Source organism: Spinacia oleracea, chromosome 2 (genome assembly GCF_020520425.1).
Source record: "Spinacia oleracea cultivar Varoflay chromosome 2, BTI_SOV_V1, whole genome shotgun sequence".
NCBI lineage: Eukaryota > Viridiplantae > Streptophyta > Magnoliopsida > Caryophyllales > Amaranthaceae > Spinacia > Spinacia oleracea.
Window position 1 is genome coordinate 11,399,208 of NC_079488.1, and position 69,064 is coordinate 11,468,271.

General features: G+C 37.6%; 2 protein-coding genes and 1 long non-coding RNA gene across 3 annotated transcripts; all 3 read right to left on the reverse strand.

Annotated features, from left to right (window-relative positions):
* Nucleotides 1-31,495: 31,495 nt before the first annotated feature.
* LOC110797663 (auxin-binding protein ABP19a-like) lies at nt 31,496-38,307 on the reverse strand. Its single transcript, XM_056836490.1, has 2 exons — nt 37,695-38,307; nt 31,496-31,740 (listed from the first exon to the last, which is right to left on the reverse strand). Exons 1-2 carry the CDS (start codon nt 38,207-38,209, stop codon nt 31,629-31,631), a joined length of 627 nt encoding a protein of 208 aa, XP_056692468.1. The 5' UTR covers nt 38,210-38,307; the 3' UTR covers nt 31,496-31,628.
* A 6,445-nt stretch (nt 38,308-44,752) lies between these two features.
* On the reverse strand, nt 44,753-45,829 carry LOC130467751 (uncharacterized). The gene is made up of 2 exons (XR_008927487.1): nt 45,597-45,829; nt 44,753-44,903 (listed from the first exon to the last, which is right to left on the reverse strand). It is a non-coding gene; the product is annotated as an uncharacterized lncRNA (long non-coding RNA).
* Nucleotides 45,830-51,024: 5,195 nt separating this feature from the next.
* On the reverse strand, nt 51,025-51,913 carry LOC130467224 (uncharacterized). The gene is made up of 2 exons (XM_056835664.1): nt 51,169-51,913; nt 51,025-51,076 (listed from the first exon to the last, which is right to left on the reverse strand). Exons 1-2 carry the CDS (start codon nt 51,864-51,866, stop codon nt 51,025-51,027), a joined length of 750 nt encoding a protein of 249 aa, XP_056691642.1. The 5' UTR covers nt 51,867-51,913.
* Between the last annotated feature and the right edge of the window lie 17,151 nt (nt 51,914-69,064).

A 69,064-nucleotide genomic window follows, 5' to 3' on the forward strand; every position in this document is an offset into this window, starting at 1 on the left:
GCCCGAGGAACATACCTTGAGGCGTAAGACTTTGATCGCTCTTGTATATATTTTTTTTCTTTTGAATGCGTTCGTGAATGATGACATGTATGTGCGAACGAGTGTTCATAGAATGGCCGTTGTGTGCGGTCCATTAATCAGTTTACTTGAATCATTTTTTTTTTTTTGAGCAATGACTAATTTTGAATAGTTTGCTTGGAAGCTTGATAGGGTTCAGGCCCATTCATGAAGTGGGCTCAAACATCGTACCCTTTCGATTGTTCAAACATTTGCTTCGAGATTTTTTTATTTTGCTATGGTTGTTTCGTAGCTTGGAGCCTCCAATTATGCATGTTGGGATGCTTTCTTTTGGCGTACGATTTTTAGGTTCTTTCGAAAAAGATGCCTTGGGGTTGCGCTCGTGTAGGTGCGAGCTATCCCTTTCGTGGTAGGTAATATTTTTCTACCTTTAATCCTTAATGTAGAAGTCGTGTGGCTTGCATTTTGAATTTGGGCGATAAGTTTTTGCCTCTTTTACACATGCTCTTTGGTCGTGCTCGCATTAGTGCGATATGCCTTACTCTTTTTTTTTGAGTTGTACTGTGGGACGGTTGAACTTATGGTGCAACGTAGGCTTGTGTGGCCTAACGGCGTGTCTTAGAACATTCCTCCAGGCGTTGGGATATCATTATTATTTTTGTGGAGTACTTTATCACGCCTCGTTCAGGTGTTCGAACAAGTGTAGCACCTTCTGCGTGGGTTTGCACGGCTTATTACTTCGTTCGATGCGAGGAGTAATAGGTGTTTCTTTCTTATTTTTATATCTGGACAAAACTTGGCTAGCAGAAAGATTCAGCGCCCAGGTTGGGGCGTTAAAGATATTGGCGCCCAGCTCTGGGCGTTAAAAATGATTTCTGGGTATATTTTGACAGTTCTTATCCTTCATTTTTCTTTCGCTTTTGCTTTGGAACGAGGTAGACTGTGTAACGGGCGCTTGTAGGGCGAGCGTTATGTGCAGTAGTGTGATCGGAGTTTTGGTGACTCGCGATTTTCAGTTACCCTTGATAGTGGGGTGACTTTATATATTCTAAGTAGTGCTTAGAACTTGGGAGGGGTCGTAGCCATTCTAAGGTGCGTTTTACACGATTAAAGCTTAGGATTGTGCCCCTCTGATGTATGTATAGCATTAGCGTCGAGAATTTGCGATAAAATCGTCATTTCGCGCATTTTTAGAGTGTTTTTCTCAAGCCCCCAATTGTAGCTACGGGATTGGCTTGGTGCTATAATGCTGGGCATACGTTTTTATGCATTCATGGTGACATGGATCATGAATAGTTTGAACCAGACTCGTTTAGTGCGAGGTACGTTCGAGTAGTAATTTGCTACTTCTCTTGTAAATGTCGTATTGTGCGACATTGCTATGGTCAAGGTAGTCACATGTTGAAGTGTGCCTTGACCAAAAGTTAGGTGCCTTTCTTTTACCCATAATCATATTTAGAAATCTCTTTGACTCACTTGCAACATCGAAATAAACACATACTTAGCTTAAACCAACGACACTTTATTATGTTCGAAAAAGTCTTTGAAAATTATTCGAAACTTATTAAAAATCCGAATCCTACTGTGTACAGTCCGAGGTGTCCTAAGTAAGTTGACTTATAGAAGGGTTCGTACAGGATTACATGAATGAATCAAAATACTGTTACGATTTTTGGAATGCTGTCTAAGGATTTGCTGGAAGCCAGGGTGCAGGCGTCAAGATATACTTGTGCCCGTTTGGCATATGCTTTTAGGCTTTTAAGGCCATCTTTTCCAGAATTACGGGAATATAAACCGTTTTCAAATTGACTTAGATTTACTTGGTGTATGTCCGTGCAAAAGGTCAAGGTATACTTAGTTCTTTCCCTAGCTCTTTCATTTCAATTTTTAGCCCCCAGTTGCTATCATGTCTTCCCATTAATGATGCTTTTAGGTTTCGATTTTAGATGCCCGTGTCATATGTCTGAGTAGGGTGAGCCTTGGTTAAGTGCCAAGTCCTATTGACAATGTCTGATTTTTTTTCAAAGGGGATTAGCAAGCATTTGAATTACCATGAACGGGTGCCCTGAGTTCGAAGGAACGATGGGGTGATGCCGTAGAACAATCCTCTTTATTGCAAGCTTACTGCCTTTACTACTTGTCGGCGACTATGACTGTGTCTAGGGGTGAAAGAAGGTCTTTAAGCGAACGACTATGTCTAGTGGTGAAGGAAGGTCTTTAAGTGAGTTAGTTCGCTTTAGGGAGGGTCAAGTCGAGTACTTTAGAGATCATGGACGCTTGCGCTAGCCCCTATTCAATTGAGGTAAAACGGTCTTTTGAGTCTTGGCTAAGTGCCTAGGAGTGTGAGTGCTCCTTCTGGCAAGGGTACGTGCCCTTATTATTTTTCGATGTGTGCTCATTAATTTTGGCATCTTGATGACTTGGATTCTTCCTTTGACTTAAATCTTTCTTTCGACTTGGGTTGCAAGTAATTAAATTTCAATAAGGGACTGTATTTCTTATTCTTGTTATTCTATAGGCTTTAATATTTTTGCAAATTGGTTGGACCGAATCATGGATTGCCTACGTATCCGCCTTAAATAGATTTAATTTGGAATCAGGTCTTGCGTAGTTCTTAGCCTAGAAAATGGTTTCTTAGAATGCTGATTTTAAACAAGTATGTTCTGAGGTGGAACATATTATTTGAAACGGTAGAATAAGTGAAGTTTATTATTATTTAAATCTGCTGCCAAAAATTTGTTTTATATTTGTTTTGAGTACTTGTATTTTTTGGTGGTACGTATATCTGAATACGTGTTGTACCCCTCCAAGTGTTCGTTATTTTTCCGTGCATGTGCGGATAAAATGACGAGCACTTCTGGACAAATTTTAGCAAGCAGAGAGATTCGGCGCCCAGGCAGGGGCGCTAAAGATATCGGCGCCCAGCTCTGGGCGCTGAAAATGACTTCTGGGCGGATCTTTTTTGGTGCGCTAAATGCTTCTTTTTCTTTTTAGACTAACTTTAGAGGCGCTTTGCAAAGTTTCTTTTTTTACTATTTACATTTTTTGTACTTTTCATTTGTCTTCTTTTTTTTATATTCGTGACTCAAGACGGTTTGAAAGATGGGTTGAATGAGATAGGATAATTTGTATAGGTATTGGTCAAGCATGAGGATTATATCAACCAAGGCCAATGAATAGCATGGGGACGGCTCAGGATGTATCCAAACAAGTTATATGGTCCTTATGCTAATGGTGGTGTAAGAGCAGGTTTAGACTTTGGAAATGATGGGCATGACGCACGTGTCAATGACCGTGCGTGGTTTGCGGTTGATAACAAGTTCAAAAACAAGAGTTGAGGTAATGGTTTCTTGGGTTATGGCAATGAGAACATGGATGGGTTAGATGAGCTGAACAGGGACCCCAGAGCGAAGGCGTCTAAGAGCATAAGGATTGGAAAGGGTAGACATCGTAGAATTTTATGATTTGGATTGGTTGACTCAATTCTTTTCCTTCGTTTACTTGGGTAGATTTCGCACTTTGAGAGGTACGGGCTAAGTATTTCATGGCTCTTTTCGCTCTCCCTTTTCTTTTTCTCTTTTTTTCTTTTTTTCTTGGGATTTCTCCCCAACATAAATCCTTCAATCAATTTTTTTTGGTTTGGGCTAAAAGGTAGATGGTTGTAGTCTTTGAGTCACGAGGTGAGACTGAGTGAGTCACGAGGCGAGACTGAGTGAGCCTCGTTTGGTAGGTCTATAGTGGACCTTTAATTTTAGTTGGCCTAGGGTGGACCTTTAAATTTCCTTACTTTGCAAGCGTATTTAGTCGTTTCTTAAAATGTGCAAATAGCGTAGATTCGAAATCTTGTTTTTACCTTATTGAAATTTAACGAAAGAATTGCATCGAAAATAACATTTGCTTCTTTTCAGATTCCAGTTTCTGGGATTTAATTGGAAGTTGTGATTTAGACTCGAACTTTCATTAATCTTTCTGATTATAACCCGTGTATGAATACAAGGAGGTGGCCTAGACTCAAAATAATGACGTGGTGTAAGCCTATAATACTTGACCAAGCGACTCTCAGACTTAGGATAATTGGACCATAACTTTCGTTGGTTGACACTTTAGATTTTAACCCTTGGGTGTTCATTTGTCACGCGCCATTTTGCTTAATGTTGGCAAGGTAGTTAATTGGGGAGATCGAATTTTTATTTTTACAAGACTAGAATCATTAGTGCGGCTTCTCTCTTAGTGTGTATTGCTTTTACCCCAATGGTAGCCTTATGGTATGCCGATTTGGGTATTTTCATGGTTGGTCATGTTGCATTCATGGAAAATATTTTAGTCTGTACTTAGTAGTATTTCAAGGAGCGAGTGACTCGAGAGGACTGTGATAGTCGTGACCCAATGTGATTATAAGCCTTGAGGCCATTAATTTTTTCTTTGCCAATGGTGTTGATACCTTAGGTTCACTTTGGGGGTTGTGCGACTATGTGGGAATGATTTTCAGAATGTGAGTGTTTCCATTTTGCAAATACTATAATATATTCTTTTATTGGTGAGAGAGAGTATTGAGGCCGTAGACTCTTAGCAAGGGATGACAATTACATATGGGTGCTTATTGATTTAAATGTCAGGAAGGGAGACTCAATATGATTTAACCTTTTAACTTGCAGAATGACACCAAGCATTAGGACCGATTCTATGGATAAGACAACTAAGACTTAGGATTTGGATTGTATTTTGGCATAGCCTAGTCTAGACTCGGATTTATTTGAACATTTATTTTTTCTTGAAGACTTTATTCGAACATTATTTTTTGAATATTTTGCCCATGTGACATTCAAGGTTGTTTAATTAGCATGCTCGGTTTTGGTGCCGAGCATTGTCGTCGTAGGAGGCCTAACAACGACACGAAGAGTTATTTATTTATTTTTATTTTTCAGTCGCTTTTAGAGTCGAGTGCCTTTTCATACGCCCCTGCAGCAATTTTTACGAAAAGTTTTTTTTTGCTACGTATATTTTTTCATGCGCGGGCACCGAGGCTGCTGTGCCTGACCAAAAGGCCAGGCAGCAACTTCAGAGCCCAGCAGTGGGCGTGAGAAATGTTGGCGTGCAGCCAGGGGCGTTGAAAATGCGTCCCTGGCTGGTTCTCGTTTTCTGTTTGCGTATACTTTTGTTTTTGCGACTTTAGTTTTGCCTGCTCGCCTAATAACGTCCTTTACGCGTTGTGCAGCGTTTGTGGGATTCGTTACAGGCCATCCCGAGCGTCGCTTATTTTTCTGGCGATCGTTCGGGTTTGCGGAACACGTATTTTGGTATAACTCTTTGGCCAATTGGTTCATGAATGTTTGGGCAATTTTTTTTTTTAGGTCGTTGGTTTTCTAGCATAATTTGCCTAGCATTATTCGTACGCACAATCATAACATAGTCACACAGTTCGCTACACATAACTACATTACAAACATGGATTTGAATATTAAATATGTCACGTAGTTTATGATAGGCTTCTATGGGTAGTTATTTGCGCCTGGCTTGGTACCGCTTCTATCGTAGATCCAACACATGCCCCGGTCGAGGTAGTGTCTTCAACAGACGAATTTCGCCCAAGAGGCCAACCCGCAAGTGCAAGCCAAGGGGGCATGCAAGCGAGAGGGACCTAATGAGCGAGCGATTGGGTTCGGGATAGGTGTACTACCTGCACAAGTACCGAGTGGGCAACATGCGCGGCGTATGCACCCCCCTATTGGCGGAAAAAGGTATCCTTAGTCCCAACTCCCGAGGGAGCCGAGATTCGTTATGCGGTTCTGCCCGTTCACATTAATATGCTGATTTTCAGGTCGTCCCAACTTGATGGGGAAATAAACGCGGGGTAGGATCGTTTCACCCTTCGGCAATTTCGATTACCTACAAGCACGAGTATTTCCTTCACTATCCCCAGTGGAGTCGCCACTGTGAGGGGGTCGAAAAAGCACGAGGCTAATGCGTGACCTCGTCCCTCGTGGGTGTGACGATTCTTTTTATTCAATCAAGTGTAATTGGATTTCCTGTGAGTTTACACCCAATTGACTAGTAATATAGGAGTCGCCATTCAGTTTTTAACGACAATGAGAAAAACTGACAAAACCCGGTTATCGTGACATAAAGGGAGTGCAATTATGTTTGACCACGACGGCCGTAGGTTCCCTTGTGATCCCTAGTGTGGGGATCTCTCAACATACACCCGCAAGGTAGAGATTGAGGGTTCGGGGGACTGTAACTACCGAGAGGAGTACTTCGCTCGTCGATAACTCCAGAGGCAGGATATCCTTACTAGCTCAGCATAAATAATTGAAGGGACATGCGTTAACTATTAAACTAATCTGAATTGATTTTAGCAATATGCAACATATAATACTAATTCGATCGTGATTATCTGATTTAAATAGCATTAAGGGACCTAGCATGATAATCCAGTTTCCCAAAAATATTATATTTGTTAGGCGTGGTAGAACAATCAGATTTAGTTAGTTTAACAGTTCATAAAAGGGCGAGGAAAGCAGTTAAATCATCGAAAAGGGACACATTACGACGCACCCTTGAGGGGTGCGTCACGGTTCTCAGAAAACTAACCACTTTGACTTTGCTATTTCTCCTTTTTATTTAACGAATCTCAATTATGGGACAGGATACGTTCTGTTCGATTTATGGATCGATTGCGACAGAACGCGTGAACAATTTCGCAGCGAGAGGCTTAGGCTAAGGGTTGGAGTCAATACTCAGAATATAATTATGTGTTGTGTGTGTTCCTTTCACGTCGAATTTAGGGGTCTATTTATAGGGAAGAGTTCGTGGAAAGATAGAATTGCAGAGTTCTAATCCACAAAGAATTAGGAAAAAACACGTACCCAGGTATTTTCAGCGCCCAGGCCTGGGCGCCAAAGATTTCGACGCCTAGAGCCAGGCGTTGAAAATAGGGTCTGGGCTGTTTTCTTCCTGAAATCCGTAGAGTATGAGACTTAATCGAGTCTTTTAGCGCGTATCAATTTTATGACGGAATGCGTCTGGGCCCGTTACGAACTCTAGGCTCGTTAGGATTTTAATTAATACGTAACTCTTATCTCCGAATCTTATTAGGAATAGGATTCTTGCAGTTTTCTATCTCATTTAGGATTTGTGTCGAAGTGCAACACCTAATTCTGACAGGTTTCTATCTTTTATGACTTGCCACTTTTAGAAGCTACCTTTTACGGCAGTTACTATTTTTAGCAGGTTTCTATAAATAGCAGGTTTCGGGTGAAATGAAATGGGGAATTGAGATTCGTTTATTTTATAGGAGATGCGTTGTCAAGTGGAGATTTATGCTTTCATCATCGAACCTTTCCCTTTCGGGAATGGGGACAAAAGTAGGTGTCTACACACGGCCATGCATTTTAGAGTATCTAACTCTCCGAGAGGCCTTGTTACACAATAACACCATATCCTATCAAATATAGGAGGACAATCCATTCTTGCAATCTATGAACACTCACTTTGATTCATAGTACGCCCAATAACTGCTTTTATAGCCTCCTTTTACGGTGCGACGTTTAGCTAGCATCAAAGCCAACTAATTCTCAAACGAACAGACATAATCGCTCATGTTCTCAGGAATGGTTCTAATCACCATTAATGAGAACTACTTATGACATGACAATCATCTCTTAAAGTGTTCTCATGGTCAATCCGATACAAGATCCAATAAGTATCTATGCAAAAGAATATGACATCCAGTCAACTTAGTTCAAGAAACAGAACCAAAAATCTTCTTGCAATCTAATCTTCATTAGTCATTGGTCGTCCACCTTTCAATGACCTGGATTAGGGATCCTTTGTGACTTCAATATTCAAGTTCACTTATGGGTGTTTCTTTGTCGAAGAATCCATCTTGACATCCCATTTGAATAATTTGAATCACATGGACTTATCATTTAATACTAAACCATAAATGAATATGAAATAATAAATTTAATAAATATGAAATGGCTAAACCAATTGTTTTAAACACAGATCTAACAGATGTTCTAAAACAAAACTTAGAAAATCAAAGCCATCCTCCAATATGCTTGATTCCCATGGTTGCTACATGTGCGTTATGCTTCGCTTGTGGCAACAGTTTAGTCAATGGATCCACGACGTTGTCGTCAGTTCCAACCTTGCAAATCTCGATTTCTTTTCTTTCAACGATCTCTCAAAGTATATGAAATCGCCGCAGTACGTGCTTGGACTTCTGGTGGCTCCTAGGCTCCTTTGCCTGGGCAATGGCTCCGCTATTGTCGCAATACAAAGTCACTGGTCCTTTAAAGGAGGGGACAACCCAAGTTCTTCGATGAACTTCCGAATCCAAACAACTTCCTTTGCTGCTTTTGAGGCAGCAATGTACTCGACTTCAGTTGTAGAATGCGCAATAGTGCTTTGCTTAGCACTTTTCCAGCTTACTACTCCGCTGTTGAGGCAGAACACAAACCCAGAATGTGATCTGAAATCATCTCTGTCGGTTTCAAAGCTTGCGTCCATATAGCCCTTAACAATCATCTCATCTGTACAACCATAAACCAGAAACTGATCCTTAGTCCCTTTCAGGTACTTTAGGATATTCTTGGCAGCAGTCCAATGTGCCTCACCTGGTTCTGACTGGTACCCGCTCGTTGCATTGAGTGCGAACGAAACATCCGGCCTTGTACAAATCATAGTATACATGATGGATCCAATAGCCGAAGCGTATGGAATTCCACTCATCTTTCTACGCTCATCAGATGTTCTAGGACACTGACTCTTGCTTAGATATGTGCCATATGACATGGGTAGATGGTCTCTCTTGGCTTCCATCATATTGAACCTGGATAGCACTTTGTCAATGTAAGTGCTCTAGCTTAGTCCAATCATCCTCTTAGATCTATCCCTATAGATCTTGATGCCCAATATTTAATGTGCCTCTCCTAAGTCCTTCACTGAGAAACACTTTCCAAGCCAAGTCTTTACAGACTCCAACATAGGAATGTCGTTTCCAATAAGTAGTATGTCGTCAACATACAAGACTTAGGAATGCAATTTTACTCCCACTGACCTTCTTGTATACACAAGATTCGTCCTGATTCTTTATGAAGCCAAACTTATTGACTGCTTCATCAAATCGTTTATTCCAACTCCTTGATGCCTGCTTTAGTCTGTAAATGGACTTCTTAAGCTTGCATACCTTTCCTTGGATCTTTTGATCGACAAAACCCTCATGCTGCGTCATAAACACAGTCTCTTCTAGAACACCTTTCAAGAAGGCAATTTTGACATCCATTTGCCATATTTCATAGTCATGAAACGCCACAATCGCAAGGATTGTCCGAATAGACTTAAGCATCGCGACTGGAGAAAAGATTTCAACGTAGTCAACGCCGTGAACTTGCCTGTAACCTTTTTCTACCAATCTAGATTTGTATATGTATACAATTCCATCTTTGTCTTTCTTCAATTTGAAGACCCATTTGCATCCGATAGGTGTAAACCCATCCGGCAAATCTACCAAATCCCATACTTGATTTTCAAACATGGAGTCTATTTCAGATCTCATGGCCTCTAACCATTTAGTGGAGCTTGGGCTCATCATAGCTTGCTTGTAAGTCATAGGTTCATCACTATCTAATATGAGAACGTCTAAGTTTTCAGTCAAGAGGACGCCTGTCCATCTGTCCGGCTGAACCTTAGTTCTATTTGACTTACGAGGGGCAACAACGTTTTGAGGAACTACTCCCACTGGCTCTTCTAAAGACCTTGGAGGTTCATCAACCTGAACTGCTTTTAAAGAGTTCTTAGTTCGTTGTTCGTCTCGAATCTCTGCGAGGTCTATTATTCTCCCACTTGTCAATTTGGAAATGTGATTTCTTTCCAAAAAGACACCGTCACGAGCAACTAATACCTTGTTGTCTGATTTATTGTAGAAGTAATACCCCCTTGTTTCTTTTGAATACCCAACGAAGAAACATTTGTCAGATTTGTTAGGTTATGATACATATGACATTACATAGATCATGCGGAAACAACCATTAACCAGGACAACATATTATTTACACATAATCATATAGCATAATTTAGATGCATACTCTTTGTTGCGTGCCCTCCCTAGCTGCGCCCGAACCGAACAAGAACAAGTCTTTTAGGACTCCAAGTGTCGTCCCTCCGTAGATAGTCCACAGCACGTCCGGATCCGCCTTAAGATTGACCAACTAGAATCGCCCTTAAGGTACTAGAAAATTTCGGCACTTTTGAGCAAGATGTGTTTTAATTTTCTCTCAAAAAACTCACTTTTGAATACTTTGAAACTTGTGTATAAATTATGACCCCTAGGCCTTTATTTATAGAGTTATGGAAAAGGAATCGTAATCCTAGTAGGATGCGAATTAATTGGAATTAGAATCCTACATGAATTCTATTTAATTAATTTATCCAATTAGGAATAGAAATTTAATCATACACTGACTCTTGTAGATTCAGGAATCACGCATGAGCACAAACTCACACACACACGGTAGCCACAAGGGCTGCCCATGCGCGTGCGAGCAGCAGCCCGCGCAGCACGGCCCACGCAGCCGTGGCCCTTGGCGCGCGCTGGGCCTGCCTTGCGGTAGGCCTGGGCGCTGCCTTGGCTGGGCTTGTGGCGCGCATGCTTGCTGGGCGATGGCCCCGGCTTCGTGCTGGGCCTTCGTCCGGCAAGCCTCGTCCGATGCTAATTCGTACGATACGCTTCCGATTAAATTTCCATTTCCGGAATCTATTTCCGATACGAACAATATTTAATATTTCCGATTCCGGAATTAATTTCCGTTTCGAACAAATATTTAATATTTCCGTTTCCGGAATTTTTTTCCGATTCCGGCAATATTTCCGATTCTGACAATATTTCCGTTTCCGGCAATATTTTCGATTCTGGTAATATTTCCATTTCCAATAATATTTTCCGATACGTACCATGTTTCCGTTTCCGGCAACATCTACGACTTGGATAATATTCATATTTCCGATACGATCCATATTTCCGTTTCCGGCAATATCATCGTTTCCGGAGTATTCATTTCTTGCCTGTGACGATCTTAGCTCCCAATGAAACCAAGATCCGTCGGTTCCGAATATTCATAGATGGAGTATTTAATGTCATTAAATACTTGATCCGTTTACGTACTATTTGTGTGACCCTACGGGTTCAGTCAAGAGTAAGCTGTGGATTAATATCATTAATTCCACTTGAACTGAAGCGGCCTCTAGCTAGGCATTCAGCTCACTTGATCTCACTGAATTATTAACTTGTTAATTAATACTGAACCGCATTTATTAGACTTAACATAGAATGCATACTTGGACCAAGGGCATTATTTCCTTCAGTCTCCCACTTGTCCTTAGGGACAAGTGTGCATTTCCTAATTCCTTTGTCGCTCGATGCTTGCTCTTGAACATAAGGTAAGAGTTGTCATCCTTATTATGTCCAGAGGTGTTCCTCGGTTTCAGAGTTCAACTGATCAAATAAACAGATAATCATAGCCTATGATTCATCCGAGCACGGCCATGCATTTCACAGTTTCTAGCTCTCCGAGTGGCCTTGTACAACTTTTAAGCATCTCATCCCGATTTATGGGAGGACAATCCCAATCTTGCGATCTTGAGATTAGACTTCGTTTGATAGGTGATTACCTGAGCGTTGCCTTTATAGCCTCCTTTTACGGTGCGACGGTTGGTCAACGTCAAAGCAACCAGTTCTCAAACAAGTAATCTCAAATCACTCAGGTATTGAGGATTTAGTGTCTAATAATTTAATGAAATTTACTTATGACAGACTTTCATCTCTTACAGTAAAGTTTCATAGGTCTTGTCCGATACTAGTCTTCCCAAAGTAAGTATCTATGCAAATGATTATGACATTGCCATGTCCACATAGTTCAAGAAACAGAACTACTAGTCATCTTGCATTCTAATCGTCTAACGTTTTCTATGCGTCCAATTTTATAGAAAACTCCGATTAGGGACCATTTTCAACCTTTGACATTCAAGTTCACTTGATAGACATTTCTTAGTCACAGGACTGGTCCTGACAGTCTATCTTGAATATATCGTCAAGTTGAAGGGACTCATCATTTAATAAACCACAAATTAAATGGAAAAATGAATTCCTTTCATTTATTGTGAATGATTAACCAATAATGTTTTACAAAGATTTAAACTCTAAAACTTTAAAACATTAAACAGAGACATCAAAGCCATTCTCCAATATGCTTGATTCCCATAGCTGCAGTGTGCGAGTTGTGCTTCGCTTGCGGCAGAGGTTTAGTTAATGGATCTGATATGTTGTCATCAGTTCCAATTTTGCTTATCTCGACTTCTTTTCTTTCAACGAACTCTCGTAGAAGGTGAAATCTACGAAGTACATGCTTGACTCTCTGGTGGTGTCTAGGCTCTTTTGCCTGTGCAATAGCTCCGTTATTATCACAATACAGGGCTATTGGTCCTTTAATGGAGGGGACTACACCAAGTTCTCCTATGAACTTCCTTAGCCATATAGCTTCCTTTGCTGCTTCATGTGCAGCAATGTACTCCGCTTCAGTTGTAGAATCCGCAATGGTGCTTTGCTTAGCACTTTTCCAGCTTACTGCTCCTCCGTTGAGGCAGAAGACAAACCCAGACTGTGATCTGAAATCATCTTTGTCGGTTTGGAAACTTGCGTCCGTATAGCCTTTAACAATTAATTCATCATCTCCACCATAGACCAGGAAGTCATCTTTGTGCCTTTTCAGGTACTTCAGAATGTTCTTGGCAGCAGTCCAATGCGCCTCTCCTGGGTCTGACTGGTATATGCTCGTAGCACTGAGTGCGTACGCAACATCCGGGCGTGTACATATCATAGCATACATTATTGAACCAATCAATGATGCATATGGAATCCCATTCATTCGTCTACGCTCATCAAGTGTTTTTGGGCACTGAGTCTTGCTTAGAGTCATTCCATGAGACATGGGTAGGTAGCCTCGCTTGGAGTCCGCCATCTTGAACCTATCAAGCACCTTATTGATATAAGTGCTTTGACTAAGTCCAATCATCTTTTTAGATCTATCTCTGTAAATCTTGATGCCCAATATGTACTGTGCTTCTCCTAGATCCTTCATCGAAAAACATTTCCCAAGCCAAATCTTGACAGAGTTCAACATAGGAATGTCATTTCCGATAAGCAATATGTCGTCGACATATAATACTAGGAAAGCAATTTTGCTCCCACTGACCTTCTTGTATACACAAGATTCGTCCGCGTTCTTGATGAAACCAAAGTCACTGACTGCTTCATCAAAACGTATATTCCAGCTCCTGGATGCCTGCTTCAATCCGTAGATTGACTTCTTTAGCTTGCATACCTTTTTAGCATTCTTTGGATCCTCAAAACCTTCAGGCTGTGTTAAAACGCCGTTTAAGAAAGCAGTCTTGACATCCATCTGCCATATTTCGTAATCGTAATATGCAGCGATTGCTAACATTATTCGAATAGACTTTAGCATTGCAACTGGTGAAAAGGTTTCATCGTAATCCACACCGTGGACTTGCCTGTAACCTTTTGCAACCAATCTAGCTTTGAAAACTTCAAGTTTCCCATCCTTGTCCTTTTTCAGTTTGAAAACCCATTTGCTTCCAATGGCTTGGTAGCCATCTGGCAAATCGACCAAATCCCATACTTGGTTTTCAGACATGGAGTCTATTTCAGATTGCATGGCTTCTTGCCATTGCTTGGAGCTAGGGCTCGTCATAGCTTGCTTGTAAGTCGCAGGTTCATCACTTTCAAGTAATAGAACGTCATAGCTCTCGTTCGTCAAAATACCTAAGTACCTTTCCGGTTGAGATCTATATCTTTGCGATCTACGCGGGGTAACATTTCTAGATTGACCATGATTCTCACCAGATTCTTCTAAAGATCTCTGAGTTTCATCTTGAATGTCATCTTGAGCATTCTCTAGAGTTTGTTGTTCGACTCGAATTTCTTCGAGGTCTACTTTTCTCCCACTTGTCATTTTGGAAATGTGATCCTTCTCCAAAAAGACACCATCTCGAGCAACAAACACTTTGTTCTCAGATGTATTGTAGAAGTAATACCCCTTTGTTTCCTTTGGATAGCCCACAAGGATACATTTGTCAGATTTTGGATGAAGTTTGTCTGAAATTAATCGTTTGACGTATACTTCACATCCCCAAATCTTAAGAAAAGACACATTTGGAGGTTTTCCAAACCATAATTCGTATGGAGTCTTTTCGACAGCTTTAGACGGAGCTCTATTTATAGTGAGTGCAGCTGTATTTAGTGCATGTCCCCAAAATTCTAATGGAAGTTCGGCCTGACCCATCATTGACCTCACCATGTCTAGCAAGGTTCTGTTCCTCCGTTCTGACACACCGTTCCATTGTGGTGTTCCAGGAGGAGTCAATTCTGATAGAATTCCACATTCTTTCAGATGGTCATCAAATTCATAGCTCAGATATTCACCGCCTCTATCAGACCGCAGTGCCTTAATCTTCTTGCCTAATTGATTCTCTACTTCACTCTGAAATTCCTTGAATTTGTCAAAGGATTCAGACTTATGCTTCATTAGGTAGACATAACCATACCTACTGAAGTCATCAGTGAAAGTGATAAAGTAGCTGAAACCACCTCTAGCATGTGTACTCATTGGTCCACATACATCTGTATGGATTAAACCCAATAGTTCATTTGCTCTTTCTCCAACTTTAGAGAAAGGTTGCTTTGTCATTTTGCCAAGTAAACATGATTCGCATTTACCATAATCCTCTAAGTCAAATGGTTCTAGAATTCCTTCCCTTTGAAGTCTTTCTAAGCGTTTCAAGTTTATATGGCCTAATCGACAATGCCACAGATAGGTGAGATCTGAATCATCCTTTTTTGGCCTTTTTGGTATTTATGTTATATACTTGTTTGTCGTGATCTAATAAATAAAGTCCATTGACTAATCTAGCAGATCCATAAAACATCTCTTTAAAATAAAACGAACAACTATTGTCTTTTATTATAAAGGAAAATCCCTTAGCATCTAAGCAAGAAACTGAAATGATGTTTTTAGTAAGACTTGGAACATGGAAACATTCTTCCAGTTCCAAAACTAGCCCGGAGGGCAACGACAAATAGTAAGTTCCTACAGCTAATGCAGCAATCCGTGCTCCATTTCCCACTCGTAGGTCGACTTCACCCTTGCTTAACTTTCTACTTCTTCTTAGTCCCTGTGGATTGGAACATAAGTGTGAGCCACAACCTGTATCTAATACCCAAGAAGTTGAATTAGCAAGTATACAGTCTATAACGAAAATACCTGAAGATGGAACGACTGTTCCGTTCTTCTGATCTTCCTTTAGCTTCAAGCAATCTCTCTTCCAATGCCCCTTCTTCTTGCAGTAGAAGCATTCGGATTCAGAAGTGGGTTGACTGACCTTCCTCTTTGCAGATTTGGCGCCAGTTTGCTTAGTTGGGCTGGCCTTGTTGCCACCTTTCTTAGCATTCCTCTTCTTTCCAGATTTCTTGAACTTGCCCCCACGCACCATAAGCACATCCTGCTTATCACTTTTGAGCGTCTTTTCAGCGGTCTTCAGCATACCGTGAAGCTCAGTGAGCGTTTTGTCCAGACTATTCATACTGTAGTTCAGTTTGAACTGATCATACCCGCTATGAAGAGAATGGAGGATGGTGTCTATAGCCATTTCCTGAGAAAATTGCTGATCCAGCCGACTCATATTCTCAATGAGTCCAATCATTTTGAGAACATGTGGACTTACGGGCTCGCCTTTCTTAAGCTTGGTCTCAAGAATTTGCCTATGAGTCTCGAATCTTTCGACTCGAGCCAGATCTTGGAACATGTTCTTCAACTCACTGATGATTGTGAAAGCATCTGAGTTGATGAACGTTTTCTGCAGATCCGCACTCATGGTGGCGAGCATTAGACATTTCACATCCTTGTTGGCATCAATCCAACGATTGAGGGCAGCCTGAGTGACCCCGTCGCCAGGAGCTTCGGGCATCGCCTCATCTAGGACATACTCCTTTTCTTCCTGCATAAGAACTATTTGCAAGTTCCTTTGCCAGTCAAGGAAGTTTTTCCCGTTCAACTTCTCCTTTTCGAGAATTGATCGAATGTTGAATGAATTGTTGTTTGCCATATTAAAACTACAATTGAAAAGAATAAACAAATAAATAACCATTCACAGTTTCTCTTAATAAACTTAAATTCTAGCATACATGCATAATTCAATGTCTATTAAGCATTTTATTTATGTGTTCCGGCAGGTGTGAATAAAATGATTCCAAGATCCTAAAATCATTGAAGAACTAAGCACAGTTTGTCGACTTAATCCTAGAACATCTTAGGTAAGCAAAAGCCTTTTGCTAATAGTCTAGAAACTATTCTTGGTTGATAGGTACGTCTAAGAACTTATTAGGTAAACCTATCGAATTTGCCACGACATAAAAGGACTCCTTACTTATATCGTTGAGTTTCACCAAAACTAACATGTACTCACAATTATTTGTGTACCTTGCCCCTTTAGGACCAATAAGTAACACCTCGCTGAGCGAAAACTATTACTAGATTGATGTAAAGGATATCCAAGCAAGTGTATATTTTGGCATGGCACCTTTTAACTCAATTTTTTAAGTTTGGAACTTAAGGCTCTTACTATGTTGGTTAGATTTTAAGTGAACTAAAATCCTTAATCATGCAACATAATCAAGCTTTTGATCTCATGCATTTTAAGACATATTTAACGCAATAAATAACTTAAAACATGCATAAGATATTTGTGATCTAGTATGGCCCGACTTCATCTTGAAGCTTTGACTTCAAAGTCCGTCTTGAAAATCTCCGTGGGAGGCACCATTTTCTTCAAATAGGATAAGCTATAACTAATTACAACTATTTGATGGTTCGCAGACCATATTTGAATTGAAAAATAACTTTGGTGCTTTAGACCAATTACATTCAAATTAATGGTACGCAGACCATATTTTCTATCCTATTTGGGCCATACTAGTCACTTCATAACCTGCAAAACAGTACATATACAATATATACCATTCACCCATTCATTATCATGAATGGCCCACATAGCTGGTTAGTAAAACACATTATGCATCACGTAAACATTTGCAGCAATTAATCAAGGGCACCAATAATCTACCAATTATTCAGTCCTTATTAATTCTAATCGAGTTGTTTTAACCTTAAGGATTTGTAGACCTAATCAAGAGTTTATGACTTAAAAAGCGCTCCCACTCAAACCAATAAATTCATATGCTTTACTAATTTTAAACATAAAATTGTATTTCTAGTCTAACCGGAAACATACAAATTTAATTAAAATTTAAAGCTCATATAAATTTATAATTGAATCCAAAAATTTAATTTAATTTCAGTCGCATTTAAATTAATTCATGATTTTAATTTTAGTAAAATAATTAGAATAAATTCCATTTATTATAATTATAATATTCAAAATTAAAATCCAAGAAATTAATTCAAATTATTAATTTTAAAATTAATTAAAATTACGTGAACTGAAATTTTCAAATTAAACATTCAAAACGATCTAATCGTAACGCAAACACCCTATGCGTTGCACGCCCATGGACCGTACGCACACAGCCATTGCTGGCCATGTGCGCGCAGCCCATGCGCTCGTCGCATAGCTGCTGCTGTCCTATCGCAAGCCTCCGCACAGCGCCCCATCGCACGCGAGCTATCGCTCGCAGTGCGCGCGCGCGAGATCGCTCGCTGGGCGCGCTGGCTCGCTCGCTGTGCGCGCGAGCCATCGCTCGCTGGGGCGCGACATCGCTCGCTGGGCGAGCGACATCGCTCGCTGGGGCGCGACATCGCTCGCTGGGCGAGCGACATCGCGCGCTGCGCGCGCGAGCAGTGCTGGGCGCAGCGCTCGTGGCACGCGAGCTTGCGCTCGCTGCGCGCGAGGCTGCGCGCACTTGTGCGAGGCAGCGCGCGTTGTGGCGCAGCTCGCTTGCTGCCCACACGCGACTGCCTTGGCTCGCCCTTCGCCCATGCCCATTCGTTCATTGCTCGTGGCACACGACACAAGGCAGGGCTGCTGCCTTGTGCTCGTGCACTACGCCCTTGCTCATTGCATTCGTGCCGCACGGGCGACGAGCTCCCTTGCTCGTCGTCGCATGCCCGCATTATACAACACCCCTTAAGGGTAACACGAAGCGTCCATTGCTTCGTGCGTGCAAGTTATTTGAACGAATCGCATAAAAATTTAAAATTTATATTTAAAATTAATGACAAATTAATAAATATTATTAATTTCATAATTTTAGGGCGAAAAATCGAAAATTTATTATCCAATTGATTTCCGATTGTTATGGATTCAAGTCTAGGTCATAAAAATTTAAAATTTATCGTAAATTTACAATTTTTATGGTGGTTTTTAATCATAGGTTTCTAATTAAATTACAATTAATTATGAAAATCAAATTAATTCTAAATTATTCTAATTTTCAACAAATTAATCATAATTACAAATTAGATTGCATAATTAACAAGACTAGGCATTCAAACTTGTTAAACATATGCAGTAGGTCAATCAAAAATTCAAGATTTATCAACAGGAATCGCAAATATTTAATTTAACATCTTAAATTTACGAAATTTTGCATTCGAAAAACTAAAACCTTCGAAAAGTCATAGTTAGGCTTCGAATTTGAGAATTCTGGGTTCGGCAGAAAAATACTATTTTTGTCAAAATTTTAGAATGCCTTTTACATGCGGAATTGACACAAAAATCACTCAATTCGGATGAGTAATGAAGAAACTGCCGAAAAACTGCGTACATATAATTAAATAAACGCAATTTGCAATTAATTAACAATTACGAAAATTAATCACCCCTATTAATTCTTGCAAATTTGTAATATTTAACCATGTTCATGCAATTTAGATTATGAAAATAATAAGGGGCTTGTGATACCACTGTTAGGTTATGATACATATGACATTACATAGATCATGCGGAAACAACCATTAACCAGGACAACATATTATTTACACATAATCATATAGCATAATTTAGATGCATACTCTTTGTTGCGTGCCCTCCCTAGCTGCGCCCGAACCGAACAAGAACAAGTCTTTTAGGACTCCAAGTGTCGTCCCTCCGTAGATAGTCCACAGCACGTCCGGATCCGCCTTAAGATTGACCAACTAGAATCGCCCTTAAGGTACTAGAAAATTTCGGCACTTTTGAGCAAGATGTGTTTTAATTTTCTCTCAAAAAACTCACTTTTGAATACTTTGAAACTTGTGTATAAATTATGACCCCTAGGCCTTTATTTATAGAGTTATGGAAAAGGAATCGTAATCCTAGTAGGATGCGAATTAATTGGAATTAGAATCCTACATGAATTCTATTTAATTAATTTATCCAATTAGGAATAGAAATTTAATCATACACTGACTCTTGTAGATTCAGGAATCACGCATGAGCACAAACTCACACACACACGGTAGCCACAAGGGCTGCCCATGCGCGTGCGAGCAGCAGCCCGCGCAGCACGGCCCACGCAGCCGTGGCCCTTGGCGCGCGCTGGGCCTGCCTTGCGGTAGGCCTGGGCGCTGCCTTGGCTGGGCTTGTGGCGCGCATGCTTGCTGGGCGATGGCCCCGGCTTCGTGCTGGGCCTTCGTCCGGCAAGCCTCGTCCGATGCTAATTCGTACGATACGCTTCCGATTAAATTTCCATTTCCGGAATCTATTTCCGATACGAACAATATTTAATATTTCCGATTCCGGAATTAATTTCCGTTTCGAACAAATATTTAATATTTCCGTTTCCGGAATTTTTTTCCGATTCCGGCAATATTTCCGATTCTGACAATATTTCCGTTTCCGGCAATATTTCCGATTCTGGTAATATTTCCATTTCCAATAATATTTTCCGATACGTACCATGTTTCCGTTTCCGGCAACATCTACGACTTGGATAATATTCATATTTCCGATACGATCCATATTTCCGTTTCCGGCAATATCATCGTTTCCGGAGTATTCATTTCTTGCCTGTGACGATCTTAGCTCCCACTGAAACCAAGATCCGTCGGTTCCGAATATTCATAGATGGAGTATTTAATGTCATTAAATACTTGATCCGTTTACGTACTATTTGTGTGACCCTACGGGTTCAGTCAAGAGTAAGCTGTGGATTAATATCATTAATTCCACTTGAACTGAAGCGGCCTCTAGCTAGGCATTCAGCTCACTTGATCTCACTGAATTATTAACTTGTTAATTAATACTGAACCGCATTTATTAGACTTAACATAGAATGCATACTTGGACCAAGGGCATTATTTCCTTCAAGATTTTGGTTCGAGCTTGTCCGAAATTAATCGCTTGACATATGCTTCGCAACACCAAATCTTTAGAAAAGACAAATTTGGAAGTTTCCCATTCCATAATTCGTATGGAGTCTTTTCAACAGCTTTTGACAGAGCACGATTCCGTGTGAGTGCTACAGTTTGCAACGCATGTCCCCAAAATTGTAAAGGGTTAAGTTCGGTTTAACCCATCATTGACCTGACCATATCGAGTAAGGTCCTGTTTCTCCGTTCCGACACTCCATTCCATTGAGGTGTCCCAGGAGCAGTCAATTTAGAAAGAATACCGCATTCTTTTAGATGGTCATCAAACTCGTGGCTAAGATATTCACCTCCTCGATCCGATCTTAGAGCTTTGATTTTCTTGCCATGTTGATTCTCTACTTCATTTTGAAATTCTCGGAATTTCTCAAACGATTTAGACTTGTGTTTCATTAAGTAAATATAGCCATATCTACTGAAATCGTCCGTAAACGTTATGAAATATATGAACTCACCTCTAGCTTTCGTACTCATAGGCCCACATACGTCCGTATGTATTAGCCCTAGTAGTTCGCTTGCTCTTTCTCCCACCTTTGAGAAAGGTTGCTTTGTCATTTTGCCTAGTAAACAAGATTCGCATTGATCAATCTTCTCTAAGTCGAATGATTCTAGAATTCCCTTTCGTTGAAGTAATTCCATGCGCTTTGTGTTTATATGGCCTAATCGACAATGCCACAGAAATGTGAGATCCGAATCACTAGTTTTAGCCTTTTTAGTATTTATGTTATAAATGTGTTTGCTCGTATCTAGCACATATAGACCATTTTCTTGTTGTGCTGAACCATAAAACATTCCATTCAAAGAAAAAGAACAACTATTGTCTTTAAACTGAAAACTAAAACCTTTAGAATCCAAACTTGAAATGGAAATGATGTTTCTGGTGATACTAGGAACATAGTAACAGTTTTCTAGTTCCAAAACAAAACCACTAGGCAAAGAAATAAAATAAGATCCTACGGCTAATGCAGCAATCCGTGCTCCATTTCCCACGCGTAGATCCATCTCGCCTTTATCAAGCCTTCTACTTCTCCTTAGTCCCTAAGAATTGGAACATAAGTGTGAGCCACAACCAGTATCTAATACCCAAGAAGTAGAATTAGCTAGATTACAATGTATAACATACATACCTGAAGGAAAAGCAACGTTTTCGTCCTTCTTCTCTTCCTTTAGTTTAGGGAAATCTCGTTTGTAATGACCAATCTCATTACAATTGAAGCATTGCGATGTTGAAGGAGAAGTATTCTTCCTCATCTTGCTCTTGGAAGGCGCCAGTTGCCCTCCGGGAGCGGATGAAGATACAGCCTTACTTATCTTCCCCTTGCACACTTTCTTGAATTTGGTGCACCTCACATTCAAAGGGTCTTGCTTGAACTTAAGGATTCTCTCGAATTTCTCGAGCAATTCCACAAGTTCACATAATGTGCTCTCTTTCTAATTAAAGAGATAGTGCATCTTAAACCCCTCATAATCCCTATGAAGAGAATTCAGCACTAGTGCAATAGCTATCGACTCTTTGACGGAACCACCAAGTCTCTCGATTGTGAAAAATAATCCAGAAATCATATCCACATGAGACCAAATTGGTGTGTTTTTGTCCATCTTGATTGAGTAAATGCGCTTTTGTGCCTCTAGAAGTTCGTTCTCTAGGCACGACTTGTGTGGGGTAATGAGTTTGAGATCGCTCATTGAATTAGCCAATTCATCAACCCTTTTGCCACCAGTTTGGCACTTGGGTTGAAACCCCGCACGACACCTATCCCCAAGACGTCTTAGGAGAGCATGAGGCTCAAAAGTAATGAACCTCCCTCTCCAACTTTCGGGGATAGACTTTAGGATAAACTCCGTGACAAGGTACTTGTGAAGTGCCCAACTTCTGTACCTTTCAGGAGTCATACCCTGCGCATCATAGCTAAGAAAAGGTTGTTCAATGACATAGTGCATTTCATTAACTTTTAAAACTTCGATAAGTTTCCTTTCCCGTTCAAGAAAGTTAGTCAAGTCTAACTCGACATCCAGAATTTCCGATGATTTGAGTGTTGTTATGTATGCGGCCATTTGATTACTACATTTTGAAAAGAATTCGCAATAAATAACCATTCATAACTTAATAACTTTAAAATAAATGCTAGAATGCAATCATTAAATCTATTAAACATTTTATTCATGCAAAAGCAAAAACATGGTCCAAAAATGAATGAAACGATTCCAAGACCCTAAAAGTCTTAAATCCTTAAGCAGCTTTGGCATGTCTTAAGTAGTTTAAGATTCTAGGTAAGCAAAACCTATTGCTAGTAATCTCCAAATTACTCTTAGTTAATAATTTAATACCATAATTTATCCCATTGCCACAACATAATGCCATTGTTGTTTGAGTTGAACCACAATCAACGTGCTCCTTTGGGACGCCTTACCATCTAAGTCAACTAATATAGCACCTCGCTTTGGCGTAAACCTACTACGTTATGTCCTTAGATTTTTGTAAGTTCTTGATTTGGAAGGCAATTTTTAAACTCAATATTACTTTGGACCTAGTTTTTTCTATGTTGGTTCGATTGTTTGGTGAACTTAATCTAATCGAGTCATACGAAACAACCTATTATATATATATGTATATATATGTATATATTTATATATATATATATACATATATATATATATATATATATATATATATATATGTAATTTATTATTTTCAAGTATTTCTAAGTTTAGAACTTTAAGTTAGCAATTGAACGAAGTTCAAGACGATGCCAAGCTAACAAGATGGTGATGAATATTGGATGCTTCAAGACAAGATGTTTTGGGCCATACTAGTTCACCATTTTATTTATGCACTTGATATATATATATATATATATATATATATATATATATATATATATATATATATATATATATATATATATATATATATATATATATATATATATATATATATATATATATATATATATATATATATATATATATATATATTTATACATATATACATATATACATATATATATATATATGTATATATGTATATATATATATATCAAGTGCATAAATAAAATGGTGAACTAGTATGGCCCAAAACATCTTGTCTTGAAGCATCCAATATTCATCACCATCTTGTTAGCTTGGCATCGTCTTGAACTTCGTTCAATTGCTAACTTAAAGTTCTAAACTTAGAAATACTTGAAAATAATAAATTACATCAAAATTTCCATGGTTCGCAGACCATATTTAAAACTTTACATTCAAAGATAGAACGGTTCGCAGACCGTATTTAAGTATCCTAAATGGCCAAACTAGTCACTTTGAGTACCTGCATTACATAAAATATATGTTCTATGTATTCATCCATTCGTATGCTAAAACGAATGGTCCATTTAATTATGCAAGTATTTACGTGAATTAATTAAAATTCACGTTCACATAAATGAGTCATAAAAGATTAATCAATTTCCAAATTATTAGTCCTTAGACTTTATTCTAATTAAAATTGAATTTAATTAAAATAATGCGACCTACGAAAATAATTAAAATAATTATTTCATTTTATTTTCATTTAGTGGCTCCCACTCAAACCAATAATTATTCCGGATAATTAATTATTAAATATTAAATTAATACTCGCGGCCTAGCCCAAGTAAATAAAATATAAAATTAAATATCCCGTTAGCCCAACTTAATGCAAACATAGTCAAGCCCAACGAAATAAAAAAATTAAAAAAAATGTTCATCTGCTTGCTCGGGCTAGGCTTACCCCCAGCCCAACGCAGCACGGTGTGGCCTACGAGGCACACGAGCAATGCCCGCACACCCCGCAGCCGCGCACACGTGCCCACAACTGCTGCTGCCCCTGCGTGCTTCGGCGCTGCGCAATGCAAGGCCAGGTGCCTTTCTTGCTCGCAGCCATCGCAAGCAAGGCCCTGCCTGCTTGCCCCTTCCTCGCCCAGCGCGCGCAGCACGCAGCGCCCATGCTGCTGCACGCGTCGCTGCGGCTCGGCACGGATGTGGCAGCCCGCGTGGCTCGACGAGCCACACGTCCACCCCACCCTTGTGTTCGCGCCTTTGGTTCGTACTACGGACCAACTCAATTAAAAAAAATTAATTTCACGAACGTTTGCATTTATGTTATTTTTCATAAAAAAGTTACGATTTTTATTTTCGAAAAACAACGGTTTTTACGATTTAATTAATTTAACGACAATCCAATTTCGTAAAATATTAAATCAAGTCCAAAATTATTCAAATTTTAAGAACGAACGATTTCAACTAAAAATTTGAACTTTTAAATAATAAAATCTAAAACTTTAAATCATTCTAAACATTTAAATTTCAGATTTTAATGATTTGGTTTAAGTGCGATTAAAATTAACGAAACCATTAAAAATTTTAATCCATTAATTTTTAAAATTAGCCACTGACCCATGAAATTATATTACCTTTCCCAATTAACCAAATTATTAGATCTAAATTATTTAAAAAATCAATTAGCGATCTAAAATTTACGAATTTGGGAAAAGCAAAATTAGGGTTTATTCTTGTCGGAAAGGGCTGAAAATTTTACCATAGATCAATAATATACCTATAAATATCGTGTTACACTTTCAATAAATTACAAGTTTTTTAGGTCGACCAATTAATTGAAATACTTTCTGACACTTTTAATTTTAATTCGAAAATTAACAAAAACGCCGAAAGAACACCACTTCGAGGCCTGTTTTTGAAATTCCGTTCTTAAGAGTTGATCTTAGAAAATCGTTTCCATCAGATTAGGGTCAGAAAAGTCGAAAAATTGAATCTTTTTGATTTCAGAACAAGTTACGCAATTAATCCAATAATTCATAAAAAATTCCAATAAATCAACAAAAATTCCCAAAATTTCGACAACAGCAAAAACACAAAAAATCATGCTAAAACATGCTTTGAATACATAAGTCTCGTGATACCACTGTAGTGGAATACATTTAAACATAATAACATTTGCGGAAACAATCCCCAAAGCCAGGAAACATGTATAAAGCACAGATTAACCAAACTTACATTCGAAGCGTATTTTCCCTAGTAATCTGTCAATGAACACGAACTTAGAACTCCACTTTTCGTTCCTCTAATTGGTTCACCGACACGATCAGATCCGTCTTAATAACCGTAGCTTAGACAATCAATCAAGAGTTTTTAGCTTTTTGGGAAGAACAGTTTTCACAGAGAGAAAACTGAAGAATGTAATATTCTAAATTAGGTTTAGGGTTGGAAAACTGTGTGTACTAAGTTGTGTGGAAATATAATAACCTAATTGCATTAAATGATGTCACCGGCCAAGACCATGAGGCCTTGACCGGCCACACCAAACACACGGACACATGCGCACAGCCCAACGCCCAGCCACACGCTGTAGGCCGAAGCCCACAGCGCGCGCAGCCGAGCAGCTAGGCCATGGGCCTTGCTCGCTCGTCGCTGCTTTGCTGCCGCTGATGTTGCGTGCTCGTGTCACACGCGGGTTGGCTTGCTCACCTTTGCTCGCGAGCTTGTTGGCTCGTTGGGCCTTTCACGCTTGCGTGCTTGGCTCGATGGGCCGGCAGCTCCGATGCCCTTCGTATTCGCGAATAATACCTTACAGCTATTATTTATCGTTTCGTATACGACGAATCACCGTCTTACGATATAAATTATTCGTTTTGCCCAGCTTACGAATATTCGCGATATGATATACGATTCCGATGCAAGGTCGTATCGTATAATACATTTTCCAAAACTAATTCTCGAAAAGCTATTAAATGAATTTCCGATTCATTTAATCCGGTGATCTGTTACATGTCATTGGTGCGACCTTGTAGGTTCAGTCAAGAGTAAGGTGTGAGCTTTAATATTCATTAGAACTCACTGATCGGAAGCATTGCTCCAGCTAGCTGTTCCGATCACTTGATCTCACTGAATTAATTGTTCGCAATTAATCTGAACCTTGGTATTAAATGCACCTTGGGTGAAAGACATATTTCCTTCAGCTGCAACTCAGTAACTCTCAAAAATCACACAAACACAACTTCCTGATGATAGTGCTTTCGTGGAATATTAGAGGCCTTGGGGCGAGAATCAAAAGAAGCACCCTTAGAAGGCTCATAAACAAGCATAAACCCCACCTCGTGTTCATCCACGAAAAAAAATGGAAGTCTTCACAAACAAAGAAATAAGAGCAATCTGGAGCGAACAAAGTATCCAATGGGCCGCAAGCCCATCAAGTGGAAACTCAGTGGGCCTGCTAACCCTCTGGAATTCTGAATTCTTCTCCATGGAATCCATCAAAATCGAAAAGCACTGGATTGCCATCACCGGAATTATCCTCTCCACAAACCTTAGATGCACCCTTGTAAACATTTATAACCCATGCTCAGTAGAAGCAAGAGCCCAAGTCTGGAGTGAACTCTTGGATTTCTGGAATCTTTCCATGTACCCTGTCTGTTGCTTGGGGATTTCAACGAGACTTTGAGGGAAGAAGAGAGACGGTCAAATATTAAACATTAATTGTTAAAATGATTTTAAATATTTTTTGTAGGATACACAAATGCTAGAAGTCACTCCATCAAACGGAAAATTCACGTGGTTTAGAGGTCAGTCCAAAAGCACTTTGGACCGTCTGTTCGTGAATTCAGAATGGCTCATAGTGAATTGATACTTCCATTGCAACTCTTGAAAGAAAAATACATGAGTTTGACCAAATTACAAACTCCAGACCCCTTGATGAAAGGGAGCTGCGTATGAGACAATCAGCCCAACTTGAACTATGGGCTTGGCTCAAAAGAAGGGAAATGTACTGGGCCCAAAATTCAAGGGTCAAGTGGATCTCAGAAGGTGATTGAAACACAAGGTATTTCCACACAATTTCATCCACAAGAAAGAGGAAGAACACAATAGAACACATAATTCAAGATGGAGAGAAAGTTGACGACCCAAATGAGATAGAAAAAAAGAAGCTGCTTCTTTTTTTGAGTTCATGTTCAAAGAAGAACACCAAACAAGGCCCACCCTCAACAATTTGGGCTTCAAATCGCTGACACATGAACAACAGGAGGAACTTACGCGGCAATTCTCACATGAGGAGATCTACAGTGCAGTAGCCTCTTGCGATGGTTCTAAAGCTCCGGGGCCGGACGACTTCAACTACAAATCCATCAAAGGGGCATGGGAGACAATAAAGGAGGATGTTTATTCTTTCATTGAAGACTTCTGGTTGACCTCTCGACTGCCCCGGGGAAGTAACATGGCTTTTATTTCCCTTATCCCAAAATCGGAGAATCCAGAAGGTTTCAAGGCTTATAGACCAATCAGTATGGTTGGGTGCTTGTACAAAATTCTTGCAAAAAATTTGGCCCGAAGATTGCAAGGTGTAATGGAGTCGATTATCGGGCAACATCAGTCGTCTTTCATAAAGGGCAGACAAATACTCGATGGTGCACTTATAGCCAGTGAAGTTATTGACTCATGCAAGAAAAACAAGAAACAAGCAGCGATCATGAAACTTGATTTTCGCAAAGCCTTTGATAGCATCTCGTGGAGTTATTTGGACTGGGTCCTAGATCAAATGGGCTTCCCATGTAAATTGAAGAACTGGCTATGATCATGTGTAGCTACAGCAACACAACGTCAATATTTGTAAATGGGTTGTCGTCACCCCCCCCCCCCCCCCCCCGTTTAAACTCCAGCGCGGGCTCCGACAGGGAGACCCATTGTCCCCCTTACTATTTGATATTGCAGTAGAACCACTCAATCTCCTCATACATACAGAAGTTTCTCGAGTTTATGGGAGGGTCTGGAAGTATGCCAAAACGGGCCAAAAATCTCACACTTGCAATACGCGGATGACACTCTCATGTTCTGTGCCCCAAACATCAAGTACCTTCTCAATCTAAAGAAATCATTGATATTGTTCCAACTCGTGTCTGGGCTTAAAGTGAACTTCCACAAATCCTCAATGATTGGCATCATTATTGAGGACGCATGGCTCAAATATGCAGCAAAATCACTACTATGCAACACGACACCCTACCTATCACGTACCTCGGTCTCCCAATCGGTGGGCCCTCAAACCACATTGCCATGTGGAACACCGTTATTGCTCGTATGTAAAAGAAAATAGCATCCTGGAAAGAAAATCTTTTATCAATTGGTGGTCGAACCACCCTCATCAAAGCCTCTTTGTCGAGTCTCCCCTTGTACTACATGTCACTATTCCCGATTCTAAAAGGGATGCTAGATAAACTCAAACAAACCCAGAGACATTTTTTTTGGAGTGGGTCAAATGAGAAGAGAGGCATGCCTTTGGTCTCGTGGAGCACGCTTGAATTCCCAAAGCAACTTGGAGGTATGAGTATGGGTAACCTCCTCCATAGAAACCTGACACTACTATTCATTTGGCTATGCCGATTTCTTAACGAACCACATGCTCTCTGGCGTCAAGTAATCCAATCAAAATATGGTTATGGACCATCATTCACTATTTTAGATATGAATATACCCTCTCAAGGGGGACCTTGGAAGCAGTTATGCACGGCAATTTTGAGCAATGGCCAAACCCTACCTTTTCTACAAAATAATGTCAGGAAGAAACTTGGGAATGGGCTAAATGTCCTTTTTTGGCATGATTTATGGGCCTCCAACTCAACACTTAAAACCATATGCCCTAGACTTTTTTTACTAAGTACAGCAAAAGACTCCTCAGTTGCAGCTAATGGGTTTTGGGGTGGACATGTGTGGAAATGGAGTTTAATCTGGGCCAGACCATTAAGGCCACAAGACCAAGTAGAGAGGGAAAATCTTCAGGAAATTTTGTACCAAGTTTGCTTGTCTGCGAATAAACATGACTCATTGATATAGGCCCCACATAAACTAGGCAAATTTACGGTGAAATATTTCTCAATGGAGCTCGCCAAAAATGACCCTCAATGCCCAACGGATGTGATCAAAGGTGTATGGCGCAACCTTGTTCCGCCCCGTATAGAAATATTCAACTGGTTCGCTATTCTTGACAAAATAAACACCAAAGAGAAATTATCCCGTCTCAACATCATTCCCCAAACCGAAACAACCTGTGTTCCGTGTAACTCTGATTTGGAGACCCACAGTCACTTGTTCATGCACTGTCAATTCTCATGGAACCTATGGTCATGGTGGTTAAGGTTGTGGGATATAAAATGGTGCGCTCCTTACTCTCTTCGGCATGCTTTCGACCAATGGCACAATCCTCCGAAAGACAATTTCTTTAAAAAAAATCTGGGCTGCCACCTTCTTTGTAATAGTTTGGTCTATTTGGAAAGAGATAAACGGACGTATTTTCAATGAGGTCAAATCCTCGAATCAACAGATACAAGAACTAATCCTACTCCGTCTCTCATGGTGGATAAAGGGTTGGGGAGACCAATTCCATACAACCCAAATGAGGTCCTCATAAACCCGGAATGCTTACAATTGACACCTCGGCCGCCACCAACAATCAAACCAAGTATCCCCTGCTTGTCAACTCTTTGGTCACCTCCTCCAGTTAACTTGATGAAATGGAATGTGGATGCCTCACTTAGCATCACAATAGAAAAGTCGGCAATTGGGGGTGTTCTAAGAAACCATATGGGAAACTTTGCCTGTGTTTTCTCTTCTCCCATCCCATTAGTAGAGATCAACCATGCCGAAACACTTGCAATTCAAAGAGCCATAAAGATATTCCTCTCCAGCGATCTTTTTTCTAACTATGGCCTCATTATCGAATCAGACTCGGCTAATGCGGTCAAATGGTGCAATGGAAAAATCAAATGCCCATGAAACCTTAATTTTATCATCAACTATATACAAGAAGCAGCAAGGATGGGTCAAGGAATCTCAATCAGATACAAAGGAAGAGCCTCTAACATTGTAGCAGATGCCCTGGCTAGACAAGGTTTGCAACGCATGGACAACTTCGTAGCTTGGTTGTAACTTAAAAGCATCACTGTTTTTCCATTTTGTTCATCTTGTAAAAGAAACGGTCTGTAGATGCGCCAACTCACTGCATGGGCCAAGAGCCATCAATAATAAAGCAGCCAAACTTATCAAAAAAAAACGGTGACTTAACTTAATGACAGCCCACTTTATCATGGGGTACGGAAGTCATAACGGATTTTAAAAATAAAGAGGGGAGTAGATTTGATTTCCTCTGTTCCTAAATAATTCTCGATTGAGTTTAATTCTTTCATTCTATGTAACTTTTATCATACCAATGTAACTTTACATTGATAATTTAATTAATTGCACGAAAATACTAGTGATTATTATGAAAGTGTGTTAGAATAATAAAATATGCATATGAAAAAAAAATAGAATATTTTCAAGAGTAATTATATATGGGGAAAGAGAACTACAACTATAACAATGTAATGGAATTATGGAACCAAAATCTTTAAATAACGATTTTAATTACTTACTCTGTATAAGACCCCAAAAAAAAACATACTTCCTCGGTTTCATAAAAATTGCAACACTTTTTGTTTTGCCACTATTCATACACCAATTTTGACCGTATATTTTTACAAATTTATTGAAAGCAAATGTTATCAAGTGAAATGTCATTGAATTGATTTCATTATATACATTCATAATATTAAATTTTAAGATTTTTTATACAACCATAATTAGAGATAATTATGGTCAAAGTTGTATCTTGACAAACGTGATAATCAAAGTGTTGCAAATATTTTTGAAAAAAAAGAAGTTAAAATTTTCTCCACCTAAATTAATGTGCGAATGTTTTTTTTTTTTTTTTTGACAGGAATGTGCGAATGTTAAAGTGACAACAATAATATAAACTAAGAACATAGGGAATACTAAATGATATTTGGTACAATATTGTTCAAGAGTCGAAACATCCATTTTCAAAATTTAAGTTTTGAAAAACAAGTTATACGAATAAGGTAACCATTAATTTGGAGGAAGGATAAAATAAAATAAAACGAGAGTACTTTATTAATCACCAATCAAAATATGAGCTAGTATACATCATGAAATTCAACTACCAATAAAAAATATGATCAAACTAAAGGGAAATTTTACGTGTAAATGTGTAATACTAGAGGCATAAACATTTCTACACTCTTTATTAAAATATTAATTGAAAAAATTTATTTATTGATCATTGAAGTAATTTTTGTCAGGGTCTTATTATGCTGTACCGAACATTCTTTTCATCCGCATTACTTCCTTATGACTCAGAAGTGTGATTTGCTCAGCTATATCAGCAGGTAAATTACCAGCAAACAACGAGGGAGTAGTGAGTTGTGTTGCGATTAAAGCGAAAATTAGAACAAACTTATCTGATTCGATGAACTGAACGAAGAACAATTGTTGCGTCGTGGACACCCACTGTCCTAAAAGACGATTCCGCGCTACCTCCCGGTGCAGTAGAACAGAATGCGGTCGCCCTCCAGGATTAGCGCAACTCCGACGTTGTGTGCACTCACAAAGCCGGATGGAGTCAGAACGTATGCCCAAAATCGAGAGCAATTTTGTGTGAGAGTAAGAATGTGTTTTCGTATTTTGTGTGTATGATTTTCTGTGTGAAGGGAACTGAAACTCTGATTTAAATAATTAGAAGGAAAGCATTGCAACAGACAAAAACGGCTGAGGGAATGAATGTTGCAACAGCCAAAAACGGTCAGAGACATTGAATGTAGTAACGGACGTAATTAATGGTAATTAATCCAACGGTTACGTAATCAATACAGATTCCCGTAACAATGACTTAAGCAAAACGGTCCAGTTACCAAAAAGAATAGGGTTGACCCACAAAACCCACCCCACGCCCGCGAACCGCATTCCCAAGTACCAAGTACCAAGTACCAAGTACCAAGTACCAAGTACCAAGTACCAAGTACCAAGTACCAAGGCCCAAGTACCAAGTACCAAGTACCAAGGCCCAAGGCCCAAGGCCCAAGGCCCAAGGCCCAAGGCCCACGGCCCGCGCCCGGCCCGGCGCGCGCGCGCGTGTGTGTGATGTGCCCACCCATACCATTCTCACATTTTCTTAAACAAGAGTTACACTCATTCCCCAATTAATAAACAAGAGGAATATGAAGAGTTTTTCCAATGTGGGACTCTTGAATTTTCACTCACCCTTTTTTCCTTTGTGTTTCCCAATGAGAATTTCCAACAATCCCCCACAGGTTCGAATATGCGGAAAAGAAAGAAAAGAAAGGAGAAGGATATTGGTTTTGGGCAAACAAAACAATTGAATAGGTGTCAATGTCTTTCGACTTGAATTAACACTTAGTGACATTTAAGCTATGATCTCTTTCCTACCAAGTGACTTTCGTATTGAACTTGATAGGGAGATAGAAACCCGTCACTTAAAGCACGCAACTGAATATGTATGACATTCTGACTCCGCGAATAAAGTGACGCCTTATACTGGCCATACGTCCGACCTGGATATGCTCATAGGTGCTCTAGAGAATAGCCCACATCGCAATTCTCATAGGAAGCGGCCACACTTCCACACCTACGTAGGTGAATCCCATCAAGTGTGAGCTACATTCACACCACCAAACATATGGTATGGGTTCATTAAGAGCCGTATGCTCAACCTCTTTCCTATTGTAGCAAGCACATTATAACATCTAGGGGATGGACAAAAAATAAAATTTTGTGCTTCCGAATTATAACAATAATGTCGTCCTTTGAACTCTGTGAGTAGGAGTTCATTATTTTACAATTCATTCAACGGGCTTCAGGCCCATCCCTTCCGATGTTTCCAAAACTAGTTTTCTACATAGGCCTTTCGTTAACGGATCCGCAATGTTCATTTCAGACTTTACATAGTCTAGTGATATCACCCCACTTGACAACAATTCTTTGATGGCCTTGTGCCTCAAACGAATGTGCCTTTTCTTCCCATTGTAGGCATGGTTGTTTGCCACAGCAATAGCCGCTTGCGAATCACAATGAAGTGCAACTGAAGGAGCTGGCTTCCCCCACAGCGGAATATCTGCAAGCACATTTCTCAACCATTCTGCCTCATGACCTGCCAATTCAAGAGCAATAAACTCAGATTCCATAGTAGACATAGCAGTACAAGATTGTTTACAAGATTTCCAAGACACAGCTCCACCCCCTAGGGTGAAAACATAACCACTGGTAGAGTTAATTTCATCATAGCCAGAAACCCAGTTAGCATCACAATAGCCTTCCAAAACTCCTGGAAACTTGGAGTAGTGCAAACTCCAATCCATGGTACCCTTAAGGTACCTGAGCAATCTCTTCAAAGCATCCCAATGTTCATGACTTGGGTTATGAGTATACCTGCTTAATCTACTCACAGAATAAGCAATGTCAGGTCTAGTGTAGTTCATCAGAAACATAACACTACCAATAATCTTAGCATATTCAGATTGGCTAACAGGATCACCATTATTTTTCCTTAAGTGGATGCTTGGATAATAGGGAGTCCTAACTGGATCGACGTCAAAAGAGTTAAATTTTTTAAGTAACTTTTCAACATAGTGAGCTTGGCTAAGACAAATGCCATTTGGAGTTCTCTTGATTTTCACTCCTAAAATCACATCTGCCTCACCCATATCTTTCATTTCAAACTTAGAACTTAGAAAACTTTTTGTCTCATTTACTCGATCCAAATTAGTCCCAAAAATTAACATATCATCCACATAAAGACAAATAATCACACAACCATCAGAATCATGCTTAGAGTAAACACAAGAATCACCTTCATTTACATGGAACCCATTACCTGTCATAGTCTTGTCAAATTTGTCATGCCATTGCTTTGGAGCTTGCTTAAGCCCATACAAGGACTTGACTAATTTACAAACCTTATTCTCTTGACCAGGAACAACAAACCCTTCCGGTTGAACCATGTAAATTTCCTCATCCAAATCACCATTTAAGAATGCAGTTTTAACATCCATTTGATGCACAACAAGATCATGAATGCAAGCAAGAGCAATCAAAGTTCTAATAGTAGCAATTTTAGTGACAGGAGAATAAGTATCAAAATAATCAATACCATGCCTTTGGGTGAATCCCCTTACCACAATTCTAGCCTTATACTTGTCAATGGATCCAGTGGATTTCAATTTTTTCCTAAAGATCCATTTACAAGTAATGGGCTTGCAACCCCTAGGCAGATCAACCAACTCCCAAGTATTGTTACTTAGGATTGACTGAAGTTCACTATCTATTGCCTCTTTCCAAAACACTGCATCAACAGATTTCATAGCCTCTTCATAGGTCCTAGGATCATCTTCCAAAATAAAGACATAAACAAAGTCATCATCAATCAAGTAAGGTTCAGTTAAGAAAGCAGTAATAAAATCATCACCATAACTGGTTTCCTTTCTTGCCCTCTTGCTCCTCCTTGGCTCCAATTCAGAATTCACATCAGAGGTGGGAGGAGCAACAACAGGCATACTAGAAGAAGTGCTAGAAGAAGGCACATCATTGATACAAGATATTTTCAAAGGAAATACTGTTTCAAAAAACTCGGCATCTCTTGCCTCAATGATGTTACCACCTGCATAAGAATTGTTAGCACCTTTAACAAGAAAACGATATGCAGCACTTTGGTAAGCATAACCAATAAAAATACAATCAACCGTTTTAGGACCAATCTTGTCCCTTTTGAAGCTGGGTATAGCCACCATTGCTAGACACCCCCACACTTTCAAATAACTTAGGTTAGGTGCACGACCCTTCCATATTTCGTATGGAGTCTTGTCTAGCTTCTTGTGAGGTACCCTGTTTAAAACATGACAAGCAGATAATATAGCTTCCCCCCACATGTTATCAGAAAACCCAGAACTAATAAGCATAGAATTCATCATGTTCTTCAATGTTCTGTTCTTCCTTTCAGCAATCCCGTTCTGCTCGGGTGTGTAGGGAGCCGTTGTCTCATGAATGATCCCATTCTGCTCACAAAATGCCTTAAGAGTGTTAGGGTCATATTCACCACCCCTATCACTCCTAAGTCTCTTGATCTTCCTATCAAGTTGGTTCTCCACTTCGGCCTTGTATTTGAGGAACATTTCCTCAGCCTCATCTTTTGACCTGAGAAGATAAACCATGGTGAATCTTGAGCAGTCATCAACAAAAGTAATATAATACCTTTTACCACCCCTGCTCTCATAATTTTTAAAATCCCCCAAGTCACTATGAACAAGCTCTAGTACTTTAGTTTGTCTATCTATTGATTTAAATGGCTTCTTTGCAAACTTGGCCTCAACACATACTTCACATTTTGCAAAATCAGTTTTAGAAAAACTGGGAATCAAGTTAAGTTGTTTAAGCCTTTTAATTGAAGCAATGTTAAGATGACCCAACCTTGCATGCCATAAATCAATAGACTCAGCAATATAAACAGTAGAAGTACTAGCATTCTTATTCATAATTTCAAGTTTGACATCAAGGGTAAATAAACCCCCATTACAGAAACCCTTTCCCACAAACTCCCCATTATGAGTAATAACAAGCCTATCAGAATCAAATGAAAGCTTCAATCCAGCCTTCATTAGCAAGCTACCAGAAATCAGGTTCCTACGCATTTCTGGAACATGCAACACATTGGTAAGAGTAATAAGTTTTCCAGAGGTAAGAGTGAGAACGATCTTCCCTTTGCCTTGAACAGTTGCAGAAGCTGAATTACCCATGAAGACATTTTCACCATCAGTTTTTTCGTAGGTAGTGAACATGTCTTTGTTGGTGCAGATATGTCTCGTTGCTCCAGTATCAACGATCCATTCAGCAACATTACCTGTCAAGTTAGCTTCTGAAACAACAGCAACAAAATGGTTAGGATTAGAAACTTCATTAGCTTCAGCAAGGTTGGCTTGGTTCTGATCCGACTTCTTCTTGGATCTGCAATCTACAGACTTGTGACCAGTTTTCCCACATTCAAAACACTTGCCCTTGAACTTATACTTCATTGGTTTCCCTTGAGGCTTGAAAGGACTTCCCTTTCCCTTAAACTTTTCAGAATATGCATGAGGCTTAGGTTCTACAAGGTTAGCCTTAGCAGACCCGGAAAACACAGATTGACCCTTATCCTTAATACGATTTTCCTCCTCAATTTTCAGGTGACCTACAAGCTCCTCTAAGGTAAGGTCCTTTTTCTTATGCATTAACTGATTACGAAAATCTTTCCAAGAGGGTGGGAGTTTCTCAATTAAAACTATAGCAAGGGTAATATCACAAATACTCAAACCCTCGGCAGCCATAGCAATGCAAATATTTTCATAAGCATGAATCTGATCAATAATTGGTTTATCATCTTGGACTTGAAAAGCTAACCACTTACTGACACAATAACGCTTAGTACCAGCATCATCAGTTCCATATTTCTTTTCTAATGCATCCCAAATATCCCTAGCATGATTAAACCCCATATAGATATCAAGCAAAGTATTCGACATATGATGCAGCAACATGCCCTTACATGTCCTATCATCTTTAGCAAATTTCAACTCAAAAGCATGCAATTCAGTTTCATCATCAGGTTCGACAACGTCATCAAGCACATAAGCAATCTCAATTTGTTCTAAATAGAATCGCATCCTAACAGCCCAACGTTTATAATTCTTGCCATCAAGAGGTTCTAACTTAGACATATCAGGAATCATGAATTTGGAATTCAAAGCCATAATAATCGTCTTTTAGATTGTTGCGATTAAAGCGAAAATTAGAACAAACTTATCTGATTCGATGAACTGAACGAAGAACAATTGTTGCGTCGTGGACACCCACTGTCCTAAAAGACGATTCCGCGCTACCTCCCGGTGCAGTAGAACAGAATGCGGTCGCCCTCCAGGATTAGCGCAACTCCGACGTTGTGTGCACTCACAAAGCCGGATGGAGTCATGCAACAGACAAAAACGGCTGAGGGAATGAATGTTGCAACAGCCAAAAACCCACAAAACCCACCCCACGCCCGCGAACCGCATTCCCAAGTACCAAGTACCAAGTACCAAGTACCAAGTACCAAGTACCAAGTACCAAGTACCAAGGCCCAAGGCCCAAGGCCCACGGCCCGCGGCCGGCCCGGCGCGCGCGCGCGTGTGTGTGATGTGTCCACCCATACCATTCTCACACTTTCTTAAACAAGAGTTACACTCATTCCCCAATTAATAAACAAGAGGAATATGAAGAGTTTTTCCAATGTGGGACTCTTGAATTTTCACTCACCCTTTTTTCCTTTGTGTTTCCCAATGAGAATTTCCAACAAGTTGCAATGCTGGGTTCGCACCATTCAAACTCACAAATGCAGTAGCCGGAGTTCTACCAACATTGATTTGGAAGTGAAGCATTGCTTGTGGGAAGACCATGACATCACCAACTTGTAATCTTTTATAATATGGGGTGTTGTTTGCATCAATAAATCCGGCAATGATTGATCCTTTGGCCAAAATAAGAACTTCCGATGTACGATGGGAGTGTAGTGGGATAACTCCACCAACGCCAAAGTCTAACCTTGCCATCGAGATGCCTAAACCATTTAAGGCTGGGAATGCATCTGAAAATGCTAGAGTCACGTTGTTTCCGAAGACGTTTGTGATGGTTCTTTCACCACGAAAACCAGTGTAAACGAAATCATCAGTTGTGACTCTAGCAGGATCTTTGCAAACATACCCTTTAGGGCCCCTAGGGAGACTAGAATCCCCAACACAAAAGTCGAGTTCTATGGCATGAGAAAGAGAGGCTAGGAGACAAAAGACGAAGAAATATGTAAGATTGTTCATTTTGTAAGCTAATCTACAAGTATTGGAGATTGTGGAAGTAAATGTTAAAGGGTAGAATGGGTAGATTTAGTATTGTGGATTGGTTTCTTGCATTTTCTTGGCAGCATTTGGTGTCCTTTATATAGAGAACCTATAGTCTTATCGAAATGTAGGATGTTTAATTACCAAATGAGTTGACGTGGTATAAAAGTCAATTGCGTGTGCAAAAAAGGACCGAAATAACGTTGCTCTTGACATCTTCACATTATTCTATTCATGTGAAGTCTTTTAAATCAGGTCAAAACTTTCGTACTGAGTAGACACGATAAATATGGTGAGCCAACGTACACTTACCATAAATGGAAACTTCACCTTAATTTCTCATCTGATTAATTAATTACGTAGTTGTGGTAGTATGTTAACTACATCGACTACACAAATTCTTAACACGTAAGTTAATTAATGATAAGCCTCACAAACTCTTTAATTATGATCGGTGTACAATAAATACTGTAAGATGGACATAAAATTACCTCACAATGCTTAAAAAGTTACCTCGATTTTTAATGTAAAATTTTATTTTTGTTAAAAATTACACTACAAGAAATTATACCATTAAGGACGGAAAATTCCATCGCTAAAGGCCAATAATCGTTGATTTACGACGGGATTTTTTTTCGCTCACCCGTCATAAAAAGAGGCCGTCATTAATGGAAAATCTCGCCGTTAACCCGTCGTAAAAGACATTTACGACGGTTGTTCCCGTCTTTGTTTGGTTATTTTGACCCGTCGTTATAATGTAGTCATTAAAAATACAAATTCTTATAGTATTATTAAAACTAAGTAAATGTTATCATGATCGATATATAATAAATTTATTATATACAGGGTAAAATTTATTACACACAAGACCTTTTAGATAAGCCTGAATAAGGCACGGAAGTACAAACTAACGCGAAAAGCCAAAATGCCAAGCTAATAAGTAATAAGTTATCCTTAACCAATCCGATGGCCAAGACCATCAATTGTTTTTATTATTACTAGTTGGGCCTCCGCGGCAGCCAACTTGGTTAATCAATGGTTAAAGTTGCTTCTCCAATTAATGGTTGTTAGATATTATTGCTCTATCTGTATATATATATATCTCAAAAAAATAGCGAAAAAACATAACCTCAATGAGTTATCCGATCAAAAGGTAATGTTAAAAATGACTTTAGTTAAAATATCTATAAAGATATTTATTAACTTGTCCTTTAATCGTCATTTAATTTCAAGAAAAATAACGATTAATATATGTTTACTCACAAATTAATGATAATAATAGTCAACCTGGTTGATAATAGATAAATTATCAATGATTGTCTGTTTATTTACTTGATACTAAGATAAATTACTTTTTTCGATAATAGATGTATTACTAAGTTGGACTAATATATATTCATATATAACATTATTTTATTAGAAATTGTAGATACAAAAACTATGTGTAATATTGTGGTTGTTTTATTTTAAGTACAAACATTTACATATTGTATGTAAAAAGATATATATATATATATATATATATATATATATATATATATATATATATATATATATATATATATATATATATATATATATATATATATAATCAGGATCTGGTGAGAACCACCCCTTAAGATGAGAACTGAGAACTAATCTCAGTCGTTGATCAATTGAATCTAATGGCTGTAAAGCTACCCGAAATTTCGAAATTAGTAAGGATAAAATGGTAATTTACCCGCATTGAATGACCTCCCTCAACTCCTCAATTTTCATAATTTCCTTCTCTCTCTTCCTCCCTCCTCCCCTGCGAATTCTCCCACTCTCTGTCTCTCTCTCAATCTCTTCCTCCTTCTTTCTCATATCTTCTTTTTCTAAATTCATATTCTGGGATTTGTTTTTCGTTTCTTCCGTTGTCCAGGTAATCCCCTTTTCAATTTTTATTTTCGAACAAGTGAAATTAGGGTTTTTAGTTCTTAATCGTTTGTTGATGTTGTGTTTACTTTTTCTGATATTGTGTTTACTTTTTGTCGATACTGTGTTTACTTTTCATTATTTTTTGTTTACTTTTATCCGATGTTGTGTTTACTTTTTCTAATCTTGTGTTTACTTTTTCTGATCTTGTGTTTACTTTATGTCGATATTGTGTTTACTTTTGATTATATTGTGGTTACTTCTACTCGTGTTGTGTTTACTTTTTTTGATCTTGTGTTTACTTTCTGTCGATGTTGCGTTTACTTTTGATTATATTGTGTTTATTTTTACTCGATGTTGTGTTTACTTTTTCCGATCTTGTTTTACTTTCTGTCGATATTGTGTTTACTTTTCTTGATCTTATGTTTCCTTTCCGTCCGTTTGTTTTAATCCAACAACTATCACAGGTTCTCATTATAAGGGAGGTTCTCACCAGAACCTGGTCATATATATATATATATATATATATATATATATATATATATATATATATAATATTTAATATTTGCTAAATATTTTGATCAAATTAGCATATTAAACATATAAAATATGTAATGCGTGGTAGGAAGAAAATTTTATGTTAGATAATTAAATGAATGTGTTCAAGATTTGTTAATTATGCATGAGCTTAAGGGGAATATATTTAATAAAAACTACGGTTAAATAACAATTTTAGAATGATCGTGCACACACAGAATATAATCTAGTAGTAAAAATAATATTGTGCTAAACAACGATGTCTTATTTTTTATCTTTAACAAACTACTCCATATTGGGCAGTATATAAGAGATGAAGTAGTAAAATTTCTTCAACACCATTTCTCTCTGAAAATAACAAGACAGTGAAAAATAATTAAACACCTAAGAAAATGGCTAGCCAAGAGCTGGTCTACCCTTACCAAATTACGTAGTACTCTCTCTGTCCCTTACTACTCCCACCGTTTTGACTTTTTGTAATATTCACATAATTCACTTTGATCTTATTTTATTTCTAGTATATGAAAACAAATGTTACTCCCTCCGTCTTTTGTTCTTTACGTTTGATATTTTTCACGCGTTTTAACAATTAATTAATTTGAATCGAGATTACTCAATTTTTTTTATTTAAACAAGATAAATTACGTTTATTTATAATGTTTTCACTTTTATCAAAATTTTGATATTTGAAAATGAGAAAAATTTAATGTCCCAATGGAAAAGTGTGAGATATTAAATGATCCAATGAATTAGTTGGTTTAAATAATAATTGGACACAAATTTTGATAGAATATTAAGTCATTTATGTGATAGTATAAAAGGAAATGTAAACAACATTTGAAATACCCAAAAAGGAAAACGTAAAGAAAAAAAAAGAGACGGAGGGAGTAGTATATACTCCCCCCGTTTCTATTTGTTTGTTACGTTTGGACTTTTGCATGTTTATTAATGTATAATAAAGATTCTTTTTCTTTTTTTATTTTAAATGCTTTAGATTCCCTTATTAATCATGATTCCATTTTTTCAAAATCTGACATTTATTGTCTATTTGAATATAGTGCAAATCAGCTTTTATTTTTTATTAAAAAAAAAAACTCAAGTAAAACCTCAATTCACTAATCATTACAACAACCAATAAGATGGTTTTATTTATTAAAATGAACCAATAATGGAAAAACACACATATTGCTAACTTAATATACTTGAGAAATTGAAAAAAAATTCAATGATTGAAAATATTGGACAAATTAAAATTAAAAACTGGCACAAAAAAGACAGTAATAAGTTTATAAAAGGAAAGATTCTCCCACATAACAAACGAAACAACCTAAAAGGAATACGTAACAAAGAAAAAGAAACGGATGGAAAAATATATTGTTGGCTTAATCTTAATATATACTTCCTCTGTTCTTTTTTAGATGACACAATTATTTAGTCACGTTTGCCAACGCACGACTTCCATCGTTAATATCTTCAATTATGGACAAGAAAAAATTATAAAAAGTTGATATTTAAAAAATATTTATCGACACAAATCTAATAAGACCCTACATGACTATGTTTTTCTTAAGTATAAATCACAAAAGGAAGTCAAAGGAGTTTGGGTGAATAGTGTCCAAAATTCAATTGTATCATGTAAATAAGAACGGAGGAAGTATTTTCAAATTATTAATATTTGAATCAATTGGTTTTTTTTGGTGCAAATATTTTAATCAATTGATAATAAGTTAGGTCACACTTTTTTTGTTTTTTTTATTGGAAGTGTAATATTTTTCTAACCCGTTTTTGAAAAAAGTATGTAAATTAGCAATTTAATATTCCCTAATATGCATAAACAAACATATGATTTAATTTCTTCTTCAAATAGTGACCAAAATAGAATTCCTAGGCTGAAAACCAAACAGTAAACAATGTCATCAATGATGACATGTGCAAAAAACGAGGAACGGAAAGGGGTGGAAACTACAGCACGTCAGCACTACTATTTACCCAGAGATAATTATATCAAAAGAGAAAAAAAAATTAAAATAATGGTGAAATGGAAAGAAGACAGCTGGAGGGACATGGAAGTAAATTTTGGAAAAGACAGCACTATTCAAATGGGTTTTAGACTCAAACCATATCTTCTCTTTTATATGTAGTTATAGATTTGATAGCTAATTAAAGCCATCAAGTCTAGTCTGAATAATTGAAATGATGTAGCAACGTCTTTATTTTATTCTATGGCCAAAGCCATCAAGTTTGTATGCACTATGGAATATCTGGAGTACATGTATAATCTAGAATGAATTATTGTATTGATTGTTGTTATTAAAATGATCCCTCATAATTTGAATAGGATAGTGCCTACAATGTGAACTTATATTGACGTCAAAACACCAATGATATCTTGACCTAGTGGTTAAGACTAAGGGCCTGTGTACGATAGATCTCAAAACAATTATAAGATGTTACTATACTTAAATTATACGAGAACATCCATTTTGTTTTCAGGTACACATAAAGATACATGTATCTAAATCTCATTTAATTAGTTTAGTTATTTGGATAACTTGAATTAAGAGAATTAAACTTTTTAGATACACCAGAAATAAAAGGATATTGAGCCAACACCGAAATAACGTATTAAACGGAATACGATTAAGAAAACTAGTTTTTGGTGGATACGCCCCTTTTTTTATTATTATTTTTTTATGTTTGTTATATTATATGTGAATTGATGAGTGGATATATATACAAGTAAGTGAGTATATCCCAATGATCAAATCTCTATTATTGTTCAAATATGAGATTGTGGGTTCAATTCATCTACTAACCATATTTAATTTTTTTTTTATATGTAACTGTATATGTGAATGACGTATAATAAACTTTTAGTAGGGTGACACATGATACATGAGCTTTGTACTATGGATGCTTTTTAATACATAATCTGTGGTATAGATATATAATAAACGAAGTATATGTAGTGTATTTTTTTATATTATATGTCGATATAATTATTTAATATATATATATATATATATATATATATATATATATATATATATATTATACTAAAAAGGAGAAATCAATGTGGTGATGACAAATGTCACTCATTGATTGACCTCTCTTATAAAAAAAAATGCTTGGATTCTATAATTATTTTTTTAACTTTTACCTCAAAAAAATATTTGATTCTCTTTTACTCAAATAAATAAAAACATTCTATACATAGGGATTTTTTATTTAAATTATACGTAGTATGTATTTTCTATATTTGGTAACAAATATAAGATTATCTTTATATAAAAAATTAATCCATTATACAGACTACGTAGTATGATTTATATAAAAAAATAAATTAAGAGTAGTCTACTTATTTGTATTTCGTACTTATATAATTCTAATACAAATAAGTTAGAAAATCAATCAAATATGAATAAGAGTATAAACAAAATTACAATAGTACTCTATAATATTTAACAACTATAACCGATAATTATAACCGATATTTATTGTACTATTTTATACGTAGAATATTTAGCAACTGAATTTGATAATTATCACCTCCACTAAAAGTAATATTTTACTACTTTAAAAAAATTATGTAACTTCTTTAAACATTAACAAAACTTGTGTAATCTAATATATCTACTCCGTACTACTTTACTACGTAATTCCTAATTTTTTTAGATGCAACTATTTGATTTGTACATTAGCTATAATATTCACACATACTGGCCTCTAATTTTTTTTTGTGATTATTAATACTTTATGATGAACATAGTCATGTACTCCGTAGCATTTTGTTGGATTTGTCTAAATACTTACATAATACTTTCATTTTTTAAATAATTTTTACTAATTGATAATTTAAGACATTAATACTAACGACTGTAAAAATAAAAGTGGTTTATCCAAAAAAGTGGAAGAAGTCATAAACAAGAAAACAAGATTAACACATAGTGTAACACCCCGACCTCTAATTACATTATTAAAGCATAAGTAGCAGCGGAATTAACCTAATTGGTCGGGGCATTACCTGCCGTAACTCCCTCTTGGGAATTACAAGGCAACCTTCAATCATAAGATATTAAATCCCAAAAATCAATATAATAATCTTTTATATTACCAAAATAAAGGTACATAAATTACTAAAAGTCTGTAATTAAACTATTAAAACTTAAGGCATAAACTAGGTGGGAATTATTAAAGTGAAATCCTCGCCACTACTCGTTCCCATCGATCCCAGCGGTACCTAAAACAGAAAACAAAATAACGGTGAGCCGAAGACTCAGTAACGAACTATTCTAGCAACGTAAATTCATTTCAATTCGTTTTATTTAATAACACAGGGAGAATAGAATAATGTAAAACATTTTATAAAGTCCTTTATTTAATTCATTTTCAACTTTAGGGTGCACATGCTAGTCGTGGCAAGTATGACATGGTGGAACGTCTTCCACGATGGACCGCTGTCCATAAACATGGGGCCTTGGCCCGAAAACATGAGAGCCTTGGCTCAATGGGCGAATGCCCCATGGGTACATGCATGACCGAGAATCGTAACCTGTGAACATATACTGCCAAACGGACTAGGAATTTTCACTTTCATTTATCATGTTTCGTTTAATTTTACATTTTAGCCTTTTACTTCAGTTGAAGTAACATATTTCCTTTGGATCATAAGATCAAACATCCTTTCTTTCCTGGTTTCTTATAAAGAACATTTTATAAGAAATTCAATCAATCATCATAGCATTTTATAATCAATCATAAAATAAGGAATAATTCCATCAAATCATATTATAATAAATTATTCAATAAAATCATATTTCATTTCCCGCAATTCATAAAACATGTCAAAACATTCATTTAATAAATCAATCATACGTTGTAATTTCATAATCACATTTATAAGGGAATTGCGGGTACTAGCAATAGCCGTTACCTCACTTCCGCGATTTGCTAAGGGTTTTCGTTGGTTCGTTCGTCCTGAGCTCCGAGTCCAATTTCTTTCAAAATAATAAATCATTGAATTAGTACTAGATCGATAATTAATTTAAAATCAATATTTTATAAAATTATAAATTTTATAAGTAGCGAATTTATAAATAACGAATTTTAATATAATTTCGAAATTTGATGAAAATATTATTAATCTAATTTTCAATCAAAATATATATATATATATATATATATATATATATATATTTATTTTATAAATTGTTTGTCATGAATATTATTTAAATTCCATTTTTGTTAAATAAAACTAGTAATTTCCTTTATTAAAATTGATAATTAAACCTGAAAAATAATAAATAATTTTATTAGTAAATATTTATATCATAGAAATAAATTAAAACATGAAACTAATAAATTAGGAAAATCTGAAATCATGAGTTGGTTTCTTACCCAAGGCCCAAATTAATTTGGCCCAATTGATTTTGTGGGTTTGAGGGAGGATAAGAGTCAGGTTTCACAAAGAAACTGATTCCCCTTTTTTTTGAATAGCGCACGAACAGGGCAAGGGGAGGGGATGAAACAGGGGAGGCGGAGCAAGGAGGGAACGAGGAGGAAGGAGGAAAGGGGGCGGCTGGGCGACGCGGTCTGACGCGACGGTGATGGTGGGCGGTGGTTCGCGGCGGAGCAGTTAAGGGGATGGGGGTGGTGATTTGCGAAACAGGGGAGGGGGAAGGGAGCGAACGGGGAGGAGGAGAAAGAGGAGGGAGGTGGCTGGGTGGCTCGGTGGTTTGGCGCGGTTGCTAGTGGTTATCGGAGGGATAAGGTGGTGATGGTGGTGCGGTGGTTGCGTGGGGCGAAAGAGGAGGAAGAAGAAGGAGGCAGGGGACGCGAGAGCAGGGGAGAGAAGGGGAGGGAGTTGTGGTGGTGGCGTGGTGGTGTTCGGTGGTTCTGGGTGCTCGGGAGATGCTGGGTGGTGGAGTGGTGGTGAGGATGGTGGTGCGCGGTGGCTGCCGGAGGTGGTGGTGGTGGTTGGTCCGAATCAGGGAACAAAAGAGGAGAGAAAAAAAAATTGAAATTGAATTTGGTTTTTGAGATTGAAACTGAAATTGTGTTTTGTTTTTGTTATTGAAATTTCACTTTAAATTTCTGAATTTGTAAGTAGGTATACTTGGGGTCCAAGGATTGAATTTGGACTGAATTTTGAGGGAAGGAAGGAAGTATTGACTTCCTGGTTTGAGCGTGGGGAGCAAGAAAATAAAGCTGACATTTTCATTTTTTTTTTTTTTTTTTTTTTTTTTTTTTTAATAGTAAATTCACAATATTTGGCAAAAATCCAGAATTTGTAATAAAATGTTTAATTAAAATAATTCCTTAAAAATAAATAAATTATCGTTAACGAAATTAAATAATTTCGGTTTATAAATTTATCGTTTAAAATAATTCGTAAAAATGATTAAAATAACGAAATTCGATTATTCGTAATTTAATTAAAACGAAATTAAGTTAATAAATATTTTCAATTTTAATAAATCGAATTTAAAATTTCGGGGTATTACATTCTTACCCCCTTAGAAAAAGTTTCGTCCTCGAAACTGGAGCTCAGTCGAACTAGCCATTCATACTTAATCGTTCTATTTGCTATACAAACATGGCGGAATAACATTATAACATAATCATTCAAATAATATATTAACATGCATACATCTTATCGTTTCTAAACGAATAACTGGGGATATTTCGCTCTCATTTGCGCTTCGACTTCCCATGTGGCTTCAGATGTCAAGTGATTGGCCCACAAGACTTTAACCATTGGAATTACTTTGCTTCTAAGTCGTTTCTCTCTTCGTTCTAGAATTTCAATTGGCTTCTCCTCGTAAGTTAAATCGTTTCGCAATAGCAAGGGTTCGTGCGTAATCACATGGCTAGGATCAGGAACATATTTTCTTAACATCGACACGTGGAATACATTATGCACCTTTTCCAAGTCGGTTGGTAAAGCTAGTCGATATGCTACTGCACCTACTCTTTCTAGTATCTCATATGGCCCGATGTATCTTGGGCTCAACTTTCCCGTTTGACCAAATCTCATTATTCCTTTCGTTGGCGAAATTTTCAAGAACACGTGATCTCCGACCTCAAACTCTAGTGGTCTTCTTCGTTGGTCTGCATAACTCTTTTGCCTACTTTGCGCTGCCATCATTCTTGATTGGATTAAACGAATCTTGTCAGTAGTTTCTTGAATCAATTCTGGTCCTATAACACGCGCCTCATCGATATCACTCCAACATAATGGTGTTCGACATTTCCTTCCATAAAGTGCTTCATAAGGTGCCATACCAATGGTGGCCTGATAACTGTTGTTGTACGAAAATTCAACCATAGGTAAAAACTTCTCCCAGGTTCCTTGAAAATCCAAAATACATGCTCTCAACATATCCTCGACAATTTGATTGGTGCGTTCTGTTTGTCCATCAGTCGTTGGGTGAAATGCGGTACTGAAGTTAAGTTTCGTCCCAAGGGCTTTCTGCAATTCTTTCCAGTAGGTTGATTGATACCTCGTGTCACGATCAGAAACAATCGAACTAGGCACTCCATGCAATCGCACAATAGTGTTCACATATAGCTCGGCCAGTTGATCTAAACTCGAATTACTCTTCATTGCTAAGAAATGTGCTGACTTCGTTAATCGATCAACAATAACCCAAATAGCATTCATTCCCTTGGTTGATCTTGGTAAACCTATGATAAAATCCATTGAAACTGAATCCCATTTCCATTCTGGCACATCCAGAGGTTGCAACAAACCTGCTGGTCTTTGATGCTCGATCTTGATTCTCTGACACGTCAAACATTTAGCCACATATTCTGCCACTTCTTGCTTCATGTTGCTCCACCAATACACTTGCCTTAAATCCTTATACATCTTATTTCCTCCAGGGTGAATCGAGTATGGTGAACTATGAGCTTCTTCTAAAATTCTCTTTTTCAACTTCTCATCATTAGGCACACATAATCTTCCCTGAAACCTTAACGTGCCATCTTCTTGAATGACAAAACCAGGTGACTTCCCGTTTTCCACTTCACTCCTTATTCTTTCCAATTGCAAGTCCTTACATTGCGCTTCCTTAATCTCATCAATCAAAGTTGGTTTCATTACCAACACATTCAAGCAAGCATCTCCTTTGATAAACTCAATTTCCATCTTTTGTAGATCATCTTGGTTGACTCGGGAGAAAGTTAGGATAGAATTTAAGTGAGACTTTCGACTTAATGCATCCGCAACAACGTTAGCCTTTCCGGGATGGTATTGAATATCAAGGTCATAATCTTTAAGAAGTTCTAACCACCTACGTTGTCTCATGTTGAGTTCTTTTTGGGTGAAAATGTACTTAAGACTCTTATGGTCGGTGAAAATTTGACACGAAACTCCATACAAATAATGTCTCCAAATCTTAAGGGCGAAAACAACAGCTGCAAGTTCGAGGTCATGGGTAGGGTAGTTTTGTTCATGAACTTTGAGTTGGCGTGAAGCATAAGCTATAACTTTTCCGTTTTGCATCAAGACACATCCTAACCCATTCTTGGAAGCATCACTATAGATTACAAATCCGTCAGTTCCAGATGGAAGGGTAAGAATAGGGGCAGTGGTAAGACGTTTCTTAAGTTCTTGAAATGCACATTCACAATCATTATTCCACACAAATTTAGTATTCTTTCTAACTAATCGGGTTATGGGTAACGCAACCTTAGAGAAATCTTGAACAAATCTTCGATAGTATCCAGCTAAACCCATAAAACTCCGTACTTCTGGTACATTAGTTGGTCTAGACCATTCCACAATTGCTTTTATTTTCTCAGGATCAACAGATACACCTTTCTCAGAGATAATATGTCCTAAAAATGATATTTCCTTAAGCCAGAATTCACATTTCGACAACTTAGCATATAACTGGTTTTCAATCAACATATCTAACACTTTTCTCAGGTGCTCCTCGTGTTCCTCATTACTCTTAGAATATACCAAAATATCATCAATGAAAACGACTACAAACTTATCAAGGTATGGTTTAAAAATACGGTTCATCAAATCCATAAATACAGCGGGCGCATTGGTTAACCCAAAAGGCATCACAACAAACTCATAGTGACCATATCTAGTTCTAAAGGCTGTCTTTGGAATATCCTCAGGTTTAATTCGAAGTTGATGGTAACCTGACCTCAAATCAATCTTAGAAAACACCTTTGCACCTCGAAGTTGGTCAAACAAATCATCAATACGGGGTAAAGGATACTTATTCTTAATGGTAATCTTGTTTAACTCTCGATAATCTATGCATAACCTCATAGTTCCGTCCTTTTTCTTCACAAATAAGACAGGGGCTCCCCAAGGTGAAACACTAGGTCGAACATATCCTTTTTCAAGTAACTCATCTAATTGTTTCTTTAATTCTTGTAACTCAGCTGGTGCCATTCTATATGGTGCCTTAGAAATAGGGGTGGATCCGGGAATTAATTCAATGCTGAAATCTAACTCTCTTGGTGGGGGCATACTAGGTATTTCTTCTGGAAAAACATGTGGGTATTCACAAACAACAGGTATGTCAGTAATGGAAGGTACAGGGGTATTTAGGTCAACAACACTACATAGGTAACCAGATAACCCACTCTCAATCATTTTACGTGCTCTCAAAGCATGGACAATTTGAATCGTTGGTTTTCTTACTAACTTATGGAATGAAACTCTATCTCCACTTGGTGTTCTAAGGGTCACACTCTGCCTCGAACAATTAAGGTTAGCTTCATACTTAGTCAACCAATTCATTCCCAAGATTACATCAAATTCAGATAGGTCAAAGGCTACTAAGTCTGCTAGAAACTCTACTTTTTCTATTACAATGGGACAATCTCTATACATGGTTCTACATTTCACTATTTCTCCACTAGGAAGGGAAACACTCATAGCATGAAAGTCACAGCATGGTTTCAAACTTAAACATTTAGCAAACAATGGTGAAATAAAGGAATGTGAAGCTCCAGAATCAAAAAGAACATGGGCAGGTAACGAATGGATAGAAAAGGTACCGGTGATAACATTATCATCCTCATCTGCTTCATCTTGTCTCATCACAAAAACTCTTCCAGTTGGCGGTGGTCGAGGTGGGTTGCGGTTTGGACCTCCTACATTGTTGTTCCGACCACGATCGTTGTTAGTTGAAACTGGTCCTCTCATGGTTGGCGTCACTTGATTTGGGCAATCTCTGACGTAATGATCATGGCTTCCACATCGATAGCAAGCATTCGTGCCAACACGACATTCACTCTCCACATGACTCCTTTTTCCACATTTGGCACATCCTTGCGACCGATTGTTCCTTCCTTGAAATCCTTGTCCCCTATTATTTCCTTGATTACCATCATTCCTCCTTTGATTTCCCTGGTAACTTTGGTTGGGCTTCTTTGCTCCTCCTTGACTTTGGTTATCATTTCGCCTTTTATACCCAACATTCTTCGCTTCTCGAAGTAGTACCACTCGCTCCACATTAGCTGCAATATCAACCATATCCTGGTATGAAGTAAACCTCTGAGTGGACAACCTATCCTGGTACTTAAGGTGCAGACCTCGTTCGAAACGGTTCATCCTGGACTGCTCTGTCGACACCAAGTCTGGTGCAAACCTTGACAACTCCATAAACTTATTTGCGTATTCCAACACGCTCATTGTTCCTTGTTGCAAGTGTAGAAATTCATCTTCTTTTTGTTTCCTCAAGGATGGTGGATAAAACTTGTCTCTCATTAACTTCTGTAGTTCGTTCCAACCAAATCCAGGCCCATTCTTTCGTTCCTTGATAACTTTCCACCATAATCCTGCTTGGCCTGACAAGTAGAACACTGCGAAATCAACTCTCCATTTCTCAGGGCACTGCAGGGTTTCAAACAACTGATCAATGCGATTTATCCAATCCTCGAACTCAACTGGATCAGGCTTGCCATCATAGGATGGTGGGTTGAGTGACGAAAAGTTCTTGAACATCGTTGCGCTCCCGTTTCCACTAACATCTTTCTTTTTCCGAGAATCATGGACTAATTCGGCCAACATTGAACTCACATTTTCCAATCGTTCCATCCTTTCCTCGTGGCCATTAACATGGACATACTCTTCATGAGTGATGTCGTTATCATCGTGAACATGATGCTCGTTGCGAGCTCCGTTGGTAACATCGTTGATAGCATCGATGGTCGACATTCTGCATAACATATCTTATCAGGTTGAAGCGAAATAATAATATAAAATAAACCCTTTGATCCCGTTCCTACACTCACACTCATATTCATTTTAACTTAGCAAGATTTTAGAACATTATTTTTAACTCATTCCTTAAAATTCTTTACTTAAAGCCTAATGAATTCTATTCGTGCGAAAACCCGTAAGGTTTAGCACTTATGGTCCAGAACCTTTGCTCTGATACCAAACTGTAACACCCCGACCTCTAATTACATTATTAAAGCATAAGTAGCAGCGGAATTAACCTAATTGGTCGGGGCATTACCTGCCGTAACTCCCTCTTGGGAATTACAAGGCAACCTTCAATCATAAGATATTAAATCCCAAAAATCAATATAATAATCTTTTATATTACCAAAATAAAGGTACATAAATTACTAAAAGTCTGTAATTAAACTATTAAAACTTAAGGCATAAACTAGGTGGGAATTATTAAAGTGAAATCCTCGCCACTACTCGTTCCCATCGATCCCAGCGGTACCTAAAACAGAAAACAAAATAACGGTGAGCCGAAGACTCAGTAACGAACTATTCTAGCAACGTAAATTCATTTCAATTCGTTTTATTTAATAACACAGGGAGAATAGAATAATGTAAAACATTTTATAAAGTCCTTTATTTAATTCATTTTCAACTTTAGGGTGCACATGCTAGTCGTGGCAAGTATGACATGGTGGAACGTCTTCCACGATGGACCGCTGTCCATAAACATGGGGCCTTGGCCCGAAAACATGAGAGCCTTGGCTCAATGGGCGAATGCCCCATGGGTACATGCATGACCGAGAATCGTAACCTGTGAACATATACTGCCAAACGGACTAGGAATTTTCACTTTCATTTATCATGTTTCGTTTAATTTTACATTTTAGCCTTTTACTTCAGTTGAAGTAACATATTTCCTTTGGATCATAAGATCAAACATCCTTTCTTTCTTGGTTTCTTATAAAGAACATTTTATAAGAAATTCAATCAATCATCATAGCATTTTATAATCAATCATAAAATAAGGAATAATTCCATCAAATCATATTATAATAAATTATTCAATAAAATCATATTTCATTTCCCGCAATTCATAAAACATGTCAAAACATTCATTTAATAAATCAATCATACGTTGTAATTTCATAATCACATTTATAAGGGAATTGCGGGTACTAGCAATAGCCGTTACCTCACTTCCGCGATTTGCTAAGGGTTTTCGTTGGTTCGTTCGTCCTGAGCTCCGAGTCCAATTTCTTTCAAAATAATAAATCATTGAATTAGTACTAGATCGATAATTAATTTAAAATCAATATTTTATAAAATTATAAATTTTATAAGTAGCGAATTTATAAATAACGAATTTTAATATAATTTCGAAATTTGATGAAAATATTATTAATCTAATTTTCAATCAAAATATATATATATATATATATATATATATATATATATATATATATATATATATATATATATATTTATTTTATAAATTGTTTGTCATGAATATTATTTAAATTCCATTTTTGTTAAATAAAACTAGTAATTTCCTTTATTAAAATTGATAATTAAACCTGAAAAATAATAAATAATTTTATTAGTAAATATTTATATCATAGAAATAAATTAAAACATGAAACTAATAAATTAGGAAAATCTGAAATCATGAGTTGGTTTCTTACCCAAGGCCCAAATTAATTTGGCCCAATTGATTTTGTGGGTTTGAGGGAGGATAAGAGTCAGGTTTCACAAAGAAACTGATTCCCCTTTTTTTTGAATAGCGCACGAACAGGGCAAGGGGAGGGGATGAAACAGGGGAGGCGGAGCAAGGAGGGCACGAGGAGGAAGGAGGAAAGGGGGCGGCTGGGCGACGCGGTCTGACGCGACGGTGATGGTGGGCGGTGGTTCGCGGCGGAGCAGTTAAGGGGATGGGGGTGGTGATTTGCGAAACAGGGGAGGGGGAAGGGAGCGAACGGGGAGGAGGAGAAAGAGGAGGGAGGTGGCTGGGTGGCTCGGTGGTTTGGCGCGGTTGCTAGTGGTTATCGGAGGGATAAGGTGGTGATGGTGGTGCGGTGGTTGCGTGGGGCGAAAGAGGAGGAAGAAGAAGGAGGCAGGGGACGCGAGAGCAGGGGAGAGAAGGGGAGGGAGTTGTGGTGGTGGCGTGGTGGTGTTCGGTGGTTCTGGGTGCTCGGGAGATGCTGGGTGGTGGAGTGGTGGTGAGGATGGTGGTGCGCGGTGGCTGCCGGAGGTGGTGGTGGTGGTTGGTCCGAATCAGGGAACAAAAGAGGAGAGAAAAAAAAATTGAAATTGAATTTGGTTTTTGAGATTGAAACTGAAATTGTGTTTTGTTTTTGTTATTGAAATTTCACTTTAAATTTCTGAATTTGTAAGTAGGTATACTTGGGGTCCAAGGATTGAATTTGGACTGAATTTTGAGGGAAGGAAGGAAGTATTGACTTCCTGGTTTGAGCGTGGGGAGCAAGAAAATAAAGCTGACATTTTCATTTTTTTTTTTTTTTTTTTTTTTTTTTTTTTTAATAGTAAATTCACAATATTTGGCAAAAATCCAGAATTTGTAATAAAATGTTTAATTAAAATAATTCCTTAAAAATAAATAAATTATCGTTAACGAAATTAAATAATTTCGGTTTATAAATTTATCGTTTAAAATAATTCGTAAAAATGATTAAAATAACGAAATTCGATTATTCGTAATTTAATTAAAACGAAATTAAGTTAATAAATATTTTCAATTTTAATAAATCGAATTTAAAATTTCGGGGTATTACACATAGTCCTCCCTACTTAAAAAAGCTCCTCCAAATATTTTAGTCTAAACAAGTGACTTATATTTTAGTCGACTTTTAACAAACATATGTATATGAAGTACTATATTAAAAGAGAAGTAAATTGATGTGGAGCTGACAAATACCGCTTTGATTTGCCTCTTTTATAATATTGGTAACTAACCTATGATAAAATAATTAATATACTTTATATATATTTTACCTAAAATCTTTTAATTACTTATGCTAATAATCGATTATACTATGAATTACTTATTTACATACCCATGTCAATAAATTTCTTATTTAAATCCATATACTCCGTACGATACTAAAAGAGAGGCAAATGATATAGAGATGACAAATATTGCTCTCTGATTTTCCTCTCTTGTACCATGAATAATGACTAATTGTAAGTATTATCAAATTTCATTTAGAAATCGTGTCATATACTGAGTACAGATATGTTCGAGCGTTCCTTTGATCATTTATTATTTGTAAATCAATGAAAAATCTTTGCATGCAATTTCTGATCGATAATCGATATAGAAAATCTTATAATAGTTTAACTTGGACTATCAATTATATTATTATAATACTATCAACTTATTAAAAATTTGTGTTATATAATGAAGACGGATATGCATAACAAAAGTTAACTATTGATTTAATATATTTAACATAAAAGGTTGTCAATTAGGACCATTAAAAATGGTTAAGTAGTATATGTAGAATTATTAAAAAATATGTATTAGGTACGCTTAATAAAAGAAAAATGGCTAAAGGTTGGATTAATTTTACCAAATTTCCTAACATTTTATAGGCCCTATATTAACTAACAAAACGAGCCACCTGCCATATAATTTCTTTAATATGAAGCCTATACTTAATCTTAAATATCAAAAATAACTTTTACCACATTCTCATTATCGTAATATCTTTATACGGAGCACGGATAATAATTTGTTCGCTCATATTATTGAAATCTTAAGAGCATGTTGATTAAAATTTTGATTAATAATATTGTAATCAACTATGTCCTAAGTCATATGTTCTCGATGATTAAGTTTCCTTATTATTAATATGTTTGCAATAACAAAATATTTTTTATATATTAATGTAAATGATTGCAATATCACTTTAAAATTTCGTGTAAAGAAAAATATATTTATGTAAATGGTGAATCACACTTAATGATGGGGCGAGTTTGAATTTTATATTGGTTTGACGACAAAGTTAAACATAGATGATTGACTAATGTAGACTAACAAAAGGAGATTTTTGGTGAATAGGTATAAGGATAACATGTACTCACCTTTGGCGATGGGGTGAGTTTTTGATCGGATTTGAGAACACTCATCCAATACTAATTATGTATGTCACTTTTAAATATATTTTTTTTCAATATTATAGCTAATACAATCATTTTGGTACTTCGTAATAAACTTATGTCAATATATTTAAAATGTAGTTGAAAGGAAAATTGGATTATTTATCGAATATAGGAATGTTAGATTTTCGGTGGGGCAGATTTTTTGTGAGTTCCCTCTGTGGATCCAAGTGGGCGGCGATTATTGATTTTAGATTGGATCTGCCCGAGTCGCTAATCTTTCATCTGATTAATTATGAATATATAAAAAAGTATTATTAACTTAAATGTTATAACATTTTATTTATTTACTTAATAACTTTAATCAGACAAACAAACATTCAAAGGCTATATATAATAGACTTTTAAAATTCAAAACTCTCTTACCAAAAAAAAAAAAGAAGTCAAGTCTAGGGACGGGTGTGGATACACGTGAAGGAAGGTGATGAAGAGGGGATGAATTTTATTTTGTACCTCTCGAGATGGGGGTTGGGAGGGGTGGGTATCGCTCCTATCATAGATAGAGGGGATGCAGTTGAATTGTAGGCGGGTGTGGGTGTGCAAACCCTGTCCCGCTTCAAATCATCTCTAACTCAATATATAAAGTTAATGGTCTAGATAAGTGTTAAGTGATCCGACCATGAGGTCGCGGGGCGACTGTGCGAGTATTAAGTGGTTATTACTATCTAAGTGAAGGGCGGGTGAGATAAATTTATGTTTGGCACAAGTGGAGAGAATAAAAATAATTTTATCTATGTACCCTTATTTGTTCAAATTGTTTTAATAAATAATACACCGAATGAGCAATAACAAATTTATCCATCATTAATTATTTTTTATTTGGAGAATATCTATAAACTCTATTTTGATGATAATTATCTACCAGATTTCATACAAATTTATATTTAGATAATAAACCGTGCATCGCACGGGCACTATACTAGTTGATAAAACTATTTCTCCAAATAAGAAGTTGATAAATTATTGAAGTAGCCTCAACATCTTGACTTTGCAAATGATACATTGGCATTAAATCACCATATATGAAAAAGGCAAGTCGCACTACAAAATTATCTCTTTTTAGAGACAGAATATTCAATCTCTAATTGGTCAAAATCCGTCTCAAATATCAATATTGAAACGATTTGAGACAGAATATTCAATATTGATTAGAGACGGATTTGAGACAGAAAATGGGGCGTCTCAAAAAATTTTGAAACGAAATTTTGGCAATTATGTGAGAACGATAGGGCGGCGGAGGAATGGAACATGGTATGTTCACGAAGTGTTTTGACATCAGAAGAGGGTATTTTGGTCTTTTAGCAAGGGGACACAAAAAGTTAAGTTACTAAAATGCCCTCAGGAGCTGGCTTATATAATAGAGATTCAATTAGTTATGATTTTATTACTTATAGTTATGTTTTACACTAGTTTAGTTAGTACCAAAAAAGTGGTCTAACCGTTAAACGGTCTTACACAAAAGCTTTTGATGATCAAATCTCTATTATTGTTCAAATATGAGATTGTGGGTTCAATTCATCTACTAACCATATATTTTTTTTTTTTTTATATGTAACTGTATATGTAAATGACGTATAATAAACTTTTAATAGGGTGACACATGATACATGCTTTGTAATATGGATGTTTTTTAATACATAATCTATGGTATATATATATATATAATAGACGAAGTATATGTAGTGTATTTTTTTATATTACATGTCGATGTAATTATTTAATATTGATAAAACTATTTCTCCAAATAAGAAGTTGATAAATTATTGAATTAGCCTCAACATCTTGACTTTGCAAATGATATATTGGCATTAAATCACTCTATATGAAAAAGGCAAGCCGCACTACAAAATTATCTCTTTTTAGAGACAGAATATTCCATCTCTAATTGGTCAAAATCCGTCTCAAGTATTGATTAGAGACGGATTTGAGACAGAAAATGGGGCGTTTCTATACAAGACGTCTCAAAAAAATTTAAAACGAAATTTTGGCAATTCCGTTTCAAATTTGAGACAGAATATTCGTCTCAAATCCTATGACGGAATCTTGGCATTTTCGTCTCAAATTTGAGACGGAGTATTCGTCTCAAATCTTGTGACTGAAATTTTTTAAAAAAACGTCTCAAATCCGAGACGGATTATTTAGTATGTTTTCGTCTCAGTTTATAGATGGATTATTAGTCAATCCGTCTCTAATAGCTAATAATTAAAAAAAAAATGTAGATAAAAATAAAAAAATACAGTTTTTTTTTCTTTGGAAGGAATAAGAAATTCTTATGATACTATAAAATATGTATTCATATCCTAAATTAAGGTGTCACGTTTCTAGACAAAGGGAGAACAAACTAGAGAAAGTATATACTCAATTAAGTAATGAAGGGAGGATTTACCCCTGAAATATGGGTTACAGAAAGAGATGAATATGTTCTTTGATTATATAACATGAGATAAATGAAAATCAATTATGAAGTATTAAGCCAAGAACACCATTGCTCGAACTGTCCCAAGTTGCTGCTGCTTTAATATTTTGACCGACCAACTCTTTAGAATTGTCCCAAGCCAAGAAATCCTCACTGTGAACTTTCTTAACCTGCAAATTCAGCAGAGATACCCAAAAAAAAAAGCATCAGTGTAATCAGTACATATGGTGAAGTATTATTGATTTTTAGAAGGGGTTGTTGTATTATTGATTGGTTAGCCAAATACAAGGCACCACATTGTTTTATATACTGTAACAAACTCAGCTAACAAAATAACAACCTCCTAATTAAAATATTCGAAAAGCTAGTAACAACTTATAACTAACTTTCCAACTGTTTTTCCCGCCAAAACCACACTACTAGAAAATGGATCATTTACAACCAAAAAGGACGATCATACGGGATTCTCGTCGTAATTGGTTAAAATCTACGACGAGTTTACAGTATGGTCGCGGTAAGTATTTTTTTTGCGACCACGTTAACTTCTAATCGTATTTGTAAAATATCTTGTCGTAAATAGTACAAAAATTTCGCCAAAAGTTGAGCGGGATTTTTCCCGGGTCTAAAATAAAAATTACGACGAGTATAATCTAAATTACAACTAGTAAAGTGGTTGTACTTGTTAATTAGTTAGGGCCCTATTTGGTTCACTATTAGTAAAGGAAAGGAAGAGAAAAGAAAGGAAGGGAAAAGAAAGGAAAAGAAGGGAAGAGATTTTATTTTCCTGTTTTTAGTTCAAGGGAAAGAAATGAAGGGAAAAGAAAGGAAATATAAATGACAGCTTTTAATTTTCTCTTTCCTTCCAAATTCCTCCAATTTTGGGAGGAAAGGAAAGTGAAAATTTATAAAGGAGCTTTCCTTCCAATTCCCTTCCTTTCCTTCCACTTCCCATATAATTATTTGTACCAAATACAGGAAACCTTATTTTACCTTTCCTTTCTTTTCTTTTCCTTCCAATTCCTCCTAACCAAATAAAGCCTTAAACCAAACACAGGAAAATAAAATTTATTTCCCTTCCCTTCTCTTTCTTTCTTTTCTCGTCCTTTCCTTTACTAATAATGAAACAAATAGGGCCTAAATACAAAGTTTACTTACAAAGTACGGAATATTTACTAACGTGAGTCTAGGCTAGAATATCACAAATCCAAAACTACCCAAAAATCCAAGATATGATATTGATTGCTACAAATTAGGAGCAACTTGACTATATTAATAATATTATTTTATTTTTATTTTTTTCTAAAAGAAGAACATCAATATTACTCCGTATTATTCTGCTAAGTTTCAAGTAAATATTACTTTCTCTATCAGCCAATCAATTAAATTTATTACAGATTAAAGAGTATAGAAAACAATTACGGAGTAATTTTTTTATTCAGAATTGAAGTTAACATTAAACCGCTTGATTAATCGTTAGTTAAAAGCTCCATAAACATTCGAAAATCAAAGTGAAATTCACTTTAGACATTATAACCGACAAGGCAACAATTAGAATATTCTACCGAGTATATATGTTAAGATATGTTAAGATATTAGATATTATTCTGTGAATATTCTGTAGAGTCCTAACTATGGTAAGTTACCTAATGTGTACCTAGGGTTTAGGTAACTGAGTTGTACTATATATACGTGTGTTATTAATGAGAATGATACGAGATTGCACAATATTTGACATGGTATCAAGAGCCTAGGTTAAAAACCCTAGATTTTTTTTCCGCACGAGTTTGAGAGAGTTTGAGAACAGCGAATTCCTTCGCTTGTTGAGTACTGCGTTCTGAGGAGTTACAAATTCCTAGGGCATAACAATGGGTAATGACGAGGAGCCACCACAAAAGACAATCGCCGCCGCCGTCGATCTGGACTACTATCTTGGGTCAGGTGACGGCCCCGGTATTGTCATCACCCCTGTAAAACTTCGAGGAGCGTCGAACTACGATGAGTGGGCCAAAGCGGTTCGTCGCTCGATGATTTCAAAATTCAAATTTGGTTTTCTTGATGGGTCTGTGAAGGAGCCCATTACGGACGAGACGAAGATGAAACATTGGATTGCGGTCAATTCGATGGTGGTGTCTTGGATCACAAACACCATTGACGAGAGTTTGCGTTCGAATCTGGAGGACTTTGATATTGCTCACGAGTTGTGGAGTCATTTGAGGACGCGGTACTGTGTCGTGTCGGGCACCAGGGTCTGCCATATTAAGATGGCTCTGAGTGGTTGCAAGCAGGGCACGTCTGAGGGCGTCATGGAGTACTATGGCCGCTTGTCGAAGGTATGGAAGGAGTACGTACAGTATGCACGAGTTCCCAGGTGTGTATGTGCGGGTTGTACGTGTAATATAGCGAAGCAGGTGGGGGACATTCACGATGAAGATCGTCTGCACTATTTCCTAATTGGCCTGGATGATCACTATGAAGCCATTCGTGCACAACTGTTAGCACGATCGCCGTTACCAGGACTCGACGAGGCGTACCAGACGGTTATGAATACCGAGACCATGCGCGCCAAGGCTGCGAGAGGTCCGGAGAGTGTCATGGCGTTCAAGGTCGAGACTAAGGCTCGGTCGAGGTCGGGAGATGTCAGTGGCAGATTTTGTGGTCATTGCAATCGTGAGGGTCATGAGGAAGAAACTTGTTATCAGCTGATTGGATTTCCTGAATGGTGGGATGAGAAGAAACGAGGTGGACGAGGGCCTGGTCGAGGAGGCAGGACGTCGATTAGAGGAGGCAGAGTAGCTCGCGGGGCAGCGTCGTCGACCAGTGGTGTCGCTCGTGCCAATGCCGTGAGCAATGCCACAGGAGGGGCGACAACCACTGTGACGAGTGGAGACGGATCGCAGGGTGCAGTGACGACAACCAATCATGAGCTTGTTGGGGTGACGAAGGAGCAAGTCCAGCAAATAGTTGACATCTTGTCACGACCTTCAAACAAGTTGCAAGGTAATCTTGATTTACGTTGGATTGTTGACAGTAGGGCATCACTGTTAGGTTATGATACATATGACATTTACATAGATCATGCGGAAACAACCATTAACCCAGGAAACATATTATTTACACATAATCATATAGCATAATTAGATGCATACTCTTTGTTGCGTGCCCTCCCTAGCTGCGCCCGAACCGAACAAGAACAAGTCTTTTAGGACTCCAAATGTCGTCCCTCCGTAGATAGTCCACAGCACGTCCGGATCCGCCTTAAGATTGACCAACTAGAATCGCCCTTAAGGTACTAGAAAATTCGGCACTTTTATGAGCAAGATGTGTTTTAATTTTCTCTCAAAAAACTCACTTTTGAATACTTTGAAACTTGTATATAAATTATGACCCCTAGGCCTTTATTTATAGAGTTATGGAAAAGGAATCGTAATCCTATTAGGATGCGAATTAATTGGAATTAGAATCCTACATGAATTCTATTTAATTAATTTATCCAATTAGGAATAGACATTTAATCATACACTGACTCTTGCAGATTCAGGAATCATGCATGAGCACAAACTCACACACACACGGCAGCCACAAGGACTGCCCATGCGTGCGAGCTGCAGCCCACGCAGCAAGGCCCACGCATCCGTGGCCTTGGCGCGCGCTGGGCTTGTGGCGTGCGTGCTTGCTGGGCGACGGCCTGGCTTCGTGCTGGGCCTTCGTCCGGCAGGCCTCGTCCGATGCTAATTCGTACGATACGCTTCCGATTAAATTTCCATTTCCGGAATCTATTTCCGATACGAACAATATTTAATATTTCCGATTCCGGAATTAATTTCCGTTTCGAACAAATATTTAATATTTCCGTTTCCGGAATTATTTTCCGATTCCGGCAATATTTCCGATTCTGACAATATTTCCGTTTCCGGCAATATTTCCGATTCTGGTAATATTTCCATTTCCAATAATATTTTCCGATACGTACCATGTTTCCGTTTCCGGCAACATCTACGACTTGGATAATATTCATATTTCCGATACGATCCATATTTCCGTTTCCGGCAATATCATCGTTTCCGGAGTATTCATTTCTTGCCTGCGACGATCTTAGCTCCCACTGAAACCAAGATCCGTCGGTTCCGAATATTCATAGATGGAGTATTTAATGCCATTAAATACTTGATCCGTTTACGTACTATTTGTGTGACCCTACGGGTTCAGTCAAGAGTAAGCTGTGGATTAATATCATTAATTCCACTTGAACTGAAGCGGCCTCTAGCTAGGCATTCAGCTTACTTGATCTCACTGAATTATTAACTTGTTAATTAATACTGAACCGCATTTATTAGACTTAACATAGAATGCATACTTGGACCAAGGGCATTATTTCCTTCAGTCTCCCACTTGTCCTTAGGGACAAGTGTGCATTTCCTAATTCCTTTGTCGCTCGATGCTTGCTCTTGAACATAAGGTAAGAGTTGTCATCCTTATTATGTCCAGAGGTGTTCCTCGGTTTCAGAGTTCAACTGATCAAATAAACAGATAATCATAGCCTATGATTCATCCGAGCACGGCCATGCATTTCACAGTTTCTAGCTCTCCGAGTGGCCTTGTACAACTTTTAAGCATCTCATCCCGATTTATGGGAGGACAATCCCAATCTTGCGATCTTGAGATTAGACTTCGTTTGATAGGTGATTACCTGAGCGTTGCCTTTATAGCCTCCTTTTACGGTGCGACGGTTGGTCAACGTCAAAGCAACCAGTTCTCAAACAAGTAATCTCAAATCACTCAGGTATTGAGGATTTAGTGTCTAATAATTTAATGAAATTTACTTATGACAGACTTTCATCTCTTACAGTAAAGTTTCATAGGTCTTGTCCGATACTAGTCTTCCCAAAGTAAGTATCTATGCAAATGATTATGACATTGCCATGTCCACATAGTTCAAGAAACAGAACTACTAGTCATCTTGCATTCTAATCGTCTAACGTTTTCTATGCGTCCAATTTTATAGAAAACTCCAATTAGGGACCATTTTCAACCTTTGACATTCAAGTTCACTTGATAGACATTTCTTAGTCACAGGACTGGTCCTGACAGTCTATCTTGAATATATCGTCAAGTTGAAGGGACTCATCATTTAATAAACCACAAATTAAATGGAAAAATGAATTTCTTTCATTTATTGTGAATGATTAACCAATAATGTTTTACAAAGATTTAAACTCTAAAACTTTAAAACATTAAACAGAGACATCAAAGCCATTCTCCAATATGCTTGATTCCCATAGCTGCAGTGTGCGAGTTGTGCTTCGCTTGCGGCAGAGGTTTAGTTAATGGATCTGATATGTTGTCATCAGTTCCAATTTTGCTTATCTCGACTTCTTTTCTTTCAACGAACTCTCGTAGAAGGTGAAATCTACGAAGTACATGCTTGACTCTCTGGTGGTGTCTAGGCTCTTTTGCCTGTGCAATAGCTCCGTTATTATCACAATACAGGGCTATTGGTCCTTTAATGGAGGGGACTACACCAAGTTCTCCTATGAACTTCCTTAGCCATATAGCTTCCTTTGCTGCTTCATGTGCAGCAATGTACTCCGCTTCAGTTGTAGAATCCGCAATGGTGCTTTGCTTAGCACTTTTCCAGCTTACTGCTCCTCCGTTGAGGCAGAAGACAAACCCAGACTGTGATCTGAAATCATCTTTGTCGGTTTGGAAACTTGCGTCCGTATAGCCTTTAACAATTAATTCATCATCTCCACCATAGACCAGGAAGTCATCTTTGTGCCTTTTCAGGTACTTCAGAATGTTCTTGGCAGCAGTCCAATGCGCCTCTCCTGGGTCTGACTGGTATCTGCTCGTAGCACTGAGTGCGTACGCAACATCCGGGCGTGTACATATCATAGCATACATTATTGAACCAATCAATGATGCATATGGAATCCCATTCATTCGTCTACGCTCATCAAGTGTTTTTGGGCACTGAGTCTTGCTTAGAGTCATTCCATGAGACATGGGTAGGTAGCCTCGCTTGGAGTCCGCCATTTTGAACCTATCAAGCACCTTATTGATATAAGTGCTTTGACTAAGTCCAATCATCCTTTTAGATCTATCTCTGTAAATCTTGATGCCCAATATGTACTGTGCTTCTCCTAGATCCTTCATCGAAAAACATTTCCCAAGCCAAATCTTGACAGAGTTCAACATAGGAATGTCATTTCCGATAAGCAATATGTCGTCGACATATAATACTAGGAAAGTAATTTTGCTCCCACTGACCTTCTTGTATACACAAGATTCGTCTGCGTTCTTGATGAAACCAAAGTCACTGACCGCTTCATCAAAACGTATATTCCAGCTCCTGGATGCCTGCTTCAATCCGTAGATTGATTTCTTTAGCTTGCATACCTTTTTAGCATTCTTTGGATCCTCAAAACCTTCAGGCTGTGTCATAAACACAGTTTCCGTTAAAACGCCGTTTAAGAAAGCAGTTTTGACATCCATCTGCCATATTTCGTAATCGTAATATGCAGCGATTGCTAACATTATTCGAATAGACTTTAGCATTGCAACTGGTGAAAAGGTTTCATCGTAATCCACACCGTGGACTTGCCTGTAACCTTTTGCAACCAATCTAGCTTTGAAAACTTCAAGTTTCCCATCCTTGTCCTTTTTCATATTGAAAACCCATTTGCTTCCAATGGCTTGGTAGCCATCTGGCAAATCGACCAAATCCCATACTTGGTTTTCAGACATGGAGTCTAATTCAGATTGCATGGCTTCTTGCCATTGCTTGGAGCTAGGGCTCGTCATAGCTTGCTTGTAAGTCGCAGGTTCATCACTTTCAAGTAATAGAACGTCATAGCTCTCGTTCGTCAAAATACCTAAGTACCTTTCCGGTTGAGATCTATATCTTTGCGATCTACGCGGGGTAACATTTCTAGATTGACCATGATTCTCACCAGATTCTTCTAAAGATCTCTGAGTTTCATCCTGAATGTCATCTTGAGCATTCTCTAGAGTTTGTTGTTCGACTCGAATTTCTTCGAGGTCTACTTTTCTCCCACTTGTCATTTTGGAAATGTGATCCTTCTCCAAAAAGACACCATCTCGAGCAACAAACACTTTGTTCTCAGATGTATTGTAGAAGTAATACCCCTTTGTTTCCTTTGGATAGCCCACAAGGATACATTTGTCAGATTTTGGATGAAGTTTGTCTGAAATTAATCGTTTGACGTATACTTTACATCCCCAAATCTTAAGAAAAGACACATTTGGAGGTTTTCCAAACCATAATTCGTATGGAGTCTTTTCGACAGCTTTAGACGGAGCTCTATTTATAGTGAGTGCAGCTGTATTTAGTGCATGTCCCCAAAATTCTAATGGAAGTTCGGCCTGACCCATCATTGACCTGACCATGTCTAGCAAGGTTCTGTTCCTCCGTTCTGACACACCGTTCCATTGTGGTGTTCCAGGAGGAGTCAATTCTGATAGAATTCCACATTCTTTCAGATGGTCATCAAATTCATAGCTCAGATATTCACCGCCTCTATCAGACCGCAGTGCCTTGATCTTCTTGCCTAATTGATTCTCTACTTCACTCTGAAATTCCTTGAATTTGTCAAAGGATTCAGACTTATGCTTCATTAGGTAGACATAACCATACCTACTGAAGTCATCAGTGAAAGTGATAAAGTAGCTGAAACCACCTCTAGCATTTGTACTCATTGGTCCACATACATCTGTATGGATTAAACCCAATAGTTCATTTGCTCTTTCTCCAACTTTAGAGAAAGGTTGCTTTGTCATTTTGCCAAGTAAACATGATTCGCATTTACCATAATCCTCTAAGTCAAATGGTTCTAGAATTCCTTCCCTTTGAAGTCTTTCTAAGCGTTTCAAGTTTATATGGCCTAATCGACAATGCCACAGATAGGTGAGATCTGAATCATCCTTTTTGGCCTTTTTGGTATTTATGTTATATACTTGTTTGTCGTGATCTAATAAATAAAGTCCATTGACTAATCTAGCAGATCCATAAAACATCTCTTTAAAATAAAACGAACAACTATTGTCTTTTATTATAAAAGAAAATCCCTTAGCATCTAAGCAAGAAACTGAAATGATGTTTTTAGTAAGACTTGGAACATGGAAACATTCTTCCAGTTCCAAAACTAGCCCGGAGGGCAACGACAAATAGTAAGTTCCTACGGCTAATGCAGCAATCCGTGCTCCATTTCCCACTCGTAGGTCGACTTCACCCTTGCTTAACTTTCTACTTCTTCTTAGTCCCTGTGGATTGGAACATAAGTGTGAGCCACAACCAGTATCTAATACCCAAGAAGTTGAATTAGCAAGTATACAGTCTATAACGAAAATACCTGAAGATGGAACGACTGTTCCGTTCTTCTGATCTTCCTTTAGCTTCAAGCAATCTCTCTTCCAATGCCCCTTCTTCTTGCAGTAGAAGCATTCGGATTCAGAAGTGGGTTGACTGACCTTCCTCTTTGCAGATTTGGCGCCAGTTTGCTTAGTTGGGCTGGCCTTGTTGCCACCTTTCTTAGCATTCCTCTTCTTTCCAGATTTCTTGAACTTGCCCCCACGCACCATAAGCACATCCTGCTTATCACTTTTGAGCGTCTTTTCAGCGGTCTTCAGCATACCGTGAAGCTCAGTGAGCGTTTTGTCCAGACTATTCATACTGTAGTTCAGTTTGAACTGATCATACCCGCTATGAAGAGAATGGAGGATGGTGTCTATAGCCATTTCCTGAGAAAATTGCTGATCCAGCCGACTCATATTCTCAATGAGTCCAATCATTTTGAGAACATGTGGACTTACGGGCTCGCCTTTCTTAAGCTTGGTCTCAAGAATTTGCCTATGAGTCTCGAATCTTTCGACTCGAGCCAGATCTTGGAACATGTTCTTCAACTCACTGATGATTGTGAAAGCATCTGAGTTGATGAACGTTTTCTGCAGATCCGCACTCATAGTGGCGAGCATTAGACATTTCACATCCTTGTTGGCATCAATCCAACGATTGAGGGCTGCCTGAGTGATCCCGTCGCCTGGAGCTTCGGGCATCGCCTCATCTAGGACATACTCCTTTTCTTCCTGCATAAGAACTATTTGCAAGTTCCTTTGCCAGTCAAGGAAGTTTTTCCCGTTCAACTTCTCCTTTTCGAGAATTGATCGAATGTTGAATGAATTGTTGTTTGCCATATTAAAAACTACAATTGAAAAGAATAAACAAATAAATAACCATTCACAGTTTCTCTTAATAAACTTAAATTCTAGCATACATGCATAATTCAATGTTTATTAAGCATTTTATTCAAGTTATGTGTTCCGGCAGGTGTGAATAAAATGATTCCAAGATCCTAAAATCATTGAAGAACTAAGCACAGTTTGTCGACTTAATCCTAGAACATCTTAGGTAAGCAAAAGCCTTTTGCTAATAGTCTAGAAACTATTCTTGGTTGATAGGTACGTCTAAGAACTTATTAGGTAAACCTATCGAATTTGCCACGACATAAAAGGACTCCTTACTTATATCGTTGAGTTTCACCAAAACTAACATGTACTCACAATTATTTGTGTACCTTGCCCCTTTAGGACCAATAAGTAACACCTCGCTGAGCGAAAACTATTACTAGATTGATGTAAAGGATATCCAAGCAAGTGTATATTTTGGCATGGCACCTTTTAACTCAATTTTTAGGTTTGGAACTTAAGGCTCTTACTATGTTGGTTAGATTTTAAGTGAACTAAAATCCTTAATCATGCAACATAATCAAGCTTATGATCTCATGCATTTTAAGACATATTTAAAACAATAAATAACTTAAAACATGCATAAGATATTTGTGATCTAGTATGGCCCGACTTCATCTTGAAGCTTTGACTTCAAAGTCCGTCTTGAAAATCTCCGTGGGAGGCACCATTTTCTTCAAATAGGATAAGCTATAACTAATTACAACTATTTGATGGTTCGCAGACCATATTTGAATTGAAAAATAACTTTGGTACTTTAGACCAATTACATTCAAATTAATGGTACGCAGACCATATTTTCTATCCTATTTGGGCCATACTAGTCACTTCATAACCTGCAAAACAGTACATATACAATATATACCATTCACCCATTCATTATCATGAATGGCCCACATAGCTGGTTAGTAAAACACATTATGCATCACGTAAACATTTGCAGCAATTAATCAAGGTCACCAATAATCTACCAATTATTCAGTCCTTATTAATTCTAATCGAGTTGTTTTAACCTTAAGGATTTGTAGACCTAATCAAGAGTTTATGACTAAAAACGCTCCCACTCAAACCAATAAATTCATATGCTTTACTAATTTTAAACATAAAATTGTATTTCTAGTCTAACCGGAAACATACAAATTTAATTAAAATTTAAAGCTCATATAAATTTATAATTGAATCCAAAAATTTAATTTAATTTCAGTCGCATTTAAATTAATTCATGATTTTAATTTTAGTAAAATAATTAGAATAAATTCCATTTATTATAATTATAATATTCAAAATTAAAATCCAAGAAATTAATTCAAATTATTAATTTTAAAATTAATTAAAA

What these genes read in the sequence shown, in the direction of transcription:
- LOC110797663 (XM_056836490.1), bottom strand. Translation starts at nt 38,209, where the DNA reads ATGAACAATCTTACATATTTCTTCGTCTTTTGTCTCCTAGCCTCTCTT. An exon ending in GCGAACCCAGCATTGCAACT is followed by an intron (nt 31,741 to 37,694) that starts TGTTGGAAATTC and finishes CGCAACACAACT; the next exon opens with CACTACTCCCTCGTTGTTTG.
- LOC130467224 (XM_056835664.1), bottom strand. Translation starts at nt 51,866, where the DNA reads ATGTTATGCAGAATGTCGACCATCGATGCTATCAACGATGTTACCAAC. An exon ending in TTTACTTCATACCAGGATAT is followed by an intron (nt 51,077 to 51,168) that starts GGTTGATATTGC and finishes ACCAAAGTCAAG; the next exon opens with GAGGAGCAAAGAAGCCCAAC.